General features: G+C 43.0%; 2 protein-coding genes and 4 long non-coding RNA genes across 7 annotated transcripts in view; 4 read left to right on the top strand and 2 right to left on the bottom strand.

The window, feature by feature from the left end:
• LOC117464336 (uncharacterized) overlaps positions 1-4,376 on the bottom strand; it is a 5,242-nt gene extending 866 nt beyond the window's left edge. Inside the window, exons 1-18 of the mRNA XM_034106704.2 lie at positions 4,248-4,376; positions 4,100-4,170; positions 3,921-4,016; positions 3,712-3,836; positions 3,179-3,322; positions 3,013-3,099; positions 2,761-2,925; positions 2,590-2,686; positions 2,288-2,505; positions 2,050-2,206; positions 1,564-1,772; positions 1,366-1,483; positions 1,041-1,240; positions 858-972; positions 608-777; positions 439-536; positions 231-361; positions 1-61 (exon numbers count right to left, since the gene is read on the bottom strand). The exon at positions 1-61 is cut by the window's left edge and continues 129 nt beyond it. Coding sequence (XP_033962595.1) covers positions 1-61; positions 231-361; positions 439-536; positions 608-777; positions 858-972; positions 1,041-1,240; positions 1,366-1,483; positions 1,564-1,772; positions 2,050-2,206; positions 2,288-2,505; positions 2,590-2,686; positions 2,761-2,925; positions 3,013-3,099; positions 3,179-3,322; positions 3,712-3,836; positions 3,921-4,016; positions 4,100-4,170; positions 4,248-4,267 — 2,282 coding nt within the window. The 5' untranslated portion in view covers positions 4,268-4,376. The remainder of the gene's footprint in view (positions 62-230; positions 362-438; positions 537-607; positions 778-857; positions 973-1,040; positions 1,241-1,365; positions 1,484-1,563; positions 1,773-2,049; positions 2,207-2,287; positions 2,506-2,589; positions 2,687-2,760; positions 2,926-3,012; positions 3,100-3,178; positions 3,323-3,711; positions 3,837-3,920; positions 4,017-4,099; positions 4,171-4,247) is intronic.
• A 2,962-nt stretch (positions 4,377-7,338) lies between these two features.
• LOC117465169 (uncharacterized) lies at positions 7,339-9,153 on the top strand. Its single transcript, XR_011645061.1, has 3 exons — positions 7,339-7,458; positions 8,378-8,477; positions 8,831-9,153. It is a non-coding gene; the product is annotated as an uncharacterized lncRNA (long non-coding RNA).
• A 25,362-nt stretch (positions 9,154-34,515) lies between these two features.
• LOC117464340 (uncharacterized) lies at positions 34,516-36,166 on the top strand. Its single transcript, XR_004554075.2, has 3 exons — positions 34,516-34,635; positions 35,555-35,654; positions 36,004-36,166. It is a non-coding gene; the product is annotated as an uncharacterized lncRNA (long non-coding RNA).
• A 370-nt stretch (positions 36,167-36,536) lies between these two features.
• LOC139435836 (uncharacterized) lies at positions 36,537-39,456 on the top strand. 2 transcript variants are annotated; one of them, XR_011645039.1, is made up of 6 exons: positions 36,537-37,015; positions 38,036-38,106; positions 38,322-38,384; positions 38,467-38,534; positions 38,618-39,164; positions 39,304-39,456. It is a non-coding gene; the product is annotated as an uncharacterized lncRNA (long non-coding RNA). The 2 variants fall into 2 exon arrangements; XR_011645038.1 differs by having other exon boundaries at positions 38,618-39,202.
• A 2,049-nt stretch (positions 39,457-41,505) lies between these two features.
• On the bottom strand, positions 41,506-55,372 carry LOC117464424 (uncharacterized). Its single transcript, XR_004554082.2, has 3 exons — positions 55,282-55,372; positions 47,373-47,488; positions 41,506-41,813 (listed from the first exon to the last, which is right to left on the bottom strand). It is a non-coding gene; the product is annotated as an uncharacterized lncRNA (long non-coding RNA).
• Positions 47,236-69,728, top strand: wnt3 (wingless-type MMTV integration site family, member 3). Its single transcript, XM_034106848.1, has 4 exons — positions 47,236-47,455; positions 60,606-60,847; positions 63,827-64,092; positions 67,051-69,728. Exons 1-4 carry the CDS (start codon positions 47,376-47,378, stop codon positions 67,528-67,530), a joined length of 1,068 nt encoding a protein of 355 aa, XP_033962739.1. The 5' UTR covers positions 47,236-47,375; the 3' UTR covers positions 67,531-69,728.
• The last annotated feature ends 1,681 nt before the right edge of the window (positions 69,729-71,409 follow it).

Raw genomic sequence — 71,409 nt, 5'->3', positions numbered from 1 at the left:
TGCTGCAGATATTTCACCACTGGATAATCCTCTGCTTGGTAGAAGAGCTCGTAGGATGGATCTGCAGGAGAAGAGTCCCGTTAGAGACAGGAGGCCTGGACATTTACAGTTTCATTTCAAACCTTTATTTAATCAGATCGGTCCCTTGAGATCATAGGTCTCTTTTTCAAAGGAGACCTGCAAACAGTGTTTTGTATGCATGAACAAGATGTTGTAAAATTCCACCATGCCTTGGGAAAGCCTCATCTGCACCATCAGCTGCCCGGTGCCGATCTCTGCAGCGGGCTCATAGGTTCTTGGTTTAGCGCTGAAGGCAACAGTCTGAGTCTCATTGACCACATAGAAGCAGGAAATGGTTTGCCTATTGGGGGAAAAATAATATATAAATGCATACATTGAAGGTGTTCATCTCCAATTATACAGAATCAAATATTTTACCTGTAATCGGGATCAACTGGTGATGTGTTGGCTGCTGCTTTGGCGTTGTTGTAAGACAGGCGGATCTCATTTTCATACATCATGTAGTTGTCAAAGAACTATTTAACAACAAACACGCATTAACATTTGACAAAAACCCTTTTGATATTTAAATGCGATTCACACTCACCGTTCTGGTGGTTCCACAGGTATCCACACTGAAGGAGAAATATGCAAAGCGATCGTCGCTGAACTGTGGTGTGCAGGACTGGTCCTTTAGCGTCAGCTGACTTGGCTTCAGATTACGAGTCGATTCAACCTTCACAGCCACAGCGGTCATTGTGCCATTGGGGTGGCACTCTGGAGGAAGAGGCAGGCAGTGTAAAGCAACACACACCCATCAACTAAAGCAGCAAATATACTTACATGTTCCATCTTACCTGTTGCTTTCAAGGGGAAGTAGCACGCCAGATAGAGATCAGCAAGCACCCAGTCGTTTGCACGATCCAACAGAAGCAGGTCAATTCTGGATTTGACTGATTCTGCAGTGAGCAGCTGTGGAAAAGAAAGTAAAGTTAGCCAATGCAGAAGATCTACGGTGGGATTTTGTAGTTTTGACATACCTCGAAAACAGCATCCTTGGCAGTGTATGGCAGAATGAGGCTGAGGTGTGTGCCGTTCTCATAGAAATTGTAGTCTTCAGCCATCTCAGCCGTCAGCTCTCGAGGTCCAACGATGGCCTTGAAATTAGAGCCGTGACTCCCAAACTTCACGCTGATGTGAAACTGGTTCTGGTCACAGGTGCCAGCCATGATGGGTAGCACTAGAGCAGCAAAAGAGGCATTATCCATTTGATTGTGTAGCTTTTACTCCAATACGTTTTATTTAATTTTAGAAAACACAATTTGCATGAAGATATTGTCAAAAGCAAATTCAATATGATCTCACCAACATCCTGCAGAGAGGCCTGCAGGTCGACCGGGAGACCAAAAGCAGTTTCTTCAGGCAGGACGATCAACCCAAAGATCAGAGGGAGGAAGTAGGATGTAACCAAGCGCTCAGGATTCTGCAACAAATGAAATAAAAGCTCAGCAACACTGAAAATATGCTGGTACAAAGTGATATTTTGAACCTATAATGTCATACATGTTTTAAGACAACATCGGCATCAAAGGGCACTTGAAGAGAGAAGCTCTTGGAGCCATTAGCCAAGCTGTGTTCCTGGACTGTGAAGCCTTTGGCATTGCTCTCCTCAACAGTGAGGACCCCGGTGGAGAAGGTGATGTTCCTCAGCTCAACATCATGGAGGAAGGTTCCCAAGAGAACGCTGAACACCCGAGTCTCTGGGACAGTGTCTGAGGAACAGAAAGTGGCATGTTTACAACTTCTAAACCAGCCTCAACATCGATAGAGAAACATTGAGTAGTTGGATTGAGTGCCATTTAAAAAAACAAAAAAGTACCCTTTGTAAGCAAAAGTAGATTTTGTACTTGGCTTCAAATCCCATCCAAACACACCATTTTGCAAAAACTGAAGACTTTATTTAATGGGTTTAGCAGTCTTTAGGATATATCCGAGCAAGCGCGAGTTCAAATGTCTTTTTTTTCATACCTACTAGAAAATGTGACTCACCATCCTGGATTTGGGGAGATTGAGGCATCAGAGGGGTCATGATGGGGAACAAAACCTTGTATCTGGTATCATCTTGGGTGTCATCTTCCCTCCACAGTACCTCGAGCATGGGCTCCACAAAGTAGGTGATGTGGTACTGGTAATCTGGGGCATGGCTCTGCAATAATTCATGACATTTCAATAAAACATGCAAATGCACTAGTGACTCTTGCATTTCTAATCTAGAGATTTCCCCAACCTTGTAGTAACCATCAGGCGAGCCCACTGGGATCTCGACGACGATGTGGAAGTCCGTGGTGCTCAGTGTGTACCCCCGTGCGGCCATCTGGGATCTATCAAGCTTCTGCCCGTTGATTCCCATGTGCATTTCTGAGACTGTAATTCTGCCGTCCAACAGAGGAGTCACACGGCGAGGTACGTGCCAAGAGATCATATCCTCGGTGAAGAGGACGCCACCTATTGATGACAAAATGGAGCTGTTGAGGTTAACTGTGCAACAATTAAGCTCACTGTGAAGGCAATATGTTGCTCAGGACTCACCTTTGGGACAAGCAGCTGCCAAGTTCACTACATGCAGACCCTGTGGTGCCATGTAGTAGGCGCTCACCCTGAACACTTCCATGGGGACTCCAGCCACCTAGAGAGGAGAGGTTTAATATAATTGACAAGGAGGGAAAGGAAAGAAACACTGTATAGGAGTGTGTTGCTTACATCCTCTGAATAAGTCTCTGCTGTATTGTACGGGCTTCGCATAACCAGGCGACTGGAGGTAGTTTTGGCAGCGTAGCCGGCTTGTTCAGCCTCTTGCAACACCATGGCCACTGGTTCTGGGGTGTGAAACGTCATCTTCCAGATACCTTGTGATGCACCAGAGGCCTACAGGAAAGAACAAATAATAATTAAATCCTCATTGGTGTAGGGAGGAATTAAACTGTAGTATCTGAACGGTTTAATTCAACATACTTCAAGCTTGGCGTTGAGCTTCTCGTCTTTACCATCCCGAGTCTGACCCTTAGCTTCAGCATCAAGGTTAGCCATGTGGTGCGAAACCTAAAACACAAAATGGTGGTTTTAGCATTCGTTTCCATACACACAAGATGGTGGACTCATCAATGTAAAGATGACCTACTTCCATGTAGTTCCTGTCGCAGAGGATCTCCCTGGAGGCCCAGCGAGTGTAGCTGCAAGTCTGAGACACGTCATGACTGACCACGTCTGATGGATTCTCGCCGTACATCTGGAGTCTCAAGCCAACGTTAAATGTAGCATCATCCTATAAATATAAAAAAAACTAAATTAAGTGAGACTCCCCAATATTCTTTGGTTCCAGCTTCTTTGTCATTGAAAATGTAATATCCTTGCCTTCAGGGACACATTTGAAGCCTAAATGGATATTTGTGAATGTAACAAACAAGTCCAGAAAGTACCCAGTAGATTAATTGAGGCAGTGCTAATATTTTAGGGATGTACCAAACAAAAAGGGAAATGTACTTTGGGTCTTTTAACGGTAAGGGGTTACAAATAAATTCAGGGAAACACAAAAATGGGAGCAACCATGTGTTTGTTGAGCCATGAATTCAGTCACTTGAGACAGAATTAGCACAGCTAAACTTGGTAGAAAATTACATTGAATGCTGTTAAACCACTTTAGCTCAAACAAACCTTGTTGTCCACAAAGCAGCCCATGAGGGAGGTGTAGATTCTGGTGTCACCCCACGGGTCAGACTCCATGCTGTATCCACACTGAGCAGCCATGCTAGGTGTTAACAAAATGTGCTTGGTGCCATCTGAGGGGAGACAATAAGCTTTGTCAGGGACCCCTTTCCTCAGTGATGAACCAATCAGCTGCATTATTAGCAGTTAACACTTACTGATAGCCTCCACCTCAAGCTGGTTTCCCACTGCTAAAGCCTTGTCCAACGACAGTCTCATTACATTGGCGGCACAGTCAGACCTTAACCCACTGCCTGTTAAAAGAAAAGGCTTGTGAGGAGAATGTAAACCGACTTAATATGCTGTGTAAAATTACTTCATGAGAATTGAAGCTTACTTGACAGCGAATTTAGCTTCACATTAGGCCTGGCTTGACACAAGATGATAGCTGCAGCCATCCATAACAAACTTGAACACATAAAACACATCATTTAGAGACAATTAAGTACACACATAGAAAGAAATCTACAAGAAATGTAACTTACATGTTCCCAAGCCTCGGCATGTTGCAGTAAAACCAAAAGAATACAGTCAGTATCAGAGCTTGGCAATGTCCAGCACACCTTCCAACAAAAACACAAGTCTAAAAGGAAGGGGACTGGATGATTACCTGAGACATCAGCAGCTGCTTTATATTCCACTTAACGACAAAGCACAGGTGAGGCTTGTTAAGGATTACACACACACACACACACACACACACACACACACACACACACACACACACACACACACAGGGTGAGCTGATGTATGGAAAGGAAAAACACACATTTTTAGTGTAAAAAAAGTGTTTATTGTTCAGCAAAAGTAGATTTGTATTTGATATATATTACTTTCTTATATTTGAAGAAGCAACAAAATAATCCACAGTTAATAATAAATTAAATGTTCCTTAAAATCACATGTGCTTTTGATTTCTCCTTTGAGCCTCCTTATAATGACTGTAATCTAACACTTGATTATTGTTTGTATATATTCTCAAACCACTAAGGATGCTCTAACATTTATTACAGACAGTAAAACCCGAGCTTATCGTTTCACCCGGGTCGATTTTGCTCTGTCCAATTATGCAATGATATATGTTCATTTATGAGGCCATAACAATATGTTCCAACTGGAAGAGTGTTGAGTCAGTGCAGAAGAAGGAATAATCAATGCTCTGCTTAACAAAAACCATATCAAAATGTCCCTGTGGGATTTCTACTTGGCTTCATAGGTTCAAACTGAATGTTTTTGCAGCAATAGTTTTATTTTCATTGTTTCTGTTCCTTGTGTAGGTTATTTTGTATGTGGTTTGTGTTTACTTTAAGGTGCATCTTCATTCTGATATCTTTAATCAAAGGGTTCATGTTCGGATCAAATACAATTCCAATTTTCTATACGATAGCTGTACATTATTGTAAATAATTTAATTTAATGTCCTAGATGTGCCAGGGAGAGTTATAGAAGAAATAGATAGTGTAGTGAATTAGTTCTTGAGGGAGGGGAAAGGGGTAAGAATAGCAAGAGAAGTGTTAGAGAATGAGTATAGGGATGGAGGGTTAAGATTAGTTAACTTAACGAGGAAGGTAAACACGTTGAGAGTGAAGAAGGTAATAAAATACCTAACAAATAAAGAAGATCACTTATGGAAGGACTTCTTGAGGGAGGCGATGATTGAATGTGGAGGGTGTGGGGGAAGTGCTATTTTTATGTGTATGAAAAAGGGATGGATGGAGAGTGAGTGATTTTCAAAGGGAAATGATGAATGCATGGGGTATGTTTCTAGCAAAGGTGAAATATGAATGTAGTAATGTAGAGCAAGTGTGGAGACAACCAATATTTATGAACAATAAAATAGTAAAAGAAGGGAAAGTTATATTTAATTTGCCGATGTGGAGGGCGGGTTTTAGGGTGGTAAGGGATCTAGTGTACGAATATGTGCCAGGGTTTTTGAGGGCACAAGTGATAATTGATGAGGTAAGAGAGAAAGATTTGGTGATGGGGATAGGAACAGCGGTGAATATATTAGAAAGTATAAAAGAGGGTATGCCAGGAGCAGTGGCGAGCCGTGACTTTTATACCTAGGCCCTCTGACCCCCCTTCCCTCGAAAGAAAAGAAGAGATATTACGTCACAGCGTATACTTCAGCGGAATATCAAAACAGCGGCCCGAGGTGCAAAACGCATCAATGACAGCGACCCTCTACCACACAAAACAACACCATTTATATAAACCCCTATCATGACAGGGCACCCACAGCCAAGTAACAATTAAAAATGAATTTGTAATTAAGTCGGCACGGCGGCCCACATTGAAAATGACTTAGGCCTACCTTTGATGATCAAATCACTGAAACACAAAGTCCATCCTCCTGTCCTTCTGGATGAAGCACTTGATGGCGGGTCATGCAGCTGATCCTTTGCCACTCCAGTTTATCATTGTAACTCAATCTTGAAAATGACTCGGTTAATAATTTCGCAACGATGTCATCACTATCACTGAAGTGAGCCATCATGAACGAATTTATGCTAATCATAAATCTATCGATCATAAATCTATCGATTAGATTTATGATTCGAAAATAATAAAAGTAGGGTAGACATGTGGATATTATCCGGCTGAACAAAACGTGCATTTATCTAACAGGTTCGTTTTCCACAGACCTTATTTCCAGCTATTTTCCAAAACCCTATGGAGAAATCCCACTGCTTTCTGTCGAGGGAATCCGAGCGCAGCTTACTTCCGGGTTTTAGGACGCCTCACTGCACCACTTGCATAGACCTCACAGCGGACGGAACTTGTGATAAAGTCCGCGAAAATAAAGCCCGCCCATTTAGAGGGAAGATATGATTGGTCAATTGTACTGTCATATGACATTACTCTCTCGTTGAGTTACAATAGCGGGCCCTCTGTGAATGTAGAGAGGGACCAACCGGACCAACAAGCTCTCCCGTCTTCCTCGCAGAGACGGCATTTAACCCTTCACATTCTAACAGAAACTGAACAGGCAGATTCGAAGGATTTATTTATTTGGAAATGTTATTTTAAATACAATTAAATCAAGTTATTTTGGTAAAACTAATTAAAAATGTAACAACAAAAAAATATTTTAAAAAATATTTTTTTTATGTTTTCAAATATATTTTTTTAGAATATCTTAGGCCCTAAAAGAGGGCCTAGAGAGGGCCCTGACGGCTCGCCACTGATCAGAGGAAACTGTATTACAGGAGGCCCAGGTGCTGTCATGGACACAAGGTTAGTGATATTCATTCAAACGAACGTTGTTTTGCAATAAGTGGCTCATTTATTCATGGTCGCATTATTTTTCAGATTTGTTCAACTTTGCTTGTGCACATCGTCTTTAGTTTCGTTTATATCAGGAGACCATGAGTCGAAATCTAGTTCTAGGAGTGTTTTGATGTGATGCTCCTACGCTAGATATTTCGATGATAGTTATATTAAATTAAATGTAACAACAATATGACCTGGCCTCACGAGAGCTCTGAGCGAGACTTGAGGGTTCCGTGGTTGCTACGCAGGCTCTCCAGGTTAATGCTCTTAGTTTGAACAAACACAAACTTCCTGACGGTCAGAAACTCAACATTTCTGCTCTCACTCGACGATTTCTCTGAAAACAAACTCATAAACCTGATACGATTTGCTTCCGGACCTCTCCCTAAACCCTACTGTCAAAACGTACAGGACGTTTTTCGGGTTAGATGTGACATTTATTCACTTTTTTCACCCACGTTGTTTTCAATGCATTTGACCACTGACGCTCTCCAAACCCCGTACACAATCACATATATATCTGAAGATATTGACAATTTCTTCTATTTGTATTGTTAATTAATCAAATCAGAGTGTAATAATCCTGTTGTGACAAAATACTGACCAACCGTTTCACCTGTTGAAAAAGTTAGCATGCTAACGTATGTTGATTTTACCTTTTTCTTTGTAGTGCTACAAACCATAACTGAAACAAGCTTACAAGTTAAAACATTATTTTATCCTTTTTATTGAATATATATGACTGATATTCACGATTGTCCTCGTTTCTTGATCATTACAGAGTAGATTAAGTGAAATAGCTGCAACAGAAATAGATTTATATTTACATGCTATTGTCAATTAGTAGGAGAGCTTAAATTAACATATTGTTGAAGAAATTGTGGCGTAATTTTGCCTCTGTGAAAGTTATATAAACCTGCTTAATGTAAACCTCACTGTAAAAAAGCATTGAGACATAGCAGTACAAACTAGGATTAGAAATAACATTTTCTAAATAAATTCTAAATATGTTCTCATAAATTCAGATGTATTGAGACAAAAGTTGGTGCATTCTTGAGTCCTTTATTCAGCCTGAAGCATGCATATTTTTCACAGTTTGCTTTCTTTATGCCTTGTTCCAGCAACATGTTAACATTTGTAAGGCAATGTAAAGAAAGTGTGAAACAAATGCATCCATTTGGGACTTTGCTACTATTTTATACTGCAAACACTTTTTACTCTTGCTCGTGTTTAGTTTTCGTACATGTTCTTTACAATAATTGATCCTTAGAATTCAATATGTGGAAGTGATTCTGGTGTAACACTCCATGGTATATTAACCTGATGTGTTTATCACCTTCAGTTGGTCCAAGCAAACAAGTGGGCAGCTCATCCTTCGCAGGATCCCAGCAGCACCTGGCTCCTCACCTGGCTCCGCTTCATTCAGTCCACTGAGAACCACGGTAAGAAGGGCGAACACTTTCCAGAAGCTAAACATCACACATTTTACACAATTACTATAAACACATATGGATTTATTGTCCTTGAGAAAAGTAAAGGCAAGACATGTTTTTAAAAAGTGTGCACATTACAGCCATGGCTGTTTCTTGCAAGCTTCCTTTCTTTAGCTCATATTTCAGTCAAATGCTCTCATGTCTGTTTCACTTTCTGCAGCGCTTGTTTGAACAATGTATTATTGCATTGTCCTCCTTTTAATTCAGTATGTGATGAGAGAGTGATTATTGTGTAACCCTCGCTGGTGTGTCGTCATGACGTGGAGCAGTGGTCTGATTGTTGTATTTATTTTGACCTTCAGATGGACCGGCACTACAAGTGGACAGCGGTCCTCCTGCCAGACCCCAGCCGGCCCCGCCTCATCCTGCGCAGGACCCCAGCCCCCCCCTCCCAGAGTGGCTCCTCACCTGGCTCCCCAGGTACAGCTGCCTCTGGATCTAACACTTCTTCTTCTCGCACCCCCTTCAGGGTGGTCTGCAACTCCTCTGCCGGCTCCCACCTTGGCCCCCCAGCTGGCCCCGCCCCTGAGCCGAAGTGGAAGAAGAACCTGAGGCTTCTGATGAAGAGGAGGGACCAGGCTGGCAGCAGGGGGAGCAGGAGAGGCGCTGTGGATGAAGGTAAGTCTGACCCTGGCTCCTCCATTAGGTCCTCCTCCTCCTCCTCTCGCTCTTCCTCTCGCTCTTCCTCTCGCTCCTCCTCCTCCTCCTCCTCCTCCTCCTCCTCCTCCTCCTCCTCCTCCTCTCGCTCTTGCTCTTGCTCTCGCTCTAGCTCTCGTTCTAGCTCTTCCTCCTCCTCCTCCTCCTCCTCCTCCTCCTCTCGCTCTTGCTCTCGCTCTAGCTCTCGTTCTAGCTCTTCCTCCTCCTCTACCTCATCCTCTAGCTCTTCCTCTTGCTTTTCTTCTTGCTCTTGCTTTTCTTGCTCCTCCTCCCCTGTCCTCTCCTGCAGACCCTCCCCACCTGTTCCCGAGGAGGGCTGGTCTCTGGTGCCGTGTGCTCATCCCACTAGGATCGTCCTCCGGCGGCCGCAGCGGTCCGGCTCCTCCTCCTCCTCTCGCTCCTCCTCTTGCTTTTCTTCTTGCTCTTGCTTTTCTTGCTCCTCCTCCCCTGTCCTCTCCTGCAGACCCTCCCCACCTGTTCCCGAGGAGGGCTGGTCTCTGGTGCCGTGTGCTCATCCCACTAGGATCGTCCTCCGGCGGCCGCAGCGGTCCGGCTCCTCCCCCCGACCCGAGCCCCCCCGTGAGCCTCTACCGGTGAGGAAGGTCCCGGAGCAGCAGTGGATGAAGAGCGTCCGACTTCTGATGAAGAAGAGGAGCCAGGTGGGCAGCAGGTGGCGCAAGAGAGGAGCCGAGGCTGCAGGTATGTCAGCAGGTAACGGTGCTGCTAAGCGCTTCTGTCCTTCCACTTAATTTCTACATGTTTTTTCCCCCGGCTAAATAGAGTAACATATGTTTATATTGTATTTCTTAAAATTGAATTGATTTGAATTTGAGTTAATTGGAATTATTTTTAATAGATTTCAATTAAATTACATTTATCTAAATGTAAGCTGTTCAAATTGAATTGAATAATTAAAAAAACTATTTGTTTTTGTTTAAATGATTTGAACGGGTAAGTATTTTCTCATTTAATTGAGCTCAATTCAGTCGAAATGATTTGAACCTAAAAATATTTAAATTTGATGAATTCATATTTTTTTAGATTGCACTGCTTTGTCATGAACTATTTTTAAATGTGAACGGTAAGTATTGGATTGAACTGAATTAAATGAAAGTGTACCAGATGTAAGGACCCTGCTCTGGTTAGAATCCTTGTTGCCGGTCCATTACTCAGGCAGGGTGTCTGCACAGAGTGGGGGGGATCTGGGGGGGACAGTGTGAACCTCCAACGTGTTTCACCCCCTCAGTGAAGCCCCCCTGTGCAGAGAAGGAAAAGGATGGCGACACCATGTCATAGCGGTCCATATGTCTGTCGAGGGCCACCCCAGCCAAGAAGAGTCTGCAGAGACAAGGGCCTCAGGGCAGGGGCCACACTGGGGAAGGGGGGGGGGGGAGAGTAACTGTAGTGGTACAAACTGTGATAGTAAGATCAGCAACAAGGTGTTTAAAAATGGTAAAAAAAAACATTGAAAGGGTGTAAAATGGGATAAAAGGGTTATCCAATCAGAAAGAGAGGTTTAAAGAGCACAGAGGAGAGATGAAAAGGATCACAGCAGAGAAGAGTAGAGAAGAAACACTCAGGGAAGACGAGGAATACGAGAAGAGAAAATATGAGAGAGGGGCATGTGGGAACCCTCTCATTATTAAAGGTAAATATCATTTTAACATTTTCATTCGTACTACTTGTTTTTAACAGTGTTTGCATGTGTTGTTGTTTTTCCAGAGGGGAGCAAAGAAGCGAAGAGGAGAGGAGGAGGGAGGCAAAATTAAGAGTGACATGTCACAAACAAAATGGTAATAATCAAGATATCCAATATAATTTCTAGATTTCACAAAGTTATTTACGTTTGTAGAGAACTTCACATGCAAAAAAGGTAAAAACCAAGTTATTCAATCTTTTGTTTCTAGATTTCAGGAAGTTCAGTTCATCTGTTCACACCATAGACTGTATATATAAAGGTTCACACGTTATTTTTGAAGATTCTAACATCACTTGTTTTTATTTTTAGAGAGGAGAGGGTAGGAGAGGAGGTGGAGGGGCAAAACTAGGCATGACTTCTCATGTAAAGAAGGTCAAATACTGATACGAGATTTCACCAAGTTCTGTTCACGTGTTATTTGAAGATTTTAACATGTTTTCCTTTTATCTTTTAGAGACCTGAGAGGAAATGAGGAGAGGAAGGGAGGAGGCAATAATTAAGTTTGACCTCTCACAAAAAAAGGTATAGATCATTTAATGTTATCACCACGTTTCGTTGAATTGAGTTCATTTGTACGACTTTTAAGTTTTTCATTATTATTTTAGTTTTTAGAGGGAGAAAATGAGAGGAAGAGGAGAGGAGGTGGAGGGCAATATGAAGGGCAGTCTTTCCCATGTAAAAAGTAAATAACAATGTATTTCATATTTTATTAAAATTAATGTGGTTGGATAACTCATCTGTTCATTTTTTTCTGGAGATTTTCTTTGTTTTTTTTTGTTACAGAATTAAAGGTGTATTCTAAGGGAAAAAACTGGCAGGGAAACGGGGTTCAGGGGGAGTGGCACCCGTAGGATATAAAAGGGGGAAGTGACGTCTGACTCAGAGGTCGCGCAGCTGTGGAGAAGAACGTGTTGCCCACATTCTGTTACTGAGTTTAGGCTAGTTAGCTAGCAGGTTTATTGTTTTGGGTGCAGTCACTTTTGCCTCCACTTGCTGTTCAAATAAATGTTGAAAGAAAAAGTAAAGCTGTTTACAGTTCTGTTTCATATGGGTGTTGAGAGATGTATCCATAGATTTAGTCCCTAATTTTGCTCTCAAAGTGCACCAGATTGATGCATTAAAAAACTAACATCGATATGGCTGAGGGTCCGGCGAAAAAGAAATCAAAAACGTATTATTTCCACCCGGAATGGGAGCATGAATTTATTTTCACATCAGCGAAAGAGAAGACTGCCTCATATGCCAACAGGCGGTAGCCTTGGCGAAACGAGGCAACCTGGAGCGCCATCATGCGATCACCCATGGTAAATTCAAAGACTCATATCCACTCAACAGCGCATTAAGAACCAAAAGAATTGATGAACTGAAAAGAGGACTAAAAGCACAGCAGTCGCTTTTCATCGCGCCTACAGCAAAGAGCAATGCAGCTACAGAAACGTCCCTCCGGATTAGCCATATTTTGGCTCAGCACAAAAAACCATTTACGGATGGTGAGATGATTAAAGAAGCAATGAGCGCCACAGCTGACGTCTTGTTTGCGGATTTCAAAAACAAAGAGGACATAAAAGCGAGGATAAAAAGTGTACCACTTGGTGCACCCAGGGGCGCCGCCAGGGATTTTGGGCCCCATGAAAATATATCACATTGGGCCCCACCACCAGGCACAGGCCACTTTGTTTATAAATTACCTCGAGGGCCGTATCAAATGGTCTAGCGGTCCGTATACAGCCTGGGGGCCGGAGGTTCCCCACCCCTGCTTTAATATAATAACATTAGTATTAATATCATAGCCAAAATGTCTGTGATTAACATTTTGTTTACAGACTGATCACTCAATGCTTCAAACTGTCCATCATCCTAAATAGACTAAAATCTGTTTTTTGTTTTATATAGATCATTGGCTATGTGGGAAAATACTGTGTTTGAAATGTATCATTTAAATTAGATGTTAGCTTTTTGTTTTATATATATATATATATATATTGTATTCCAGTCTCTCTTCAGATATGTTAAGTGGCATGTCATTCAACACAATGCTGCTCACCTCCTTCAGTTTGGGGAAAAGCTGGTTCAGGTTCAGCATTGTGGGGGGACAGGGCTGCTGAGCTTAAAGATGGATCTGTGGGTCCTGGCACCAGGGGGAGGGACAACTGATTTAGCATGAATAGGCGCTAAAAATGTGCCTGCATTTATTAAAGGTAGGTATGTAAGAATGGAGAAACCAGCCTGAGTGCGCTAGAATTTGAAAATACACAACAGAAAAAAATCTGCCCCTTCCTTCAGAGTTCCTTACAGAGCCCCTCCTCCAGCACACACGAACGCGCACATGACCAATGAGGGCACGAGATAAGCTTGTGCACAGATGGAAGGCTGACAGGCAGGTAGGCCATCCAGTTATTTTAGCCGGGCCAGCTCAGATGATTGGTCGTGCTTTTTACAGCGCCACAGCTTCCACAGATGACATGTTTGTATGTATTTATTGTCAAAGCACTTCATATATTCATTGCTATCGGGACGTTAAGAGCATTCCATGGAATATAACAACGTGTTTCTGAAGTGAATTACCTACCATACCTTTAAATGTCAGCTAAAAGAGCAGTGAAATGAAAGACCTCTGCATTTTCTATAAAGATATTAACAGTACTTAATGTCAGCTTAGTAAACAAAAAAACATTAGCTAACAGAATCATTTCCACCACTCATGGACCACACCCACCTTTTCTTGTGAAAACTGGGTGACATACTGTCGCCCTTTAGTCCCTCTCTCTTGTCTTTCTCTTCTTTTTTTAGAGCCTGACTTTGTTGGTCGTTGAAACATGGTACAACACACGTATGTAGGCTAAGTACTAGCATCCCTCCTCACATGCTTTCACTCTCTGCAAGTGCCGGTGCCGCACCGCGTTTGGAGGCAGGACCAAACCATTCAGCCTGTCCTCCTACAAAAAACGACCATATAGGTCAGCAGCAGCTAAATACGACCCAGTCACGTTTTAAAGTGTAGCACCTCTAGTGGTCGTGTAAGAAACAACATGCTCCTGTCGATTGCAAACGCTCCGGAGGGTCGTTTATTCACAAATAACCCTCTCTGGAAAATCCTAAATTGTGGAATAGTTTGGGCATTAAAATGCTTTTTTATTAGATTTCTAGCGAGAAGTGTATATTGTACTTTTATAATCTACGTCCAGTGGATGTGTAGGATCTACAGTTTGATAGATATACGAAGATGATTTGAGGTCTCGCCAGGAGAACGTGTACTGTATATGGGGCAACTTCCATGTAAAGTTAGCGTGGGTGAAAACAGTATTTCCGGTCTCGAAGTTTTCATAATAAAACCGGAAGTATTCCCCACACTGTCAAATGATTACACAGTGATATCTCCATTACTCATCCACTAAAAAACATCAGTTTATCCTTTTTAATTACACAATATTGTTTGGTTTAAATTGTGTACAATGCTTTTGTGTTTTTAACCTTCGATTCGGAGAAACAAATAGTTTTTTCCTAGTTTAGACACGACAGAGTTTCCGAAGACACTACACTACCCAGAATCCCCAGCTATCGTTTGGGACTACAACATCCGCCTTGCTTTACAAACCCCGTGATTAGCCCTCAAGCTCTGTGATTGGATATTGGAGTGGCAGTGCGACAAGGTTACGCTGTCAAACAGCTCTTTGAAATGGAATGGAACCACGCCAGACTATCCAAAAATGGACTTGGACGGGTCCAGCCCGGCCCTCCTCCCCAGAATTACACTTGCTGGCTATTGTGTGTTTCGCAACATGTTCTATGGCACGTCTCTACTTGGAATTGTAGTTTTAAAAGACGTTTTCGTATTTCCCACAATTAGAAGTTGCCAGTATTAAACTGTATACATCCCTGGAGGTTTAGGGGATACGAAACACATTGGTGTTATCAAATTTAAAACATATAATTAATACATGGGTGAAAATTGCTTGTGTCCATAATGGGCAGCATTAATGTTAATAATAATAATAATAATAATATATTTTATTTATAAGCGCACTTTTCATTTGCGTAAACAAAACTCAAAGTGCTACAAAATTAAAAATTAAAAAGGGTGAAACAATACAACAATAAAAAAACAATTAAAACAACATAATAAAAGCTGTGACATTCATGCCCGCATGGCATAATGTGGGGGATTTAAAAATCTAGTTAAAGGCTATTCTAAAAAGATGCGTTTTTAGGCCTTTTTTGAAAGCCTCCACAGTCTGTGGTGTCCTCAGCTGGCTTGGGAGGGCATTCCACAATCTCGGAGCAGCGGAGCAGAAGGCTAGGTCTCCCATGGTCTTCAGTTTTGTCCAGTTTTTGTTAATTGATAAGCCTGAAACATGCACTTGTCAAGGTTCAGATGCACATTTAGCAAATATGGCAGTAGCCATCGATCAGCTTAAGTTAAGATACTTTATTGATCCCAAGTTGGGAAATGTTTTTGCTACAGCAGCATGTACTACTTTGTTCTACTCCACTACAATTCAGAGGTTAACCTGGTATTTTTACTCTACTACATTTATTTTTGTTACTTTGCAGATTCTGATTAATAATGTGAAATATAAACAACCCTTAAATCAGACTTTAGTTACACCTGAGTAAAATTCAGCCTTATCAGTTTGTCTGTTTTGCACATCCTCCAATAATATCTTTGGACGCCCTGCACTAAACTGTTTTATTGTAGAGATCACTACAGTATCTTCTTGATATTTTCCATTCTATATTTCTATCATTGACCCCTATTTTCTACTCTTAATATTTAAATGTTTTCATCAAATATAACTAAACTAAATTCAATAACGTGCTTTAACCACTAGGAGGTGCGGTTTAGACCAGTGGTCGAGTTAATAAAACAATAATATCGTACATAATATGACTATTCACTTTATTGTGAAATTAAAACAGAACGGTAAAGGAAAATACAGTTTCAGTCTCTCGATGTGAAGCTTATGCATTGTACCATGAACTTGTATAGACCTGTAACAGTCAGCTGCATGAGGAGTTGGAAAGGTAGTTCAGAAAATCAGTAATATCTTTAAAAACTACAAAAAAGTCCCTTTCTATCAGCTGTGCACCATTATGGTGTAAATACAGACTATCTACTAATTGGATCAAATATAAAAGTCAGCCGAATTAGTGTTGATACTGCAAGGAGAGGTATTGTGTGAAAAGAAATGGAAGATTTTGTTTAATTGTTGATATATTTATGGTCCACGTCACGTATTCAGTTTTGGCGGCATCTCTTCCAGTTTGTCAAAAGGTCTTCTGATCAGGGCTCTATAAATACATATCTAGGGCAGATATCTAATATTTAATGCAGCCGAACCGTGTATTGCAATGCCGTTATGTGATGACTTTTAAAGAGAAAAGCAAGAACACTCGGAATAAAGTATTATTATTATTTTTTTAACGTTTTCTGATTTTATATCACATAAACACCATATCCCGACGTGCATTGCGGCGTGATTTTAGCCTATCAAAACCTCTGAAAAAAGAAATGTGTCTCTCAGAATCGAAAGAGAAAAACCTATGGGAAAAACACAAAAGCATTGTACACAATTTAACCCAATTAATGTCGTATAATTAACTAGGATAAACTGATGTTTTTTAGTGGATGAGTAGTGCAGATATCACTGTTAAATCATTTGATCATTGGTTTTATTATGAAAACGGCGAGACCGGAAATACTGTTTTCAACCCGTAACTTTACATGGAAGCTTGCCGCATAGGCCTATACACGTTCTCCTGACGAAATCTCAAATCATCTTCGTAATATCTATCAAACTATAGATCCTACATATCGACTGGACGTGGATTCTAAAAGTACAATATATACTTCTCGCTAGAAATCTAATCATAAAGCGTTTTAATGGCCAAACTATCCTACAATTTAGGATTTTACAGAGAGGGTTATTTGTGAATAAACAACCCTCTGTAACGTTTGCATTGAACGGGAGCACCAGAGGCCGACAATTTTAAAACGTAATTATAGGTCGTATTAAGCGCTTGAACAAACGACATATTTGGTCGTAATAAGGGCTTAAACAATCGACCCATTTGGTCGTATGAGTTGGAGGACTTGTTGAAACCATTATATGTAAATAGAAGGGGGTGTACAGAGGCTTTGGGTAATTAATTTTTGGAAGAAAATAAGTTAAATGAATCGTAAGTTTAGTGAGTAATTTATCAATATAACGTTCTATTAATGTTAATTATTGATGAAAGGTTACTTACATTTCTTTCTTAATGTTCTGAACATTTTGGGGCCCCTGTCAGTCATGGGCCCTTAGAATCGTCCTAACTTTTCACCCCCTTACGGCGCCCCTGGGTGCACCTACTGTAGCCAGAAGAGTCCTGTCATTGTCCGAAGATGTATCCCAGCAAGCAGGGGCGGACTGGCCATTGGGAATACCGGGAGTTTCTCCGGCGGGCCGGTGCTGTGTGTGGGCCGGAGGGCCACACAAAAAAAAAAAATGTTTTTTTTTTGCCTAAATCCTACCGGCCCACATTTGTAAGTGTTCCGGACCAGCCCAGCCCAGTGGGGTGTGGCCAGGGTTGGGTTGTAACGGAATACATGTAACGGTGTTACGTAATCAGAATACAAAAATCAAGTAACTGTATTCAGCTCGCGTTACATTTGAAAAACGAGTAATCTGATTACAATTACTTTCGTAAACCTGAAGTGAATACATTTTGGATTACTTATTGGAATTATTGGTGGAAAGATTTCCTCACAACATTTAATATTCATTACTGAAGGTACAGCCGAATTATCACAGCGCACAAAACCGCGCAGATGGACCAAAAAGGGGAGCGTTTGAAAAAAATGTGCGGGTCCGCTCAGTGAAACAATAACAACGTAACATGGAGGAACAAAAGTCTGCGTTTAAATTGTGTGCGTGCGTGCGTGCGTGTGTGTGTGTGTGTGTGTGCAACACGTTCTCACTCTCATCCCGTCACATATTGACGGACGGTCAGGGCCCCTCCCCGTCGCTATATTACGTATCATAGCCAAAAAAATATATAAAATATATTTTAAGATCATGTTTAATCATCTGATTCGTCTGTACATTGCTGTTTTAGTATGTGTTCTTCTAATTAGTGTCTACAGTGTGTGCCTATTGAGCTGTTTAGAGCCATGTGGGACAAAACCTGATCCTGCCCCTCCCTCGGTCTAAGTGAACGGTGACTGAAAAAACTACACTGCGCATGCCCAGAGTATTTTCCTATTTAATGTGTGTGGCAAAAAATAATGACCATAGGGGCAAAGTGCTGCCATCCCCACCTTACGTCATCTCACATAATTCAGAGCTGATTGGCTGTAAGTACGTGTGCCGCGAAAAGTGTGGTGTGTGAAGAGGAAGAGAGAGAGCTGCAGTGAGGCGTCCTAAAACCAGGAAGTAAGCTGCGCATGGCTTCCCTCCACAAAAAAGCAACTAGATTTCTCCATAGGATTTTAGAAAATAGCTCAAAATAAGATCTGTGGGAAACGTAGCTGTTAGATAAATGTACGTTTTGTTCAGCCGGATAATATCCACATGTCTACCCTATTTTTATCATTTTCGAATCAAAAATCTATTGATTAGATTGGATTTATGATAGACTTTTGAAACTACAAGAAGATAAGGAGGACTTTTACACAAAAGTAATAGAGATTTTTGTCCAGAAGGATAGGCAAATAATGGATTTCATCTTCAAGTCAAGGTAAGACTGCAATTTTATTGAAAATGGGATCTTACTAAGAGAGAACAATTCAATATTTAAATGATAAAATTAAATTTTTTGGGTATCCTCCTGTTGAACTGTCTGTTTAAAAGTAATTGAAGCATCAGACAAAAAAAGCTTTTGAAAATAATATTATATTTTGATTTAATATATTTGTAAACCTGAAGAGTCAGTGCCAGTGCCTCACCAGCCATGAACCTCTCTGCAGAAGCTTATATATAGACATCTGAGTTTTTTGTGCCCCACCACTTTTGTACATATAGAAACGCCACTGCCTGTACGTAATATAGCGACGGGGAGGGGCCCTGACCGTCCGTCAATATGTGACGGGATGGGAGTGAGAACGTGTTGGTGTGTGTGTCTGTGTGTGTGTGTGGTTAAAACACATCAGCCACACCGCTCTTTAGCCTTTCTAATGATTCTGAAGGTAAACACAGTGAAAGGCGGTGCGTGAAAGGCGGTGCGTGAAAGGCGGTGCGTGAAAGGCACTGCGCGCTCGTCTTCTCAGAGGCTGAGTTAACCCTCCCGCTGCCTCCTGGGGGGTATACTGCGAAGCAGGATTTTCGCTTAGCCGGCTAAATTCAGGGAAAACTCCGGCTTTCCGGTCATCCGAAGCTGGTTCTCTTTTTAGCAGGCTAGATCTCCATGGTAATATATGCTAAGCAGCTAACCTGGTCGGGAACAAGGTTAGGTTGCAGGCTAAGAGCTCAACTCAGTGAAAGCACCGCCTGCTGACCAATCAGAGCTCAGTGTGCGGAGTTTAAAGCGATCAAGTCATATTACAGGAGAAAGGAAATACAGAAAAACTGCCGTCGCAGGAAAGACGGCCGGCAAAAATCACCGACTGTGTGAACGTGAACATGAATAGAATATCACCTCCATCTTCAGAGCAATCTGACTATTATAACATTAGCGTTAAGAAAGCTTACTTAAATATCGGCCACAACATAAGTAACCGGATCAGAGTACATTAAGTACAGTCCGCGGCATATCACTTCATAATGTATCATATATCTCCTTATCTGAGTCAGCTGAGCCATATCTGGCCGTGCAACACTCACAGTGTCACATACTGTATGCAGAAGTATTATTTTAAGCAACACATAAGTTGACGAAACACTCGAGACAAATGTAATTGAAGTCAGATCGTGTTTTAGACGGGCAGTGATATCATAAACCTGTTAATGTACGCATTCAAACACTTTTTCTTTTGCCAGCTGTATTCACCTTGCAGGTGCAGCTATGTGGCTTTGATCCTGGATAAAGTGTTTAAGTCATGGATGTTTAAAGTTTAACTTCTTCATTTTTGACTAGTATTAAAGTTCACTTTTCATTCAGGAAGTATGACGCTGCGCTGTCAGTACGCTTCTCCATGTTTGTGATTGGTCGAATGCTCCAGATACCACCCATTTCATGTGAACGCGCACCTAACTAGATAGGACACGGCTGGCTTGAGCGATCCACTTGATAACCAGCATCGTAGTACAGTTTAGCGAGAGCGCGTATGTTTTGGATTAGGCCAACCGGCTAACTCAAACATATCCAGGTTAGGTTGAACCAGCTTCGTAGCATAGGCCCCTGGTGCTGCAGAGATTTCATGAAGTGAAGGAGGTTTTCCTTCTATAAAACAGCTGCGGGCAGCAGATACTGTGAGAGTCTGTTGTGACTCGACAGATATGTTAGGTTTAGTTATGTTTTTATTTTGAAAGTAATCTTTCCTGTCATTTCAGATCCCACAGTTCCTGTCTTTGTGTGTTTCCCGCCAGTGAGATTGCTTGGCCCTGCCCTGATTGTTTTCACCTGTGCCCATCCCCCTCACCTATATATAGCCCTGGTGTTTCTCTGTTCCTTTGTCAGTTCGTTATGTTTCATGTCGTGAGCACCCAAGGCTTTTGACTCCTGATACCTACCTTGGGATTTAGACCTTTTGTCAAGTGAGTTTTTGTGTTGCTGTACAACTTTGTTTTGGCTTTTTATCTACTTTCTATTTTTTGTGAAAGTACGATTTAATTTGTGATTAAAGAACATTCTATTTTTGGACCTCTGTCTCCGAATCCTGCTTTTGGGTCCTGCGTCCTGTATCTCGGTTCATAACAGTACGAACTGACCAAAATATGGACCCAGCGGATTCAGAGACAGTGAAGATAGCTCTGCGAGCTCAAGGAACAAGACTACACCAGCATGAGGAGCAGCTGGGCGCAATCAAACTGGGGGTGAGGGAACTGACCGGCCGTCAGGAAAACTTTCAAGCCTCAGTCAATACTCAGGTGAATCACCTTGCCGAACAGCTGCACCGTGTCCTCGCTCACCTGGAAGCTGGTTCATCCCCTCAGCACCCTGCTGTTGCTCACACACCTATTGTTCCAGCTGACCATGTGCCACTCCATGCTCCACCGCCTCGTCTGGCATCTCCAGAGCGATTCTCCGGAGATTCCGGTGACTGCCGCCCTTTCATTGTTCATTGTGATCTCCATTATAAATATAACCCTGCTGCATTCCCCACTGATCACTCCAAAGTGGCCTTCATGGTGAGCCACTTAACGGGGAGAGCAGCGGCCTGGGCTACGTCCGAATGGGCGAGAGATTCATCTACCTGTAATTCTCTGGATGTATTTACAGACACTCTCACCAAGGTGTTTAATCGCACGGCTCCTGGAAGGGAGGCAGCCAGAGCACTGATGCAGATTAAGCAGAGTCAGCGCAGAGTATCGGACTATGCCATTGAGTTCAGGACCCTTGCAGCAGATAGTGGCTGGAATTCTGCAGCACTGCTCGACGCCTTTTTGTCTGGTCTTTCGGATTCCATTAAAGACCAGTTAATACCTTTGGACCTCCCAGAAGACTTGGATTCTGTCATTGCACTGGCAGTTCGAATAGACAATAGACTGGCCGAAAGACAAAAAGAAAGGTTCAAGAGTGTGGCACGTCTGCCTCGACACCAAGGGGACACACCAAGCCATCGTCCCGCCTGGAGACCTCCTACCGATACTCCTCCTGAGAGAAGAGTGCTCCCTAGTGTTTCAGAGGAGCCCATGCAGTTGGGTCGGGCTAAGTTGACTCCGGAAGAACGTCTTCGGCGCATTCAGGAGGGCAGGTGTTTTTACTGTGGGGAGCAGGGGCACCTCCTGGCTTCATGTACAGCAAAAGATCGGGCTCATCAGGGACGAGGAGGACCCTGGTGAGCCGACTGTCATCTGGATTCCCTCCTCATACCTTGACACAGGTACAAGTAAAAATAGACAGACATGTTTTAACTCAGGGGGTTCTCATAGACTCTGGTGCGGATGAAAGTTTAATGGATTGGGGGTTGGCCAAGAAGTGGAACTGTGGGGTAATTCCTTTGACGCAACCGTTAAAGGCCTCTGCTCTGGATGGTCGGTTATTGTTTACCGTTACCCATTGTACTATGCCCATTGAAGTAACCGTAAATGCAACACATACTGAACACATGACTTTCCATTTATTTGACTCTGCTCAGCATCCACTTATTCTTGGTTACCCATGGTTAGTCAAGCACAACCCACACATAGACTGGAGATCTGGGAGAGTTAAGGGATGGGGAGAGGACTGCAAGCATGTCTGTTTGAGAGACAATAAGACTGATGACAACACTCCCCATGCAAGAAGGATTGCATGTACAGAAATGACTGAGGCTATCCAAGTACAGGAGCAAGATTTCCCTGACAAGTCCAAGGTGCCCAGTTGCTATTGGGACCTAAAGGAGGTTTTTAGTAAAGCCCGAGCCACTGCCCTGCCACCACATAGGCCTAATGACTGTGCAATAAACTTGGTACCTGGCTCCCCAATTCCAAAGGGTCGCCTCTACTCTCTTTCCGGACCCGAAAGGGAGGCCATGAACAATTATATTGAGACCTCCTTGCAGGCCGGACTCATTCGCCCTTCCTCGTCACCGGCGGGAGCGGGCTTCTTTTTCGTAGACAAAAAAGATGGATCACTCCGGCCCTGTATAGACTACAGCCCACTGAACGCAATCACCATCAAAAACAGGTACCCTCTCCCACTCATCTCCTCCGCCTTTGAACTTTTGCAAGACGCCAACATTTTCACCAAACTGGATTTAAGGAATGCTTATCATTTGGTGAGAATCAGGGAGGGGGACGAATGGAAGACTGGATTTAACACACCTAGTGGACACTATGAGTACCTAGTGATGCCTTTTGGCTTGACAAACGCACCGGCAGTATTTCAGGCCCTCATAAATGAGGTGTTGGGGGACTTCCTGAATAAGTTTGTGTTTGTATATCTTGATGACATTTTGATTTTTTCTCCTGACAACATAACCCACCAGCAGCATGTCCGTCAAGTCCTCGACCGCCTGCTACAGAACCAACTTTATGTTAAAGCAGAGAAGTGCGAGTTCCATGTCCAAACCACATCGTTCCTGGGTTTCATCATTGCCCCCGGTCAACTAAAGATGGACCCTGCCAAGGTCAGTGCCGTGGCCGAGTGGCCAGTTCCTGTCAACAGGAAAAAACTACAGCAGTTTCTGGGGTTTGCAAATTTTTATAGACGTTTCATCAGAAATTTCAGTTCTATTGCTTCCCCGCTACATGTACTTACCTCTCCTCATGTCCCGTTTGAATGGAACTCCAAAGCTGCTAATGCTTTTCAAGCTCTAAAGGAGATGTTCACCTCTGCTCCCATCCTCACCATCCCAGATCCACTTCGACAGTTCGTGGTAGAGGTGGATGCCTCTAACCTCGGTGTGGGGGCAGTTCTCTCTCAGCGGGCTGCAAAGGATAATAAGCTCCATCCCTGTGCTTTTCTCTCCCGTAAGTTGTCCTCAGCGGAAAGGAACTACGACGTGGGAAATCGTGAACTACTGGTAGTGAAACAAGCCTTGGAGGAGTGGAGACATTGGCTAGAGGGGGCCGCTCAGCCGTTCCTGGTATGGACAGACCATAAGAACCTCGAATACATGAAAAAGGCTAAGAGACTGAATTCACGCCAGGCTAGATGGACACTTTTTTTCAGTCATTTTGATTTTACCTTGTCATTTAGACCTGGCTCCCAGAACACCAAGCCAGATGCCTTGTCCCGTCTGTTTGACCCTGAGCCTGCTGCCAAGGAACCAGAACCCATCCTACCACTGAACCGTGTGGTAGGAGCGGTAACTTGGCAGATAGAAAAAGAGGTGCAGCAAGCAAATGTTGAGAGTCCAGCACCTAGTGAGTGTCCGCCTAATAGGCTGTTTGTTACAGTGCCCTTACGCTCCAAGATCATTCACTGGGCTCACACGTCCTTGCTCACTTGTCATCCTGGGATTAGAGGAACCATGTTCGCATTTAAGCAGCATTTCTGGTGGCCGTCCATGGCTAAAGATGTTGGTGAATATGTGAATGCCTGTCCTGTTTGTGCTTGCAGCAAAACCTCTTCCATGCCTCGGGCTGGGTTGCTGCAGCCGTTGCCCATTCCCCAACGGCCCTGGTCTGACATATCCATGGACTTTGTTACTGGACTCCCGGTGTCTCAAGGTAAGACCACTGTACTAACAGTGGTAGATCGTTTTTCGAAAATGACTCATTTTATTCCATTGACCAAGCTACCCTCGGCCAAGGAAACGGCGGAAATTATGATGGTCAATGTGTTCCGGATACATGGATTTCCCAGGGATATTGTGTCAGACCGGGGCCCACAGTTTGTTTCCAAGTTCTGGAAGGAGTTCTGCAGTCTCATTGGAGCCACCGCTAGCCTCTCCTCTGGGTATCACCCCCAGTCCAACGGACAAACGGAGAGATTAAATCAAGTGTTGGAGACATGTCTGAGGTGCTTGGTGGCTCAGAATCCCTCATCATGGAGCAAGCATCTAACCTGGGTGGAATACGCCCACAATTCTCTTCCTACCTCTGCCACTGGTATGACTCCCTTCCAGTGCGTCTTTGGCTACCAACCACCCGTGTTTGCTGAGACTGAAAAGGAGGTCTTGGTCCCGTCTGCACATGCCCTGGTCAGACGTTGCCATCGCATCTGGGCGGCTGCCCGTCGAACCCTTCTAAGGAGTTCTTCTTCAATGAAAAGGGGGGCTGACCGACACCGCCGGCCAGCTCCAGTGTACCAGCCTGGGCAGAAGGTGTGGTTGTCCACGAAAGATCTACCCCTCCATGTCGCTTCAAGAAAATTAGCCCCCAGGTTTGTTGGTCCCTTTCCAATAACGAAGATCGTGAACCCTGTGTCTGTGCGCCTGCGACTCCCCAGATCCCTGCGGGTCCACCCTACATTCCACGTTGGGAAGATCAAGCCTGTCAAGGAAAGCAGTTTGGTGCCCGCAACTAAACCTCCGCCACCCCCCAGAATGGTTGATGGTGGCCTTGTTTATACAGTAAAGAAACTGCTGGCAGTCCGGAGAAGGGGACGTGGCAGGCAGTTCCTCGTTGACTGGAAAGGCTATGGAGCAGAGAATAGGATGTGGATCCCGTCTCGCTACGTTGTGGATCAGGAGTTGATCAGGGATTTCGACAGGCAACATCCTAATCTGCCTGGGCCGTCAGGAGACGTCCCTAGAGGGGGGGGTAATGTTGTGACTCGACAGATATGTTAGGTTTAGTTATGTTTTTATTTTGAAAGTAATCTTTCCTGTCATTTCAGATCCCACAGTTCCTGTCTTTGTGTGTTTCCCGCCAGTGAGATTGCTGGGCCCTGCCCTGATTGTTTTCACCTGTGCCCATCCCCCTCACCTATATATAGCCCTGGTGTTTCTCTGTTCCTTTGTCAGTTCGTTATGTTTCATGTCGTGAGCACCCAGGCCTTTTGACTCCTGATACCTACCTTGGGATTTAGACCTTTTGTCAAGTGAGTTTTTGTGTTGCTGTACAACTTTGTTTTGGCTTTTTATCTACTTTCTATTTTTTGTGAAAGTACGATTTAATTTGTGATTAAAGAACATTCTATTTTTGGACCTCTGTCTCCGAATCCTGCTTTTGGGTCCTGCGTCCTGTATCTCGGTTCATAACAGAGTCACAGACATGAATACATAGATCAAGGCAGACTGGTGCACACACTCTCCTGTTTTGCCAATCCGGTGCTTAAACAAATATAGCTCTTCACCCCTGGCCGAAATGTCCTTAAAATGAAGTCCGAGTTCGACATTTTAATTAATGTCCTGCCAACACTGGCAGGACAGAAGGCGACACGCCCTTTCTAAGCCATGTCCTCACATCCCAAGCTGCATCCCCAAAAAGTTTATTATGTTGTTACAACAGGGTTCAGGGGGAGTGGCTGTACGGCTGTACCCGTAGGATAGAAAAGGGGGAAGTGACGTCTGACTCAGAGGTCGCGCGGCTGTGGAGAAGAACGTGTTGCTCACATTCTGTTACTGAGTTTAGGCTAGTTAGCTAGCAGGTTTAATGTTTTGGGTGCAGTCACTTTTGCCTCCATTTGCTGTTCAAATAAATATTGAAATAAAAAGTTAATCTGTTTACAGTTCTGTTTTATATGGAAGAAGAAGAAGAAGAAGAACTGGGAGGGATGAAACCGTCTTTAATGGTCACACATGCAGAGCACACAGCACACACAGTGAAATGTGTTCTCTGCTTTTACCCCATCCTAGTACCAGGAGTCTAGTACTAGGAGCAGTGGGCAGCTCTTGTACAGCGCCCGCGGAGCAATGGGAGTGAGGGGGGAAGGGGGATGTCTTGTGCCTTGCTCAAGGGCACCACGGCAGGAGGTGAACTGGGACCTCTCCAAGTAGAAGTCCATACTCCAAATAGGTCTGGTCGGGGACTTGAACCGGCGCCCCTATGGCTCACAGTCCAAGCCCCTACTGATTGCCATAGATTTAGTCCCTAATTTTGCTCTCAAAATGGACCAGATTGATGCATTTAACTTCAACATTTAAAAAAAAAAAATCTTCCCGGGGGAGCATGCCCCCGGAACCCCCCTAGAGGAGGTGAGGTCCACCACCTGCCCACACACCCTGTTAAATTGTCTCACCCACATTGAGGATGCTTCCTACGCCCATGTTTTATTCCATGTGTCAAGTCAGGCAAATTGGGTCAAAATGTTATTGCATCAATGATCTGTTAACATTAAAATCACTAAATATATGCCGTAACTATTTTGCTCTGGCAACTCAAGGGCTCAGGTAATGTGATTACTATATGAATAATTGTCCAAAATAACATAAAATGCATAGGGTTTTTTGTTAAGTAACATACTTTCGTCGCCGGCCGGCCGATACATGCCGCGCATTAAGTGGGCCTGTCTGTCAATTAATCCCCGGGCCACTTTTTTTCCCCCAGTCCGCCCCTGCCAGCAAGTATTAAAAGACAATTTGACGAGTCTACCGATGCCACAGACACAGCCCAGCTAGGTGTGTTTGTCCGAATGGTTTTCACTGATTTTACTGTCAAGGAGGCCGTTCTTGCCCTTATCCCATTGAAAGAAAGAACCAGGGGTGAGGATGTGTAGAAGGCATTCAAGGACTATGTTCGTGAGTACAAGATTCCCATTCATAAAATAGTGTCCTTCACAACCGATGGGGCACCAGCGATGCTCTGTGTTCGTTCAGGATTTGTTGCGCTGTGCAGAAAAGACCCAGACTTTCCACCATTTGTAAACTATCACTGTGTGATACATCAACAGGCATTGGCAGCTAAAGCAATTGACATGTCACATGTAATGAATGTTGTTGTTAAGATTGTCAACTCAATTCGCGCAAAAGCACTCCAGCACCGGCTATTTAAGTCTTTATTGGACGAGCTCGACTCTGTGTATGGAGATTTGATCCTTCACGCAGATGTAAGGTGGCTCAGTCGGGGCAAGGTGCTCCAGCGTTTTCTGGATTTGCCACCAGAGATCATCAGTTTTCTGAAGTCGAGGAACGAGGAGTATGAGCAGCTGTCCTCCGGCTGGCAATCACTAACTATCAGCCAGATTTCAAAAGGCTTACAGATAATGTGCAGTCACAGCAGTCTCATTAAAGGCAGGCTGATAGAGCAACTTGAGCATTGGAAATATATTGTGCATTGAACAGAGCAACTTAATATGGATTACATTGAACTGTAGGCTAATATCTGTACATGTGAATATTACTAATTGAACTGAGAAACTAAATATAGTGCATTGAACAGATACTGTAAATATGAATAGTTTGTATTGAACAGATACTGTATGCCTACCGTAAATATCAGTGGCGGCCGACAAACAAAAATATAAAAAAATATATATATTTAAAATATATATATATTTTTATTTTTAATGAACAAGGCAAATATCATAAAATTGGTATCAGTAAAATGTATAATCTACAATCAAATCTCGTTTAAAATTGTGTTACGATGTCTAAAGTTACTGATAAGTCACCTGTTTCCTGCCTGGCCTTGCCCATGGCATTAGTTTATCATTACCGGGCGGAGCCCCCGAGCCAAACAGCAGCAACCAGCACGTTGCAAAAGTCTCAATAGTAAACTGTGCCGCCGAAACATAATTTCAGCCAATCAGCGCCGTCAAATATTTTGGTCACGAGGGCGCTCATGTTGGCGCCCACGTTGGCGCCCACGTTGGCGCCCACGTTGGCGCCCACGTTGCTTACGTGCGTTGACGTGAGTTGTTCTTTAGACTCGTGAGTGACCAAGGTGACGCAGTATTTGGATGAGAATGGTGTGCAGGTGGAGTCGCCGGACCAAGGTCTGCAGTGCTCCGCACCCAATTCCGTGCAAGAGCTACTCTCCAATCCTTTCGAAAGGAGAAGTTTGGGAGATAAATTGATACTTAAAGACCTTGGACCGGACCAACCCGATTTGTATATATCACAGCAAGCTCGTGAAAAAGACAAATCGTATCAACAAGGCTTCTCACATGGCTAGCTGGATGCAAACAGGTAAATGCTATCTTTTGTTTCCCATGCTTGCTCTTCAAACAGCCGGGGACAGATACGATGTGTTCAGAAACTAGACAAAAGTTAAACAAGTACAAACCACAGACTGTCTGTGTCATGGAGAATACAGTCGCTGGTTTATTTATGTCTGTATAGGCCGTTGTTGTGAGTGTGGACGGTCGGAGTGTATATAACGTTAGCTTAGCCAAGCTCCATTTAGAAAACACGCATTTTAAAAGGGTTTTCGCCTGCTGTCTGTCTGCAGACTTGTCAAAGCATTAATTCATGGTTTTTACTAACCGGTATCAGTATGTTGTTACGTCGGCATCATTTAGAAATGTGTATTACAATTTAATCACGGTAAAATATGTTCATTTTGTTGTAGTTGTAGCTCCCGAGCCAGCGCGTCTTGTTTGAATGATGCGAGTAAACACAGCTGGCAGCCGCAGTGAAACTCGAGCGACTAGAGCGATAGGAGCGTTTAGAGCGAATCGAATATTCGCATCGCGTCCGGTCTGAACACAGCATTAAAGCGAGCTCCGCGCTGCACTGGAAACGCGCCATTACATCACCAGAAGTCCTAATTTAAGGGGTAATTTCTCCCCAAAAAATTTGTTTTACTCACTATATCAACAGCCCCACCAAAAATATTTTCCACCAGCCGCCACTGGTAAATATGAATATTGTACATTGCACAGATAACTGTGTCTTTCTTTGTGTGCATCTTTACACGTACATTGAGCCTGTTGTAACATAAATTGATTGCAATTGATTGATTACTATTTTTCTTAGCGGATGCATGTCAATTTAAATCAATACATTGTAGTGCCACAACATACAACTATTTTTTAAATCAATAAAAACATTTTCTAAATCCATAAAAGCATTTCAATTAATATTGGGAGTCATGTTGTTACTTTGTTGAGAATGTGGTCATGTAATAAGCGGGATCATTTGCAGCAACTTGATCCTTATGGGGAAAATAACACCCTTCATCCAGATGAATATGGTTTTGGCCCAAAATACATTTCTGACCTCCTGCTAAATTATGAACCATCCAGATCTCTCAGGTCTTCAGGGACTAGTCAGCTTTCTGTCCACAGAGTCAGAACTAAACATGGAGAAGCAGCGTTCAGTTATTATGCTCCAAATATCTGGAACAAGCTCCCAGAAACCTGCAGGTCCGCTGCAACTCGTACTACTTTTAAATCCAGGCTGAAGACTTTTCTTTTTGTCGCTGCTTTTAATTGAACTATTCATATCTTAGACTGCACTGTAACTTTTATCCATGTATTTTTCTTTTAATGTTTATTTTATTAGCTTTTCTTTTTAATGACTGATTTTAAATGCCATTTTCTTAATGTCTTTCATTTTTTGTAAAGCACTTGAATTGCCTTGTGTTGAAAAGTGCTATATAAATAAACTTGCCTTGCCTTGCAAAAATAAATATGATAATGAATAGTCTTACTCCTAAGTGGGTTTTTTGGAAGATATCGGATTGGTAGATCTCGGTTTACATTTTGGAATAAAAGGTGATCTTGGGCTTGGTTACCACTGGTCTAGTGTGTTTCTCAAACTGTATCATCAGAGGCAGTGGCGAGCCGTGACTTTTATACCTAGGCCCTCTGACCCCCTTCCATCGAAAAAAAGAAGAGATATTACGTCACAGCGTATACTTCAGCGGAATATCAAAACAGCGGCCCGAGGTGCAAAACGCATCAATGACAGCGACCCTCTACCACACAGAACAACACCATTTATATAAACATCTATCATGACAGGACACCGACAGCCAAGTAGCAATTACAAATGAATTAAGTCGGCACGGCGGCCCACATTGAAAATGACTTAGGCCTACCTTTGATGATAAATCACTTAAACAAAAAGTCCATCCTCCCTCCTTTTGGATGAAGCACTTGATGGCGAGTCATTCAGCTGATCCTTTGCCACTCCAGTTTATCATTGTAACTCAATCTTGAAAATGACCGGACCAACAAGCTCTCCCGTCTTCACAGTAACTCGCAGAGACGGCATTTAACCCTTCACATTCTAACAGAAACTGAACAGGCAGATTCGAAGGATTTATTTATTTTAAAATGTTATTTTAAATACAATTAAATCAAGTTATTTTGGTAAAACTAATTAAAAATGTAACAACAAAAAAATATTTTAAAAAATATTTTTTTTATGTTTTCAAATATAATTTTTTAGAATATCTTACGGCCCGTACACACTACAGGCGTCAACAAAGGCTTCCAACGCTTCGCCCATTAATTTTAATGGGGTGACGTAGGATATTTTCAAAATTCGCCGAACTGCATTGGGGGTAGCATGGCAAGGCGTTGCAAGCCTCGCGAGCGTCTATCGGCGTCAAAAGTTCAACAATGTTCAACTTTTGAGGCTCGAGGCTTGCTCGAAGCTGGCGTCAGCCAATCAAATCCCGTTTTTTAATTCCCGCCAGTACAAGCGCTAGCCAATCAAACCGTGTGTATGCAGGTCTTGACTATTTTCCATATGTCAGAAAATGGAGGAAAAATTAATAATTGCTGTGGCAAATGTCCCAGTCTTATATGACTGTACACTGTTCACCTACCGGGACCTAAACCGGAGGAACCAGGCATGGCGGGAGGTGGCAGAGACAGTTGGTGAAACTGGTAGGTTTTCAACTGTTTGGAGAGTTTATATCCAGTTGACTTCGTTTTAGCATTGAACGGACAGCTAGTAATGTAGCATAATAACATATTGTGGTGACCACCTTCGATGCATCGCCTCCGACTCCCATATCTCTCGGCACTACAATATCATATATATTAATATAATAATAAAAAAATATTATAATAAGTATAAGCATAATATATAACATAACATATAATACATGCACAGCTATCAAGCATAGACAGTATATTTAGCCAGCTAGTAATGTAGCATAACATATAATATATATTAATAATAAAAAAAATATTATATATAATATAAGTATAAGCATAATATATAACATATAATACATGCAGAGGGTGTCGTTTTTCTCATACTGATATTCTGAACAATCTGTGTTGTTGTATTTGCTGTAAAGTGTCTCGACTGTAGGCTAATTTTATTATATGTACAGCACTCGTTTATAAATGTGCTATATAAATAAAACTTGATTTGATTCACAGCTATCAAGCATAGACATTATATTTAGCCAGCATGGAATGTAGCATAAAAATAGCATTCATTAATGGAGGAATAATTTAATAAATTAAAGAAATTCACTTTATTATTTATTAACTTTATTATTTCATTTCATTTCATTAGAGAACATCTGCAAGAAAAGGTGGAAGAGTCTGAGGGACAGGTTCCGCAAGGAAAAAAATGTGGAAAAGGAGGCCAAACGAAGCGGGGCAGGGTCTGCAGGGGGGTACAGGCCCTGGCGTTTCATGGCGCGAGAAAGCGCCAAGCCTCGGACACGCCCAGCTTCAAGCTTTTCTGACGCCTGTAGTGTGTACAGGCCGTTAGGCCCTTTGCCTCGCTTTTCGCCGAACTGCATTGTGGGGGAGCGAAGCGAAGATTTCCAGGATGTCCAGGATTTCCAGGATTCAAAAGTTGAGCAATGTTCAACTTTTGAAGCTGAGCTGGAAGCGCCAGCCAATCAAATACGTTTATGCAAATCTGACAGTAGAAGCGCTAGCCAATCAAACCGCGTGTAAGCAGGGAGAACCAGACCGCAGTTCATTTCTTCATATTCCAAACGAGAAATTACGGTAGCAAATCACCTGGTTCTTTACGACCAGAACTATTAATGGGATACAAACCGGAGGAACCAGGCATGGAGGGAGGTGGCAGAGACAGTGGGTGAAACTGGTAGGTTTTCGCCTGTTTGGGGAGTTTATATATATATATATATTGCTCGCATAAAATCCCCGGGTTTTTTTGCTTTGTATGTCGGGGGCGGGAGATTCATGTGATTGGTTGTTGGTCGCATTGCTCGCAAAAAATCCCCAAGCTGTCAGACACGACAAGCTCCAAGATATTCAAGATTTTTGAAAAGCTGCTGTGTGGACGTACCGTTAGAGTGAATGGGAATAGTGCAGAATGCGAGAATTTTGATTTTATGTTAAGACATAACAGGATCTATAACAATTTAATAATTGTAAAATGAGAGTATGGTTGGGGTGATTAATGTGAATTGGTAGGAAGCCTTGGGGTCCTGCTTTTTGTAGGGTGGACTATAATGTTTTTTAAAAAATTTAACTGTTTATGTTTTGATATAAAAGATAAAAAATAAAAAAGCACGCACGATCTCGGAAGCCAAGCAGCTTCGGGCCTCCCGCTTTTTTAACGCTGATTTGGGTGACTTGTGTAATTCGTGGAGAACCGAAGAGTTTTCGTTTTGGGGGTTGGGGGGGGGGGGGGGGGGGGGGGGGAGTCAGTCCGACAGACGGACAACTTCTCACTTCAAAAAAGAAGAAGAAATCTAGACCACAAAAATAATTAAACAATCGAGTACCTGTTTTTCCTGGCCAAGGACAGGTTCATGAACACAACACGAGCGTAACGTGTCTTCACGTGGTATATGTCTCTTCTGAAAGGAGTGCTGAGCACCGGAACGCCGCTCCAGCCCTTAAAATATTGCAATACCCATAAGGAGCTACACATGCCGCAGTGTTTGCGTGGCTGTGTCTTTAGTTGTAAGCACAGTGGCGATCTGTTGTTATTAGCATCTGGTTAGCTAGCTATGCTAACGAATTTAAAGAGCTTTTCTACAACCAGGTGGAAGAGAGCTCTCTCCTGAGATGCTCAAATAACCTCAGCTCAGTGAGGTTAAGGCACACCTTGATATGATCATTATAGTTATTAATGAGACTAAATGAAAAACAGGTATAAAATACTATATGACAGCAACACAAAAGTTGTTAAAAATAACAAGAATAGAGTTTAAAAGGGGAGTGATTTGTAAAATATCCAAAAAGAAAAATATGCTACAGTTCTGTTTCATGTGATATGGGTGTTGAGAGATGTATCCATAGATCTCTTAATGTTGCTCTCAAAGTGCACCACATTGATGCTTTTAACTTCAATATTTAAAAAAAAAATCTTCCCGGGGGAGCATGCCCCCCTAGAGGAGGGTAGTGAGTGAGTGAGGGACTGCAATATAAGAGGGAAAGAAAGAGAAACTTTAAAACTGTTCAATTGTTATGATGTGTAAAGACTGATATTGTTCTATAATCGGCTGAAACTGTTAAGTCATGCTGTGAAACGGTTAACAAAGAAAAAGGGACACTCAAGCTGCTGCTACACTTTATTTTATTTATCTAAAATTAAGCACTTTTAAGATGCACATATTTTCAAAAGCTATTTTATTTATTTTCTCTATTTTATTTGTAAATGCAGCCCGAGAGGAACATTACACATATCCACAGTATTTAAGTAATGTTAATTGACAATAAATATTGTTTTATTCAATTGTTTTTGAATTGTACTTTCTTTATTTGATTGGCAGTCAGTTGTTGATTACATGCAGACGTTGATAAAGCTACAGGTCACTTCAATATATATCACACTAATTCATAAAGCAACTTAGACATTTTGATGTTCCGGACCTTTGCATGGGGACATTTTCTCTAACTGGACCTCGTTGAATTTTAGTTGAAGACCCCTGGCCTAGAGGGCCCTGACAGCTCGCCACTGATCAGAGGAAACTGTATTACAGGAGGCCCAGGTGCTGTCATGGACACAAGGTTAGTGATATTCATTCAAACGAACGTTGTTTTGCAATAAGTGGCTCATTTATTCATGGTCGCATTATTTTTCAGATTTGTTCAACTTTGCTTGTGCACATCGTCTTTAGTTTCGTTTATATCAGGAGACCATGAGTCGAAATCTAGTTCTAGGAGTGTTTTGATGTGATGCTCCTACGCTAGATATTTCGATGATAGTTATATTAAATTAAATGTAACAACAATATGACCTGGCCTCACGAGAGCTCTGAGCGAGACTTGAGGGTTCCGTGGTTGCTACGCAGGCTCTCCAGGTTAATGCTCTTAGTTTGAACAAACACAAACTTCCTGACGGTCAGAAACTCAACATTTCTGCTCTCACTCGACGATTTCTCTGAAAACAAACTCATAAACCTGATACGATTTGCTTCCGGACCTCTCCCTAAACCCTACTGTCAAAACGTACAGGACGTTTTTCGGGTTAGATGTGACATTTATTCACTTTTTTCACCTACGTTGTTTTCAATGCATTTGACCACTGCCGCTCTCCAAACCCCGTACAAAATCACATATATATCTGAAGATATTGACAATTTCTTCCATTTGTATTGTTAATTAATCAAATCAGAGTGTAATAATCCTGTTGTGACAAAATACTGACCAACCGTTTCACCTGTTGAAAAAGTTAGCATGCTAACGTATGTTGATTTTACCTTTTTCTTTGTAGTGCTACAAACCATAACTGAAACAAGCTTACAAGTTAAAACATTATTTTATCCTTTTTATTGAATATATATGACTGATATTCACGATTGTCCTCGTTTCTTGATCATTACAGAGTAGATTAAGTGAAATAGCTGCAACAGAAATAGATTTATATTTACATGCTATTGTCAATTAGTAGGAGAGCTTAAATTAACATATTGTTGAAGAAATTGTGGCGTAATTTTGCCTCTGTGAAAGTTATATAAACCTGCTTAATGTAAACCTCACTGTAAAAAAGCATTGAGACATAGCAGTACAAACTAGGATTAGAAATAACATGTTCTAAATAAATTCTAAATATGTTCTCATAAATTCAGATGTATTGAGACAAAAGTTGGTGCATTCTTGAGTCCTTTATTCAGCCTGAAGCATGCATATTTTTCACAGTTTGCTTTCTTTATGCCTTGTTCCAGCAACATGTTAACATTTGTAAGGCAATGGAAAGAAAGTGTGAAACAAATGCATCCATTTGGGACTTTGCTACTATTTTATACTGCAAACACTCTTTACTCTTGCTCGTGTTTAGTTTTCGTACATGTTCTTTACAATAATTGATCCTTAGAATTCAATATGTGGAAGTGATTCTGGTGTAACACTCCATGGTATATTAACCTGATGTGTTTATCACCTTCAGTTGGTCCAAGCAAACAAGTGGGCAGCTCATCCTTCGCAGGATCCCAGCAGCACCTGGCTCCTCACCTGGCTCCGCTTCATTCAGTCCACTGAGAACCACGGTAAGAAGGGCGAACACTTTCCAGAAGCTAAACATCACACATTTTACACAATTACTATAAACACAAATGGATTTATTGTCCTTGAGAAAAGTAAAGGCAAGACAAAAAAAAAGTGTGCACATTACAGCCATGGCTGTTTCTTGCAAGCTTCCTTTCTTTAGCTCATATTTCAGTCAAATGCTCTCATGTCTGTTTCACTTTCTGCAGCGCTTGTTTGAACAATGTATTATTGCATTGTCCTCCTTTTAATTCAGTATGTGATGAGAGAGTGATTATTGTGTAACCCTCGCTGGTGTGTCGTCATGACGTGGAGCAGTGGTCTGATTGTTGTATTTATTTTGACCTTCAGATGGACCGGCACTACAAGTGGACAGCGGTCCTCCTGCCAGACCCCAGCCGGCCCCGCCTCATCCTGCGCAGGACCCCAGCCCCCCCCTCCCAGAGTGGCTCCTCACCTGGCTCCCCAGGTACAGCTGCCTCTGGATCTAACACTTCTTCTTCTCGCACCCCCTTCAGGGTGGTCTGCAACTCCTCCCCCGGCTCCCACCTTGGCCCCCCAGCTGGCCCCGCCCCTGAGCCGAAGTGGAAGAAGAACCTGAGGCTTCTGATGAAGAGGAGGGACCAGGCTGGCAGCTGGGGGAGCAGGAAAGGCGCTGTGGATGAAGGTAAGTCTGACCCTGGCTCCTCCATTAGGTCCTCCTCCTCCTCCTCCTCCTCCTCCTCCTCCTCCTCCTCCTCCTCCTCCTCCTCCTCCTCCTCCTCCTCCTCCTCCTCCTCCTCCTCCTCCTCCTCCTCCCGCTCCTCCTCCCGCTCCTCCTCCCGCTCCTCCTCCCGCTCCTCCTCCTCTCGCTCTTGCTCTTCCTCCTCCTCTACCTCATCCTCTAGCTCTTCCTCTTGCTTTTCTTCTTGCTCTTGCTTTTCTTGCTCCTCCTCCCCTGTCCTCTCCTGCAGACCCTCCCCACCTGTTCCCGAGGAGGGCTGGTCTCTGGTGCCGTGTGCTCATCCCACTAGGATCGTCCTCCGGCGGCCGCAGCGGTCCGGCTCCTCCTCCTCCTCTCGCTCCTCCTCTTGCTTTTCTTCTTGCTCTTGCTTTTCTTGCTCCTCCTCCCCTGTCCTCTCCTGCAGACCCTCCCCACCTGTTCCCGAGGAGGGCTGGTCTCTGGTGCCGTGTGCTCATCCCACTAGGATCGTCCTCCAGCGGCCGCAGCGGTCCGGCTCCTCCCCCCGACCCGAGCCCCCCCGTGAGCCTCTACCGGTGAGGAAGGTCCCGGAGCAGCAGTGGATGAAGAGCGTCCGACTTCTGATGAAGAAGAGGAGCCAGGTGGGCAGCAGGTGGCGCAAGAGAGGAGCCGAGGCTGCAGGTATGTCAGCAGGTAACGGTGCTGCTAAGCGCTTCTGTCCTTCCACTTAATTTCTACATGTTTTTTTCCCGGCTAAATAGAGTAACATATGTTTATATTGTATTTCTTAAAATTGAATTGATTTGAAATTGAGTTAATTTGAATTATTTTTAATAGATTTAAATTAAATTACATTTATCTAAATGTAAGCTGTTCAAATTGAATTGAATAATTAAAAAAACAATTTGTTTTTGTTTAAATGATTTGAACGGGTAAGTATTTTCTCATTTAATTGAGCTCAATTCAGTCGAAATGATTTGAACCTAAAAATATTTAAATTTGATGAATTCATATTTTTTTAAATTGCACTGCTTTGTCATGAACTATTTTTAAATGTGAACGGTAAGTATTGGATTGAACTGAATTAAATGAAAGTGTACCAGATGTAAGGACCCTGCTCTGGTTAGAATCCTTGTTGCCGGTCCATTACTCAGGCAGGGTGTCTGCACAGAGTGGGGGGGATCTGGGGGGGACAGTGTGAACCTCCAACGTGTTTCACCCCCTCAGTGAAGCCCCCCTGTGCAGAGAAGGAAAAGGATGGCGACACCATGTCATAGCGGTCCATATGTCTGTCGAGGGCCACCCCAGCCAAGAAGAGTCTGCAGAGACAAGGGCCTCAGGGCAGGGGCCACACTGGGGAAGGGGGGGGGGGGAGTAACTGTAGTGGTACAAACTGTGATAGTAAGATCAGCAACAAGGTGTTTAAAAATGGTAAAAAAAAACATTGAAAGGGTGTAAAATGGGATAAAAGGGTTATCCAATCAGAAAGAGACGTTTAAAGAGCACAGAGGAGAGATGAAAAGGATCACAGCAGAGAAGAGTAGAGAAGAAACACTAAGGGAAGACGAGGAATACGAGAAGAGAAAATATGAGAGAGGGGCATGTGGGAACGCTCTCATTATTAAAGGTAAATATCATTTTAACATTTTCATTCGTACTACTTGTTTTTAACAGTGTTTGCATGTGTTGTTGTTTTTCCAGAGGGGAGGAAAGAAGCGAAGAGGAGAGGAGGAGGGAGGCAAAATTAAGAGTGACATGTCACAAACAAAATGGTAATAATCAAGATATCCAATATAATTTCTAGATTTCACAAAGTTATTTACGTTTGTAGAGAACTTCACATGCAAAAAAGGTAAAAACCAAGTTATTCAATCTTTTGTTTCTAGATTTCAGGAAGTTCAGTTCATCTGTTCACTCCATAGACTGTATATATAAAGGTTCACACGTTATTTTTGAAGATTCTAACATCACTTGTTTTTATTTTTAGAGAGGAGAGGGTAGGAGAGGAGGTGGAGGGGCAAAACTAGGCATGACTTCTCATGTAAAGAAGGTCAAATACTGATACCAGATTTCACCAAGTTCTGTTCACGTGTTATTTGAAGATTTTAACATGTTTTCCTTTTATCTTTTAGAGACCTGAGAGGAAATGAGGAGAGGAAGGGAGGAGGCAATAATTAAGTTTGACCTCTCACAAAAAAAGGTATAGATCATTTAATGTTATCACCACGTTTCGTTGAATTGAGTTCATTTGTACGACTTTTAAGTTTTTCATTATTATTTTAGTTTTTAGAGGGAGAAAATGAGAGGAAGAGGAGAGGAGGTGGAGGGCAATATGAAGGGCAGTCTTTCCCATGTGTGGAGGAACCTTCTGTGCAGCAATGCAGTGGGAGTCACCGACTCATGAAGGAGACACGGGATGAGCTTTGATGTCAAACACTGATGGTTTATTTGGAGTTACGGCCGGAGAGTTGACGAGACAGGTGGTGTGTCACGAGTTGACACAGCGGTTGCCAAACCAATTCTGAAGAACTCTTCTGTAGCTCGAGGTTTTATCGAGTTCGGAGTGTAATAATCAACATTCTTCATCAGTCAGACTAAACAAATATGGACCCTGAATCTAACTAGAGCTCTCGTCCATAGAAAAGAATGCGCGCCAGGGAACCTTCATCCCTGAACAGTAAACTACCTCATGGTACTCTGTCATAGACTGGCAACAACAATGCGCCCAAGCTGCCCCTCCTTAAGAGAGATAGCAGCAATACCCAAGGCCGTAGACCTATGCCGTGGGAAAGGAGACAGTGAGAGGAGAACATGATGAACTGTGTCAAAGGTTGAATAGGCAAATTATTCCCTAACACCATGTAAAAAGTAAATAACAATGTATTTCATATTTTATTAAAATTAACGTGGTTGGATAACTCATCTGTTCATTTTTTTCTGGAGATTTTATTATTATTTTTCTGTTACAGAATTAAGAAGAGAAGAAAGGGTTAACGAAGAGGACGTGAAGAGACGAGGAAAGAGGCGGAACAGAAGAGATTCTAAGTTTTGGAATAAAACGACGAAGCTATGCAGTAATTACTTTAAATATTGTAAGGTTGCAATAAACTATAACGTGTGTAATTTTGAGGAGAATATATATGATTTGTAATAAAACATTTGAAATAAAAATGCCTTGGTTTACAGAGTGTTGCTTGTATGTTTTGTCAGGCAGCACCTATCTTTACAAATATGTAGTCTCAGCCAACAGGAGTGGGTTTCACATTTTTACTGGAAGAAACTTTGGCTTCCACAGAAAATCAAGGCTTCAAAGTCCTGCAGTCTTCTTCATTTCTCACACAACCACACATTTAATAGGCGTTTGGATATGGACTACATTTCTTGATGCTTTGGCGAATGCCTGCAGGTCATGGCTAAGCCTTTCAGAAGCAACGTGATTCCATTAGAAGGACTCAAAGCTTTTAATGATCAGATGCATTTCATGTTCTACTTTGTTCTGGCATCAGTGGCTTAGACAAAGCAACGTTATTTGACTTCAGACTAGAAGGGATATCTGACTATTCCATACACTTGTATCTAATTATCTACTACAACCATAATACTGTTCCTAACAAGCATTCATTTTGGGGAGGAATAAAACCAACACGTGAACCATGACTGTCATACTCATCTTTGTTTTCTTTGAATTTGATGAACTGGTTGCTATAATACTGCTGCAAAGCATGTATACTTAAGAAGAGTATTACATTGTACATATGTCAGTTTGTAACATTGCTTTGACTTGTTGAATCCCCCTGAAAAGAGCCAGCTTTATTGGTCTTCCATTCATTGTTGCAAATGGTTTACACTGTATGATATTAAAGCATTTAGTCTTTATTATATTCTTGTGGTAAAAGATTATTTAGAGTGATATGATATACTATCCTTGAATGAAGCTTGCATTAGTCATAAAAAACTTACTTTATGACAAATATTTCGAAAATTCGAATCAGCTTGTTCTTTGTTGTGGCAAATAAAGCAACATTGATTTGCCACGATTAAACATATCCCAATTATTTGAAGATGAATTAAAGATTTAAAAGATGCTGCTTTTTATATATACGTTGTATTGACTGTTGGCAGCTACAAATATGCTATTCTGTAGACATCATATTGCATTCTGGTAAATAATGTCAAACATTTGTTATTATTTAGTTGTTTTGCCACAGATCATTGCTCCATGTTTACAAGGTATTTATTTGACATGTACTTGACCTCCTGAGTGTGTGACCAGCAGATGTCAGCATCAACACACTTTGAATGGCTGCTGCCATCCTGGAGTCTGAACTCAAACACCTCCAGTGAGTGGCTTAGACACGAGCAGTGGGGCAGTCGACTTCAAACGTATGATAGTTCAGTTAAGCTCACTCTCCTCTTTTCTATTTCTTTCCTGTACATTTATATAAGTGCATGTATCACTGTAAGGTCAACGATTAAGATGTGCCAGTTTGTTCGATATACATATCGAATGAGGACAATTCAGCATCGTTCACAATGACACAATTATCAATATATGAATGTTAATGGTGGAAATCAGACCATACCATATATGTAACCTAATGTGTTGCAATGCTGAGTGAATGCTTCAGTTGATGGAGTGCCACACGCAGCACTGGCTTCATTCAACACCTCCTTATATTACAGTTAATGTGCAGGCTTTTTGAAAATATGATTAAGAGGATTAGATTCTACTTTATGATCACTATACCTTGTGCACACATTTAATAGGCGTTTGGATATGGACTTGTACCTTGTGCTGCTGTTGTCTTATCCTGTTTATGTCCAGGAGGGTAGCATCCTCGATATTAAAAAGGTTAGACAAAGTGATATCTGGTTTAACTATCAAAATAAACTGCACTTTCCACATGACACGTGAGCTGACAAATCAACCCACAGAAAGATCTTTGACAAACTAATACAAATGAGATTTCTTGCTTATCTTTGTTTTATATCATGCTCATATCTAAGTACATATCTCTGATTATGGACTGCCATATCAATGTATAGACATCACATTGGATTTTGAGAAACTATCATGGACATTTTAAACTATTTTCTTAAATTGTATATGCCAAACATTTAAAAAAATAACTAAATATTGCCATTCTTTATTTTGGCATAGAAAATGTGAAATGTTCCCAATCCAACTTGTTCTGTAAATCTAAAGGGTAAGACTATGGGACCGATTACCAGCATTGGGCAGTGCTGCAGAGAACGTGGCTTGAAAATATAAAAATCTTTAAGGATATTAAAACAAATGACTCCTTACGCTCAGGGGCACGAGGGCTTGTGAGGCCTGCAGACACGCTGCATGCTACAGCAGAGACGGGCCAGGCAGGTCTCTCCAACAGGACAGTGGACTTGTGACCCAGGCCGGCTTGGATGATAGTCCCGCTGGAAAAGGCTGACGCAGGGAGTCCATTATTGCCCCTGGAGGAAGCTGAGGATTAGAACACCAAAGAATTTCAATAAAAGAAGTGTCTGTTTGGGGGTCGGGGAGGGGCAGAAGGATAGTGGTGGGTTGGGGTTGGGGGGGTCCCCCTCATTGTCCCAACAGTGATTGAGAGCAAGAGGAGGGGAGTGGGACGGCATTGTGTTCGCAGCTTCTCTGAAGAAGGTGGTTATTAGGGGGGACGGCTAAGGAGGGGTGAGGGATGGGGAAGGCTGTTGACTCTTCATCTTGTGTGAACAAAGTCTCTGGCACATAGCCCTCTTCTGTCCCTCTGTCCTGGACTCCCTTGTTTACGAGTGCCATGAATTCTGTCCCTCTCGGCGGGGACCCCCACCACCTCCAACCTGCACCGCCGCACATTGTGGGGCTTAAGTGCCCTTTAATTAGGCCGCCTCAGTGTCCGGCTGAAGACCGCTGAGGGTTTTAGGCTCTTCCCTGTGGGACCTCGCTGAGCGGCTCATACAGCTTCGCTCACACAGCGCAGGGATGAAGTGTTTGCTGCTCTAATGAAAAAGGTTTATTTGGGGGGGAACAGCTCTTGTCGTCTTTGTCCCCCGTCTTAAAAAGTCCTGACAAAGGCGTTGATATTATCCCTAACACTCTCCCATTTCCAGGACACATTAGCGAGGATGCTGAGGTGAGGCAGCGGTCCCTCTGCTACCGCATGACTTCCAAATTCTCTCCAGACAAATCCTGACATTAGACGCGATGCACTTCCTGTGCAGACGGAGCACAGAGCACACTGGGTCATTATGACTATCTGGTATTAATCTATCAGGCAATTACTTCACAGATGGAGCCAAATGAAAATCTGGTTCGTGGTCATGCAATTAGAATGGGAGATTTAAATTTGCCACATGTGAAGAGAAGCGGGAATTCATGCAAACATATGTAAAGGAGCGTACATTTAAATAAATGCAACTCATAAACGCAGCCAAACAGATGAACAGCTTTGTCATTGTGATGGAGCACATTTCATTATCATCGCAGCAACCCACAGGATCCAGAGAATAATGGGAGAGGCATTGGGAATTTGCAAACTGCTCCGGCAAACTGAGTAATTTCTGGATGCCCTATTGTGTGAAGAGCTTACAGGGTGAGGGCTCTGAAAGGAAGAGGCAAAGGAAGGATATAAACATGGAGGCAAGTGGAATAAAGTGAAAGATGGAGGGAACGAGACGGAGAAGAATGAAAAGAAGTTTGTGAAGGGAGCAGGGCGGGATTGGGCGTGTTCAGAAACTTTTTCGCTACAGCCCAGTGTGTGTAGATACCCTCCTAATCCTGGTTTTATTGGCTGCCTGTGTCCAGCCAAGCTGGTCGGATTGAGTAGGGAGGGTAGAGTGGTGGGGGGGGCAAACACATGTCCTTCTTTGTGGTAATACGCTGATTAGGCCTGAGAAAGAGCCGGACCTGGTTACGGCCTTTTCTCAGGTAACCGTAGAAACCAGCTCAGTAGGGGTGCACAGTGTGCCCCCCCCTGTACACCTACCGATGCAGACACACAGAACAAGGCCTTCGCTTGCAGAGGTTTGTACAAAACACAACAAGTGTTGTTGAGGACTGTTCATTTTAGGATCAGTCCCTGGAGTTCACAACTTAAAGGGATAGTTTGGATGTTTTTAAGTGGGGTTGTACGAGTTACTTATAGTCAGTGTTTTACCTGCAGTAGATAGTGGTCAGCAGAGTTACCACACAATGTGCAGCTGTGGAGGTATTTTAGACACCTAAAAGAAAGGCCCAGTAAAGACAAAAAAGTGAAGTGCATTCAATATTTTGAATATGTGTACAGTATTACGCTGTCAGACAGACTTTCCAAAGCCGCCACATTTCATTGAAAAACCCAAACCAGTCAAACTAACCGGTCCAGGCACCAGGACACCAGCAACTCCTGTGTTTTGTGTAATTACTGTTTGTGTCAACTGAGTTTGGTTGCATTAAAGAGAGCAAAGTAAACCGCTTAAGTTCCCGTCAGAAAGGACAGTCGCAGCAAAGTGATGTAAATATAAGAAATATAGCGTCAAGTTAAACCAGTATAGATGTTTCGTTGGTGGGGTTTTCTTTAGAAAGGTAATATATATGTTGGTGCTGTTCGCCTCCACAGCAATAAAGTACATTGCTTTCCTTCAATGTTGGTCCACCTGTCTGCGACCACCATCGATGCATTGTGTCCCACCCAACCCACAAAAACATCCGAACTATCCCTTTCATTGCTGTTGACTTTCCAGACACTTTGTGTTGCACTTGTGGCCTCGACCTGAGAAACGTGGTTTCAATGTTGCTCCGATGTAGACCGCAGACTGATTCCTCTGCCTGTGCTCATAAATTAGACCAATGTCACACCCCCCCCCCATCCATCCCTGGCCCTGCGCACCGTCTATAGCTCCTGCAGAGCAAGTGTCGTCCAGATCCCAGAGCTGAGCTCGGCACATTTCTGGCGATGCTGTAACACAATGTTTATGATGGGGAAACAGACCTGCCTCAGTGTCAGCACCACGATGACATCTTGACTCGAGGCATAGAAAAGCCATCTTTATTGGTATAATGCAGAAGACTCCCCACCACGACTGGCAGCAGTGCAGGCTTCATAGGAGCTCCACAAAGATATCGATCAATTATTGTCACATTTAGAGGCTCGGAGGACCCCCCCCCCCCCCCCCTCCCCTCTCAAACAGGGCGGTAGGTCGAGTGCTGCTCACTCACTGCCTGTTTCCCTATCTTCTTTGTTATGGAGGAATGAAACACAGAAGGGGCGGTTGAAGGGGGGCCCTCCACTACTGACCTCCAGACTGTGGTCACTGAGCCCTCTCCCCACGGTGGGCACTCAGCCTCCTCTCTGCGGAGTGCACGCTCCCAGCCCCTGCTGAGCGACCTTCCAGCCCCCTCAGTCCACCGAGGCTCCCTCACGCCCTGGAGATCCTCAGCAGAAGGATTGCGGCCCCCAGGCAACACACAACAGAGGGACAGACAAGGGGGATCTTTTTTATTTCAAGTATAAATAAATACTGCTGAAACAGTTCATGTTTGAGTCACCTGTCACTCTAACAGCATACTGAACTGAATCTGCAAAGATGGTCGACTTATTGAGGAGATTATGGTCAGAAACAAAGCCTAACTATTTTGATAACCAATTCATCTACATTTTTCAAACACAAATGACAGAAAAAACGGTGTTATAGCCCCTTAAAATGGATGGAACATTTGTTATATTGTGTAACGTTCTATAAACCATTTGATAAATTAAATAAACAAACGTCTAGATCAGGGGTGTCAAACTCAAGGCCCGGGGGCCAAATCCGGCCCGCGACTTCATTTTATGCGGCCCCACAAGAGCTTGCAAAGAATATAATATGTTTATTATACGGTTACATGCTACAGAAACACGTTGCCCATAAACTACATGTCCCACAATGCATCTCAAATATGACTTTTTTCTCAGAATTTGCCTTTTTTTCTTCAAAATATGCATTTTTTCATAGAATTCCTTTTTCTCAGAATTAGATTTTTGTTTCAAAATGTCACTTCTATTTCTTTTTTCTCCAGAATTTGGCTTTTCTTTTTAAATCATTTTGGGACATGCGCACTGAAAAGACTTGCAATTATTTGCCCTAGACTTCTGCTTTCAGACGTAGTTAATCATGAAGTTATTACCCTATCCGATGATAATCCAATGCAGAGGCAATGATGTAATATAATACATTATTTTATATATATGATATATTTATATATGTATTTTTATATAGTCTTAAAGTTACAACCGGCCCTTTGAGTGCAACCATAATGCTGATGTGGCCCGCGATGAAATTGAGTTTGACACCCCTGGTCTAGATGAGTTAGTAAAATAACCTTCAGTTGCAAAGATGTACCGGTATCAAATGTGTGTAATTGTGTACGGGTGAAATGTTTCCTGAAAGTCAGCAAATAATATCTCATTCATTGTTTTTGTTGCTACAATATTAAATCAGGATGACACCAACAAAACATCTCTGACTATGTTATTGAACTTATCATGACTTTCCTCACTTAGATGAAGCACACACTTCATCTACACATCTGTCAGGTAGTCCATCTGGTCTACTTACTTGTTCATGTATTTCCACAGTGTGTCACATGTTTTAAATATGTGGTTTAAAAAGCCTTAAAGTGTAGTTCAAATTGAATGAATGAAATAAAGTCTCTTAACGGCAAACAAACTAGTAGAAAACTGGCCGATACATCTGAATAATCCTGATGTGAGAGAAGTGTCAGAGCCTCGCGGATCATAAAAAGTGATGTTCTGTGATGTATGAACTTCATTCTGATGAACCCCTTCATCAGGGCTTCAAACGGTCTCCTGCAGGTTGTTAGCGGCCATTCTTTCCATGAGTGCTAATCCTTTGAGACAAAACTCCCAACAAGATCGTTATCACTACGTCTGGCTCTCTTTGATCTCTGCCGGCTATCTTGTTTGTATTCGTCCTGATCACTTTCCTTGTGTGTGAATCAAATGCATGCTCACTTCAGGCTAAGTCCATCACAAGTGTCCCACCCTCCTCCTTCACTCTATCTATCCTCTCCCCCCCTCCTCCCCCCCGTCCCACGGCTGCTCGCCCCGCAGCCCATCAGAATGACAATAGTATTGATGTCAAATGTGTCGCCTTTGGGCCGCTGAAGCATATAACCCTGCATGCCTGGCCCAGCCACCACCGCCGTTTATGGCTTTATTGTGTCCCCTTTTATGTCCCCCCCTGTTGGGGTGGGAGGACAACAATTTAGAAAATGCACTGTATATGTCCCTGTGAGTCAGACAGAGATTATGTGTGTGTGTCAGTGTGTGTGTGTGTGCACATATATCCGAATCAATTAGTCAGGGCGCAACCCCTAAAAATCAATGTGTCAGAACGAACGTGAAACCGCGCATGGAAGAGAAAAGGAGAAACTCATCTCTTCACCTCCAGCCACTATTTTTTTTTCCAATGATCACACGTGAAACAAGTTGAGTACCAACTCTGCTCTACCTTTCTTCATGTGTCCCTCCCTCTCTCATTCCCCTCCCTCCCTCTTTTCACTCTTTCCTTTCTTTTCCACATTACCAGGGGGTGGCGTGTGATTGACAGATGGGAACGAATAATAATTTTTTTTTCGTAACCTAAGGCCATCTCCTGTGATTGGCTTGCCAGCTGACATCTCCAAACCTCATTCCCCCCGCCTCTCCCCCCCTTTAATATTGGGCCTGTGGATGAGGCATCCTCAGGGAGAAAAAAGTAGAGAGAGAGAAAAAGATATCTACCTTAGGGAAGAACCTCAGAGAGAGGGAGGGAAGGAGAGGACGGGTAGGAGCGTGTGTGCATGTGTGTAAGAGACACTTATTCTCTTAACTACTAGGAGACAGACACACTTTCCTGGCCCGACTCAAAGAAGGGGGGAAAACAGGAGGAAGATTTCTTTTTTTCTCAATATCACTCCAATCTTCCCATCATTCAACAATCAGGCTTCTCTTCCTGGAAACTCTTCTTCGCTGCCTGCTGGAAGTTCTATGTATTGATCCCTCTCACACACTACAAGGCTTACCTCATGGATTTGTATCTGATTGGATATTTGATGTGTGTGTGGTTGTCCAGCTCACGGGTGCTTGGAGGCTATCCCATCTGGTGGTGAGTACAAATCCACAGTTTCAGCATCAGACCCTAGACGCATACAGAGAGAGAGTGTTTTTTGGGTCAAATGATTATTTCTGAGGGGGCAGAATGTGCACTTTTAGTGTGGAAAAATGTTCCGGCCCAGTCCAAAGAATCTTAACCTCAAATTCTAGTGCAACGGAAAAGGCTCTCCGTTCTTTTCCCCCTCTATACTCAGGTCCATTTATCATCTGGGAGTATGTTTTGATGCAAAGGGGATGGTTTCTTTAGTTTGTGAGCCTTTAGATTATTTGAAAATATGGAGGGGTTTTTTTATTTAAGGAAAAAGACTTTGGCGAAGAGGTTGCCATGTTGATATGAATTGTCAACAGCACTGTAAGGACTTGTGAGGATTTTCAGCCACGACAATAACTCATCAGATCATTCATTTTTACACACATTGTAGATATCGCTCTCCGGTGATGACAACGCTGCTGTTGCTCGTGAAAACTCAACAAAGCCTCAAAAGAGGCTCTTTTTTCTAAACCATAATCAATTTATTTCTTGAAGTCCAACCATATCATGTCAGGAGAGCCTCGGGGAGCAGAACAATAATGACTTATAAGATGAGCTTCATTTTGTTTTGTTAGCTATTGTGCGTCACTGTTCTGCATTCAGGCCGGCGGCTCCCAAACAGTGCACTAATTTCAATCTGAATTATATTTGCCTTTTTTGGGTACATTTGTGTTGTACAAACATTTCTGCCAGTGATAAACATGAACACAATAAAAAAAAAATACAACAAATTTGCAATGAGGTATCGGCTGTAATTAAATTAATCCTTTTTTTTTTTAAACAGTTAAGCTTTTACAGTTTGCTTTTCAATTGCACCACAACTCACCCCCTCCACTACGGATCTGCCAGGAGACAATATGTTTAGGTGCCGCAGGGTTTTATTCTTTGTTAAATGATCCCAGATCGCTTTTGGCACCAGTAACTGAAATGTAGAGGTTTATCTCATTACAGATTCAGCTACATGCAGCTGACCTCACAGCTCCTGGTCTTCTTTTGTAACATAAAGCTTGTATTTTGGAGATATTTGCGAGGGCGTATGACAAAGCTCTTTTGGCTCACAACACAATACTTGTCAGAGCCACTGCACTTTTAGTAGCCCAACAAGCATGTGGTCCCACCGTAGTGCTGTCCAAACCACGAGCATCTTCTGGTTTCATTTACAGAGCAGGCAGCTGCCAAGCACACAGGCCACAGGGCTGAAGTGTTAATGGCAGAGAGGACTTTACACCCACTGCTGGCTTCAGCAGCACCCATCAGACAGCAGTGACAAAGAGCTTGGGATTCTCTCGGTGAACTACCTGCAGCTGTTCTGTTCAAGGAGCTTACATGACACTGGTGTAATGTTCGAACCTCCACAAAGCGCACCACCTTTGATTTGGGTAGAGGGTTTTGAAGTGTCGGCAATGGAATGGGTTACTGCGAGGGTGGAGGGATGAGAAGCAGTAGCCGTAGCTCCAGGTGACTGGGCAGGTGCTGAGGAATTGATGTCAAACAGCGCTGTCAGTGGCGTCACCCTGCGGTGTCCGAAAAGAGACAACATAACGTGTTGCGTCAAACATCAGGGTGCCGAGTTTCAGCCAGCCGGGGCCCGAGCAGGCTCCTCTCAGCGTCTGTCTCAGGGGCGAGGACTTGGCCATAAATTCTCCAGCCAAGGTGGGACGGGTTGGAGGGAAGAGCACTTTTGACTGCTTTATGCCTGGCAGCTTTGCTTTTACAAGATGGGGTGTTGAAAACAAAACAGAGCGTAAATAACTCCGCTGATATGCACATATGCGTGGAGGAAAATGAGGTGTAGTAGAAAGACACAGAAAGCTAATGAGGTGGGTTTGGAAAAGGCGCGACTGAGCAGTAAATTGCCTCCTTGAAATGCAAGAATGTTGGGGAAACGGCAGCTTTAAACAACAAAGTTTGCGAGAATTTACGACATCTTAAAGATCCCTACATAATCCACAGGTCTCTGTCCAATTATCTGACAACACCACACAGCTGTTTGGTTAGGGAATCAGAAAGATATCTGTTTGTTGGACGTATTGCTGTTATTCACCTTTTAACCTGCATTTACAAATCAAAGAATATCTGAGAACTTGCTGAAGACTATGACATAAGCGTTGTTTATAAAAGTCTCGTCTAATATTGTATTAAGCCTGTGTGGCTTAACTGATCAACTATTTTCAGAGCGGCTTAAGCCACTCTGTCAGCCAGCTGTGTGTTTGTGTTCTTTGCGTAAACAGCAGCGGTTTTAAGTGAATGATGACAGTCACATTCAGCAAGGAATTACCTCAGCTCAATTTACTTCGATGCCAAACATCGAGCAACGGCAGAGATCATCGCTTTAACTCTGTCATATCACAGCCACTAAATGGTTAAATCCAATAACTGTTATTCTCGTTACCATCGGTTATCACAACTGTTAAATCAGAGACATAATACACTTGGTGTACATTGTTTTGCAATTTAAAGTCAATTTTCCTCACAAATATTTAAAATGCTTAAACTTAAAATGTACATAAGTGCGGTTAATGGGAGGGATAAAGAAGACAAAGGCAGATTAAAACAAAAATGGCGCAAGGGTTATTTGCTTTAAAATGTTTTAAACCACAAAGCTATTTTGTCTTCTCTTGAGATAATGTCAGCATACATTATCAGCTTTAAAGGCAAAGGATGCAGTCCTGATAACCAACGTGTCTTGGATTAGTGCACCAGCAGGGCTTTGTTTTCCTTCCACTCACTGAGGAGAAATAAGGTTGCCAGTCTGACAATCTGAGTAGGAAACACAAGAGATATGAGGAAGTCAAAACTGTTCGCAAGTAACTCGACATCACGGACAAAATCTAGTTTTACCATTTGCCAAATCTGTTACCAGTGTAAATACTGTACTATTGTAAAATTAGGCCCTGTGCATTTTGTTTTACTTTCAAGGATCAATTTCAACATCCTTTAATTAAAATTTGAAGCACGTATAAGCCTAAATACGGCTTCCTGACTAACATTGTGTTCACCGTCTTGGAGTAGCCTTAATAGTGTCATACCTCTCGGAAAATCTCACGCAAAGCTATCTAGATTTACCAAACTGCCAAGTCTATACACAGACCTATCCAGTTCAACCTGAGCGGCTTAAACGGGGCTCTAGAGTCCATCTCTGGGTCTCAGGAATGTCATTATCTGACTGTGACACCCCCCGCCTCCAATCTTCAATCCAATCTTCAACCCCAAAAACCCCTACCATTGGAAAAGGGATCACTTAAATGATTCTTACTGCGGGAAAATCCTCTGTCTGCCGCCTTGTGTGAAAAGATCAAGGATGTTCGGGTATTATTCTCGGCATTACGGTGGAAGGTAGAGAAAGGAGCAGGAACGTCCAGAAGAATGTCATTCATAAGAAACGTTGGGGTTCCATTATGAATGGCTGAGGGCCGCCATAGGGCCAGGGTCAAAGGCAATGTTGGGCTGAAGCCAAAGAAAAACGTCTCCGCAGAAAGAGACATCCACAGGGACACAGGAGATATGGAAGCAATTCCTCAAACACATTTATGACTTAGACATTTCTTGAAAGAATAAAATAAATCAGATTATTTACGTAAAGTAGTGCCACTGTGAACATAATCACAAGTCCCGCATTCGAAACCTTTCCGAAGTGAAGTACACATTGTGCAGTAAAATGTTCCCGACCTTCTTTGAGAGTTATACTATTAGTAATGTTGCTAAATGAAAGCGTATTCTCTTATTAGATTCTTATTTGATTGACAACTCCCAAAGATCAACTTTTTAAAATGTTTCTTTCAACAAAAGAAGCTAGATCTCGATGGGCAATATTCCGACACACCAAGTCAAAGTTGTGGGAAGCAATATCGTTTGATTGGTCGACAGATTAAACAAAACACCAGTTCTACAGTGTTTATTTTATTTGTTTTTAAGATTGGCACTGAGCCTCAGTCTAACAATGCTATTGGTCACATTAAGCATTTACTTTGTATAACTTGAATTTGTTAGTTATAAAATAGAATTGAGAGTTTGTGCAAGTTCAGCATGAATAAATGTTACCTTTGTCTTAAAACCTGCAGCAGTCTTTAACTGTACGGCCAGTGAGAGTTACCTTCATGTTCTCAACTGTTTCGTGACAAAACAAACTAACAAAACTGTCGTCACCGAGCAAGCATGTGGGATGACATTACAGCCAAACCCAAGCTAGGCAAGAGGTTCAAAGGAGAGTGGTATTTCAAAGCAGCGAAGGTGAGTTCTAATCTTCACACACTATCAAAGGACACGCAGTGGGCTCTTGTGGGAAATGACAAAGTCCCCCAGTGCACAGCCATTAGCTGCACTAAAACACAGGCCAGGGCAGTTCCTCAAAGGGAACACGGCAACGGCCAGAGGCAAAGAGATCATTAGGACACACACACGTGTGGAGACACACACACACACTATTTAAAGTCTTCATTACCTGACTGATCTCACCTGTATGGCTTGTTTCAGAGGTTAATTATTATATTAATTATACAGAGGCGATGTCTCTAACACACGGGGTCACTGACAGAGATGTGTTGCTCACACCTGTACAGCCTCTGTTCAGTGGAAGCCCTCAGGCCACTGACCAGGTCAACCAGACCACAAATCAGAGGGCAGTGAGGAAAAGAAGACAGGGCCATCATTCAGTCGCTCAGTTACAGGGAATAAGGTTTAAATAGTAGAATAGAATATGAAAACAAAGCCTGGATCTCAAAATCAGAATTATTTTCTTAGAACAAGCAACCTTGCTTTTCTTTTAATTTAAATCAGGCAGAATCAGATCACTGATTACGAGACAACGATTGCTTATCTGCTTAGCCTCGCAGCAAGCTTTGTGCAAACTGGAAAGTTTGGTACAGTTCAGCCTGCAGATGGATTCAGAGCAAGACAAGGGAGAGGCAAAAGCATGCATGTCATTCATTCTCTGACATGCTGCCTGACTGGCAAGCTCACTTCACCGGGTTCGACCCCATCACTATGGAATCACTCCACAGCTTTTTGTTATGTTTCCAAATTACCTAAGCGTGCGAAAGTCAAGAGCAATTAGCAATTAAGTACTATCAAACACACAATGTGGTGTTTGAAATTGCGACAAAGAAATTCCAGACATGCAAAGGAAGATTCCAGACAATCCACCACGAGTTATGATTTGCATAGAATGCATTACTGCCAACAAGCTGGCCCTAATGAGCAGTGGCAGGGAACAATGCACCGTTTACATGTGTGGTTCCTTCACACAGTCCCTCAAGACTCTCTTTCAAACCAGCTCCATCCTTTCAAGACAACAGATCAGACTCCATAGTGTCCACCTACAGACACAGCGCTTACAGTCTGACGCTCATTTGTCGGTGCCTTGTTCTCCGCAGAGCTACTGCTGCTCTCATTCACTTTCTGACAGGCAGGTTCACAAGTGTACAACCTGTTAAGCTTCCTTCTTCACGGCTCCATACTTGTGACTGCAGGGCTTCCTTGTCCCAACTCCACACTCTTTGCAACAGTCTGCAGAGAGGGGAAAGAAGGGGAGGTAACCGAGGTAAAAAACAAAGAACAGGTTGGAACATTTTTCAGGGGTCCTGTCATTTTTTATCTGATCAGCCAGGAGCTGTTGGACTGCAAATCAAAAGTGTGCAGAAAAAAGAGAGAAGACAACAAAACACAGACAGGAGCTTTGCATTCCATCCGCTACCAGGAAAAGTCCCATCCTCGGGCAGAGCCGGCAACTTTCCGTGGCCCACTTACTCTCTTCCGAGTGTCTCTGTCTCTGCGGACGCTGTTGTGGGATTTATAAATGAAGTCGGGATGGCAATGTTCTCATGTACGCTTCTGACTGCTCTCTTTTAGCAACACCATGTCCTCGGGGCGAATCTGACAAGTTGAGCTGCAGCGTCAACATATAGAGGTAAATTAGAGGTAGATTAGAGTTTAATATATACATATATTTAACATATTCTGCAGAGGCCTTTTCAGGAGCCTGGCTCTCAGAGAAAGTCACAGAACACACTCAGGAGAACTCAGCGCTTAAGGCACAAACCAAGCTAACATTATTAATGTATCTTTAATGAAATAAGTTACCTTGTTCAGACATGGCTGAGAACGACTGGCACCCATCATCCACAATAGCAAATACATTGGAATGTTATAGCACTTATCAAATAGGATCAAATATGTTACTCAAGACGAGGGCTGTTTTCAATCATCATCACAATATTAACTTTCCCAATAACCCGCATGGCAATATCGCACACGTTTTTAAAAGAGACCTAAACTGCACTATGTAACTGTAAACACATTTCTTTTATTAGTGTTTTTTGTGTTTAGTTCGATGTTCACTTTGTTTATTAAATAATATTGGATACAACTTTTGTGTATTCAAGCAATATACTTAAAGCAGCGGAAAGACAGAACTATCACTTTCATATATGATTATTTATCACAATTAATATTGTTATTGCAATTACTTTGCAATTTCACATTAACAGATGTGTTTCTCATAACATGCAGCCCTACTAAAGAATTAATTATTTCAAATTCCTTGTTAAATCTACTTATCTGTATTCTTTCAAAGTAATACTTTTTATATAATGCTCTTTGCTACTAAAATAAAAGTTAACGATCATAGAAACCCTAATTCCACATCAGCTAAAAACACATCCCAGTGTCCCAGCTCGTGATGAAACATAATGGATTATGTCATCATGCGTAAGCAGTTTTCAGCATGTCGTGCAACAAGCAACAACCTGGTGCAACATTAACACAATTACAATGGTTGCCCAGAATGAGCAATACTAATAAGGCGTCCCACCTCTTGCCATCACCTCAGTGATAACCTGAAGTGCGAATGTACAAGTACCAACAGAACCAGGTAGCTCTTTCTGCCTTCATACATGCATGCAGGTTTCCATAGGTGTGTGAACAGTGCCTAAGGAATAATGCATGCAGGGATGGATTGTGACAGGCTCTCTAATCCCTCGCTTTTCCTCCCTGCTTCACCCTCATACTTCGGTTGCCACTTTAACACTCCAATTTGTTCTAAACTACAAACCACTAAAAAAACTCCGTAAGAACACCCTGAAGGTAAAGCATATTTCAATGTGTGCCTTTCTGACCAGTATACAAGGAGGGCTTGAAATGTCACTAGATCCCGTATTCTTAACTAGTATATTTTACAATGTATGTTTCCTTCAATCACTACACAACTATTTTCTAGAAGGAAACGTAGTACTTTTTACTTCATTATAACAATTTCACAGCTAAAGGCATAGTTATTATCGCAAACTCAGATTTGACTGCATGTGATTTGCTTAGAAAAACAGCAGAATACTTTTTGCCTCCATGAGTTCTATATATTAGTGAAGTATCTGAATGGAAATGTTTCTATGTTGTGGTTTTGCTGATGTACTTTAGCAAAGTAGCTGGAAGCCCGATACAAAATATTATTTAGCGTATTTCACGTCACTTGTCATTAATTAAGGACCGGGTGCGCGAGGCATTGCGCACCCGGACCTGGATTGCATAGCTGGTAGGCTACTTTGTGCTATAATATTCAGGATACGAAATTAAAACGCAAAATGTTTCAAAAGACATATTAGCAATGTTTGAGGAAATCGTCATGCATCAAAAAACTACATTTTATATTTAAAATATAACGCTACATTTGAAGAAGGGCTATTGTTAAACTAGCGCTACTTCCGTGTTCATCTGAAGGCTAACGTAAACACATACCTACATTATAATTTGAACGTTGCTTTAAACAAGTCAGCAGGTTGTTCAAGAACACTTACCTCTATTTTGAAGACATGTCCAGATTCCTGAGAGTCTTTTGATGTTTTCCAAAAAGTTAACTGTTAGGAAAGAGAAGATGAAGAAGCAAAGTAGTCTACATTCTGACCAAAGATGGCAGCCGGAAGTGACATATGAACAATGATTTGATAGTTAAATGTAGGCCTACCGTGAGCATTTGTTACATTGTCAATGTTTGACTTAAATACAAAAAAGCAACATTTAATTAATATTAAAATAAAAATGCAATCATAGAAAAAACAATCACATTCTAGATATTTGTGCCTAATAATTTAAATAGTTTAATAATTCCATATTGAAAATGTAAACATTATATGAGGCACACACTGAGGCTAAGCAAAACTTTAATGAAAATTAAATGCATGAAATGATTCCTTAAAGTAATGTAATCACATGTACAATGTTCATTTGAGTTCATGCTTATGTGTGGAGGTCACAAGCCATTGCAAGGTTGTTTTTGTGCAATTTAAGGCAGTTTTTCAGTATTAAAACATGTTTCACGACAAGGTAAGGACCAGGAACCAAAAATAGAGGACCAAGATCAGGTTGGCCCAAAAAGATATGTTAATATAGATTTTCCTCACTTTAAGATAAGCAGCATCTCTGACACGTCAAGTTTTAACAACTGTACAATCTGAATATGAGGATGCACTTGGTTAATACAACTAATGATTAATGAGGAAAAGCCATAGATCAGCACCCCTGTCCTTAAATACTTGTATACAGGCCCTGGTCATGAACTTCAAACTGTTTCTGTAGACCATCAAGCTTAAGGCACTGAGGTCAGATGTCATGTTCTGCTCAACAGGTTCAGAGGGTCACCTGGTACTATTTGTGCCTCTGGACATATGAGGCTGTCACACAAAGAAAGCTCATCTGTGCACAGACATGTGCTACACACTGACCCCTGTAATGCAGACCTCCAACAATAGCAGCGGAAACATATAACACATTGCTTCTCAAAGACAAAATAAAACTATAAGATGCTGCCACTTCACTTTTCCATCCTAGCAGCAGAGTGCACATTGCATTGGGAGGGGTTGAGCCAAAAGTTTTTGTTTACAGTGCTTCTTGATTGCGTGCATTTCCACTCTTCAGCAAGGTGTGTGGTGGAATCCCTTTGTTTCCTCTGCTTCATTTTTGTGGTTTCCAGCAGCCCGTCATACTTTCACATCAGCCCAGTTCAGATACTGAGAAAACCCCCGACCAAGCCGTAAACCCCCCCAGGCCAGTAGAGGCCCCATACGGACCTGCCTGGGCATGCACCTGCCAAGCCCTGCCGCTGCTCTGCTGCTCGTCTCGTCCCCTGCAGCAGATTCCCCCGGCATTCTGCCTCTGTGGAGGTCTCTGCGTCTGCTGCTCCCTCACTCGGTTGAGACACGTTGTTCATGGCTTCCGAGAAGTGAGGCAGAGCAGGCAGGATCAGCATGTGGTCTGCATGCATGCATCTTATGTGTGTGTCCGTTTGCACAATACGCCTCATAACCCCTAAGGGTTAAGACTCTCATTAGCACCTAGCCAAAAAATATATCCCTTTCATCTCATCTATCCATACAGTATGGATCAAGTGAGCCACATCATTTGCAAACAAAGACAAATAGCCTGACAGACCCACAGACTGTAGTCTAAACATGCTATGTCCACCACAAAGTCCCATGCGGTTATATAATTGATTCCATCAGATATCCCAAGCTCACTTGCTAAGCCTGCATGTCAGAGTGGTGGGCAAGAGGTTTAGCTATCCTGTATTAAACCCCAAAGAGCAGAGGTTGGCACAGAGGTCTCAATAAAGAGAGTTTGCGTTTTCTTACTGATGTTGTTGGGGAGCAGGTGACACCAGGGTTCAAATTCAAGCTCCGTGCAGGGCAGCACCCGCTCTGGTCCACCCTTTGACTAAGAGATTAATGGGCAGTCACCGAGCTAGCAGACAGTGTAATTAAGGCCCTTAGTCACTCAGTCACCAGACAGAGTGAAGTCAGCAACACTTGAACTCAGTGATGTTGGAGGGATTGGGACTGGCAGATGAGCTAATGTGGCTAACTTCGCTTGGTTAACTTGAGACAAGAACATGAATGAGAATGATGAGCACTCTTACATTTCAGCATGGGAACATGAAATGGGGCAAAACAGCATTTTTAGGTTTGAATTATTAAGTTGGATATAAAAGAGAAGACACTTATGTTTTCCCCCTGTGCATAGCAGTGTTTGAAAGTTAAATAGTTTGACGTAATTCTACTTTTTGAGGAACAGGACATAGGACAGGATTTCATATTTAGAATTGTTTGTTGTCAGTGTCAATCAGGAAGCTACTGCTAAATACACATATGGCTCATAGCTGATTATGTAATCTTAATATATTATATTGCACCAGCTGTAAAAGCAAAACAACTTGATACCTGGAAGCCTTTTGCAACAATGCACTCCTGAGATCAAAAACATTGTTTGCGAGGTTTTGTGGGGGCAGGGTTTTGGTGGTAGCCATATGTAGAAAGCAAAAGCGCACATGAGCTAAGGGGGGATTTTTCCCCAGTGACTTCAATGGTTTGACTTTTGTGTTGGGGTGGGGCACTGCGCTGCACTCATCTGTCACAGTCAGTGGCTGCTGTGATTGGGTTGCGCCCTGCGGGGGTCCTGAGGTCATCGTGAGTGGCGCTCTGATCTGATCAGCGTCAATTGTTCCCCCATGATCCTCTCATGGCCTCCAGCGTCACGTTGTTCTCCCAGACTTAGCCAAGTGCTGGAGAGACTGCTCGACACTGGTGAAGCTCTTTTCTTATAAATGTCGGCAACAGCTCTTCAAATCCCTAACCCTGTAAACACCAACATCACACATTTATTGTCAAGCCAAAGGACATTCTTCTTGCATTCATTACCCCAGAAATGACAATTTATATATCAATTTGGGTTACCCTTACATTCTTGAAGAAAACCTTTTATGGCAAGCCTTCAAGGTGGACAAGGAATCACAAAACGGAGAAAGGTGTTGAGGATTTGTAGTAAGTAGGGGCTGCGTTTAACAACAGGAAAAACACGATGGCATAAGCAGTCTCATGCGAGTCTGGTCGATTACAGTGTTTTAAAATGCATGTGTTTTGGAAGTAGTGCGCATATGACGATGAATTAGACTTCGATTATACTGCACTACTTTTGCGAGGGTTTGTAAATGAATGTTTTTGCTGTTGTGACAATGGTTGTCACCATTTTCATGCATTTTTCAAGACTTACCCTTTGAAATTATTTGATCAAGAGGCATGCAAAACAAGTTTTATTCTCAAATTCAAGAAAACAGGGGTGGAGTAATTGATAGGCAAATCAAAATCTTTAAAAAGGCAGACCTGTATATGTATGGCTCTTCAGGTGATACACTGTATGCCTGGATATACATCAACAAGACATTTGTCTCTGACATCCAACAGTAGATGCATGACTCTCTGGAAGACACCGCACAGTTTTGTTTGAGCTTGTCATAACAAAAAGCATGTTAAAACATGGGCATGGCAAACATATTTTCAGTCTCTGTGTCTATTATTCCAAGAGAAATAGAAAGCAATTAAAATTAATTACCAGAGTGAAACTATAATTGTTTCTGGCATCACAAGCTGATCTTGGCCGGCTTGTTGTGGAGCTGAGGCACATCTGCACGAGCCTACTGGTGAGGCACACATGTTCAGATATGCTGTTTTTGTCCAACAGCAAGCCAAGCTGCAATCGCTGTCATTGTTATCAAATCCGATACCAAGGAAAGCCACAAATTAAAAAGGAACTGTAGAGGCAGGTGTTTTCATATATTTGATATGTATCAGGGAGTTTCCCCCAACCTTAGCAGACAGGTTATTGTGTGTTATCTGTTAGATCAGCAGATCTGTGTATGCTAACAAGTGGGAACACTTTGAAAAGTCAGTGCTAATAGCTTGTATCCCTGCCCTGAAGTGGGCCTATTAGCCCCCCCTCTCCTGCTGGAGAGAAAAAGACAAAAATAAACAAGAGCTCTTAGTATGAACTACATTAAACAGATAAGTCAATAAAGCACTCCAGTATAAATCACAGCACTGTCACAGAGCTAGGCTTACAGTTAAACCTTAGATTAATGAAAACAGACGAAGAGCCTCCAATGGCAGGTAACAATCGTTTCTATTGTGGGCTGAGCTCCAGTGAGGCACAGACTTGAACTGTCACGCAGACAGTCTTACTTGCTACATCCTACGAAATAGGTTCGTAAGACAAACAAAGCCAAAATGATCAAATTGTAAATGTTGTCTCAACACAAGCAGCAATACAATACTTTGCCCTAAAACAAATAACATTAAGGTGATTCATTGATTCAGCACTATGCTGCTGATATAAATAGAGAATGATGACATCCGTGCCGTCCTCCCTCTTCAACCTAAACAAAATCCTCAAAAATTGGCAAAATGTTGATATAAATCAAGAACTATCTGAACAAAGAATGTACATCCCTTGGCATACAGAAAGTTTGTCTTACCTTATTTTTGATTACTAATTTGACAGACATCCCAATGTCAGCTTTCACCTCCTGATAGTTGTTGATTCAAATTATTTCAGCCAATAAAAAAAAAGGAATTGGGGTACAATATGTACTCTAAACATTTTAAAAGTTATGTATGTAATCTGAATTGAGCCCGTTTTATGTTTGGCAGTGATTGCTGTGACACACCTCCCTTGATCATGATGCAGTTCTTTCTATTTCTTGTCCGCTTGTGCTTAAATGCTTGATATGTAACTTTCAACCACTAAGGGTATTCTCAATCTTTTGATTGACAGAAGTCAACGTTTGGTGGCATTACAAAGCAGCATGGGAGTTTGTCATTGCAGTCAACTTTTCTCGGTTTGTTTCGGAAGTTTCCAACATTCAGGATATAACAAGAGCCAAATTATGTGCAGAAGTCTCCTCCTAATCCAAAACAAAAAGGACATGGTGTTTAATACCTGTAAAATGTTAAAGTCAAAATCAGTGTTCACCCAGTAAACACAGGATGCATACGACAAGCTAAATGCTAACATTTACTTAGATCCAGACATCCAATGATATGTCACGGATGTCCAAAGTTGTCCAATGTCAACAGTATTACAGGCTACCAAATGGTTTCCAATACATTTTCAAAAAGCTGGACAAAACGTTGGATAATGCAAGTACACTACTCAAAATACATAAACAATATATGACATAGGCCGAGTTGTTTTCAGAAATATAAATGGGGAAATGTTGCATATCAAACCTTTAACCAGAATGCAGAGATGTGTTTATCTCCCGCAGTTCTCTGTTAATCCTCTCTGTGTGTCGCAGGTCCCTGGCCCTTGGGCAGCAGTACTCGTCTCTGGGCTCCCAACCCATCCTGTGTGGCTCCATCCCCGGCCTGGTGCCCAAGCAGCTGCGTTTCTGTCGCAACTACATAGAGATCATGCCCAGCGTCGCAGAAGGCGTCAAGCTGGGGATCCAGGAGTGCCAGCACCAGTTTAGGGGCCGGCGATGGAACTGTACCACCATCAAGGACAACCTGGCCATCTTCGGCCCCGTGCTAGATAAAGGTACATTATCTAGAGGCACATAGACTTAGGAAAAAGGCATGCATTTTGTAACAATGTAAATATGTATAAGGAGCTGAAAAGAAATATTGATTTAAATGGTCTGTGCCAAACACATCGCTACTGTTAAAACTATGACAGAGGCTATTGCAAGCTAATAAACCCGTAGGCTTCTGATTGTTGGGCTTTACTGACAAACTATGGCAATTACAATAATATATACCTTTCCGCGCCGCAGTGAGAAATGAGCTCAGGTACAAGCACTGACACATTATTCAACTTCCATCCATCTTTACCTTCAGCATCACATTTGTCTTCAGACCTATATTTCGGATTTCCAAACCGTGTTTACACTCTCAGACATGAAAGAGGGTCAGCTCTCGGTAACCCCATCAACAAAGCCTGACAAGTAGTAGGGCTGATATACTGGAGACATCCATCAGGCGCTTCACACGCAGAATACTAATTGTAAGATGTCTCCACACTAACTGCGTTCTTTAAACAATCCTGCTAAACCTGGGACAATAGGCACAGGTGTCCTGCTTGAGGCCCTGCGGCCCCTAATCATAAAGGTAGGAGTTTGTGTGTCGTGATTGGAAATGAATTACCCTGTGTGTCAGAGGGGAAGGAATCTGGGCAGAAATGGGCAGTGTGAGCAGTCCAAGCTCCTCAGTCAAATAAAAGGGAGAGGGGAGACCAAATGAGATTACAGGCAATAGAAAAGGGCCGGGGGGCTCCGCAAAACCCCTACTGTGCATGAAGACCAGTGCGCGCCTCACACAGTCCAGCTCCCACGGACACCCCATTCACACGCCCTTTTGACTCTGTCATGAAAACAGGCTGAAAGGGGATCTCTCCCAACCTAGCCCGGCTGAACACTTCAGGGATAGGGAAGTGAAGGAAGAAAGAAAGGAAGGAAGGAAGGAGGAAAGGTAGCGTCTCACTTTGGGAAATGATAAATGGAAGGGAAGCAAGAGCTACCAACCACCAGCCCCAGCCACCTCGGGCTGCGTGTTGGCCATGGTGGTGCAGTTGGTGGATGCCATGGGGGAAGTGGGGGGTTGAGCTCCTGTGGTGGGTGGTGGTGTATGGGATTTCAGCTCAGGGTGTTGGCGGAGGGGTGGCTGGAGAGAGAGAGGGGGGTTAGGGAGTTTAGGGAATGCCAGCTCCGGGCAGAGCGAGGCTGTGGGGGCGCGAGTCGCTGGGCCCTTTGTGTGGGTAATACAGTGTGACACAAGGGAAACAAAGGCGGATTGATGGACCCAGCAGGTAGCAGAAGCAGCGCTAGCCATGGCTAACAGCCAGAGCTCCAGGGGCCCAGGGCTCACAGGCCCCTGTTGTGGATGGCCCAGAGCGGCTTGCCAGGGCGAGCAGGGATGCCCAACCAGAGGACGGAGTGGCATCCAGTCATGCAAGGATCATAGGGATACTGATCAAAACAGTATCCAAAACCAACTTAACACAACCATGTTTTGCTACTAATCATTAATTGCCTCAAAATTGAAGCTCAAGTCCCATAAACGTACATGTCTTGTACGTTTTTCATGTATAACATTGTATTAAGTATTTACGACTGGTATCTTTGTTTTGACCAGCCAACAAACTACAGATGCCAATAAGCCTAAAGCTATGATCTGTTATGTTGTACCACATGATTAAGGTGTGAATGGTCATCTTTGGATGAATGATGAGATAAAGATGCAAGAGTAAAGTCACTTTTTCATTGTTAGATTTAATAAGGGAATTCTAAAAAAGCACATTATTAACATGTTGGTTGAGTATGTATTTGAATAAAGCTGTGATTTACAGAATTTCATAAAGACCCTAAAAGATGCTAATCATACCATCTGTAATCTCAATTATTAGCATCATAAATACTGATATATTGAAAAAAGAAACGTAACAGCACAGATATTGTCCCTTGGGGAATCATAACAAGCTAACATGTTTTTGAAACTATGCTTGCCGATATCTTCAGGGTGGGAAAATATGACTAGCCTCCAGCCAAACATTAGTAAACTGTCTGTGGCTTGTAAAGTAGTCTGAACGGGTCTCGAAATCCTCGTTGGCAGTGAAACTGGTCAGGAATGTTTGGCTTTAGAAGCCACTGTGGTCTACAAACGACTGGTTTAATTTTCTGGTCGTGTCCGTACACATTTCAAAAAACTCATGACGCAATTGTGTCAACTCAGGCCACTCAATGCTCTTTAGAAGTAAAACCACTGCTTAAGGACACCTTCCCTTACTTGTGTGTGTGTGTGTGTGTGTGTGTGTGTGTGTGTGTGTGTGTGTGTGTGTGTGTGTGTGTGTGTGTGTGTGTGTGTTACACAGCTAGTGGAGTGTAATGGGTGAGCCACGGTAAGTGTGCTATGATTGTGAAACAATGGTGTCTGGTTACATAATAAGCTGTTGCCTTCAAAGGAGGCGTAACTCCATCCTTCAGTGTGTAAAAAAGAAACAGGCCGACACACTGCTAGGTTTCACCAGAAGGCCCTGGGCCCTGAACAGGGACGTGTAGGAGGGGGGGGGGGGGGGGGGGGGTGACAACATTCCTGAAACACTATCCAGATGCAAAACAGCACACCTCAGGGATGACAGGGGGTCACCGAGATCCCACTGAGCGTTAGGCCCTCCTGACACAACCACAATGGGCTGATGTCACTGCAGGGACTTTCTTCTCCTTCCTCAGCGCTGATGGTGATTATATGGTAAACACTCTGGACCATGTTTACATATTGTAAAAAAAAAAGAGGGTTCTAATTTTTGTCTCCATATAAGGCTTCTTGTTTTTCACAGTCGTACATAATGAGCCTTCTCGAAGATGAAATGCTGTGTTAAAAGGTTGTTGCCTGGGGGTATCCCTTTCAATACTTCTGTCTGGATGTTGGCAGCAGCAAAGATTACCGGGTCCGTGTTAAACACCAGATTGACACACTCTCTATATCTGTCTCCTCTCCGTCTGTCTTCATCCGTGTCTCTCAGCAACCAGAGAGTCAGCGTTTGTCCACGCCATAGCTTCAGCAGGTGTGGCGTTCGCGGTGACACGCTCCTGCGCCGAGGGCACCTCCACCATGTGCGGCTGTGACTCCCACCACAAGGGACCCCCCGGGGAGGGCTGGAAGTGGGGCGGCTGCAGTGAGGACGCAGAGTTTGGGGTGCTGGTGTCCAGGGAGTTTGCAGACGCCAGAGAGAATCGCCCAGACGCTCGCTCGGCGATGAACCGCCACAACAACGAGGCAGGACGCTCGGTAAATACATGTCGACACATACTGTATGAGGAATGTCTGTTAGGTTGCTGTATTCCATATTAACATCTTGTCAAAAGTATGTACCCATCTGAACATCACACTCCTATTTGGTAGTTCCACATGTATAGGCAAACATCTTCTGCTATATTAGCCTTCAATTGTCTGGGAAATCTTACCACAAGATTTCGGGAAGGTATAATGAATGGATTTAACCACAAGATATACTACACTGACGACAGCTGATCAGGTCTGGCTCACTGTGAGAATTCCAGGTCATCTTGAAGGTGTTGGAAAGGGTTGAGGTCAGGGCTCAGGTCAGACTAGTCAAGTCCTTTCACACCAAACAGGGGAAACCACTTCCTTATGGAGCTGGGAGTTGTCATGTTGAAACAGGCAAGGGACAAACACACACTTTTGGAAGCTCTATGCTGCAGTATTAACATTTCCAGCCCGTTCTTCAGTCTGATACCAATTCACAAAGCAGCATGTTGCATATGCATGGATTGCATCAAGCATTCAACTAACTCTAATGTAAGCATCTGTTTGTAATAAGCTTGGATTGAGAACTGATCAACATGTCCTTTCACTTAAACCAACAAGCCAAGCTTAATCAGAGTTGGTCAGTCCACATACTTTTGTCCAGACACAAAAGCAATTACCACAAGGTGATTGGAAAGCACCGGTTCAATAACTGTACGACTGACTCGATAGAGAAGAAGGTTGCATTGTAGACCACATTTTTTGATAGTACTTTAAGTCACTGTAATACATCACATTAACTGGAAGGTCACTGGGAGAGCGTAGACCCACGCCAAAGCCAAATGCCCCAATTTTTTTTTCTTTTTCGTATCCACCCTGTAATTCTGATCTTCTCCAAATGTTTTGGGTTTCTTCCTTTGTCCATGGTTATCCTTTCCAGTCTTTTCTTAATCCTTCTGAAAGACATCCAAACCGAACCGAAAACATAACCTTGTTGGCAAACCTCAGCACACTTTGTACAACTGATTTTAGCCAAAGTGGAAAACAGACACGGAGATGCAGTCAACACTGGACGTCTGACGGTGCTGCTAAAGGAGAGCATTTACCCGACAACATTACAGTGTGGGATTACTAATTGTTCGTGTGACTGACAGGGATTTGACTCGTCTGCATATTTCTGAATTTCCACCTAAAAATGAGCACTTGACTTTGAAGGACTGGTTAATTACTCATCTAAGCAGCACCCTCCCTCCCTCCCTCCTCACCTTTCCTGCCTTGCATCCCAATGAGAAAATTCCCTGACAGTCAAATAACCCGAGTGAGTTGAGGGGAAAATAGAGGAAATCAGCCCAGACTTAAAACATCACTGGCTGCTGTCACCGCTAAGAAAAAAACATAGGCTCCCCGGCTGCTCGCTGAGGGGCAAACGGAGGGACCACACGGCAACAAGAGGGCCCTTTGATGTGAGCACACAGGAGCCGGGAGACCACAGGAGCTAGCTGAACAGCAGCACTGTCAGGAGTCTCCTCTCCACCTGGCCCTCTCACGCTCCATTATTTAGCCTCAAGGGCCTTTGGGACTTGATGTTGGCATGACAAGCTCACAGGATGATGTCACTACAAGCCCCCCCCTCCGCCAGAGGTGCCACAGCCACCTGCCTTCCGCCGCAGCTGGGGGAATTCGGCAGCTAAATATAGCTGTTGAATTAAAGCACAAAAAGAAAAAAAAATCAAAACACAAAGGTATAATAAGCCCTTCGGCGAAACACTCATGATGTGAGCCGGTGACTTCAGAGAGAATTAGCGGCAGCAGAAGAGCCTCTGTACTTCACAGCTGCATGACACTTACATAAATTGCAGCCATTGTTTTTCTTGGCCTGCTCTGGGACTCTTCAGTGGTCTGCATTACCTAATTATCTGCACATTTCTGACCATAAACATTCCAACAGATCTTGCTTGATGTCGACCGACTTACCTGCCCCACAAGCATTGAGTCACCTCTCAAATTAAGACCACTACATTTTTGGTTAATTGCACTTTAAAGGAATACTCCACCATCATTTTTTGTAGCTTTTCAGTATCAGATTCTCACCGCCTGTAGGCCTTGGTCCCAGAGGATAGTGGGCGTAGTCAGCTTGAGTTCACAGCAGCTTAAGGGGATTCCAGTGGTAACAGACGCAGCAAACAAATGTCAAAACCTCCATAGACACTTATCACCACCTCACTCCAGACGCTCTGCCAAGAGAGGTGTATTCAGGGAATTTCTTGGCTAAGGCCGAAGTGGTTTATGCATTTAAGAAGTTATATTCTATATCTTTGTGTCATGACTCTGGATTCCCTTGCAACTATACAGTAAATCCAAGCTGATGGAGCAAGCTTCAGATCCACCTTTAAAGCCTGCAGGCATTGACTCTTTAGATATATTTTTGGTTGAGAACGGCTTAAACGGATCATGAGGAAATGCGTTATGAAGGCTTACAAGTTGGATGCTTGCCAGGATGATATCAATGCCATATTGGCCTTATCACTATGATCCCATTTTGTTGGGTTTGGCTGTTCACATTATTCGTTAAATGGTGGCCAATTGAAAGTTCCAGTGTGAACTTCATAGTCCTGAACCGACCCATGTGCGGAAAATATGTCAAATGCTGTCGTACAGGAGTAAACATGGAGGTCAATGAAGTCAACGTTTAAGCGTTCATTTTTAAGTTGGTGTGCACTGATGATAATACTAAAACGTACAGTTTAACCATTATTATACTTAAAAAGCTTTATCACATCACAGTCCGTCAACTGTTTACTTTCTTTCAATGGCTTCTTCCATGCTTGTATTCTCCAAGAGTCTACTGCTAGCTAACAAAGGTAGCATAAAGGTCATCTTGGTGAATTTGTAGGCCTAATTTGTTTAAACCAGGAGAGCAGATATAAGCTTTACATATTCCTACAAGGTGAAAATAAAAGTGTCTTGTGTGTTTCTCAGACCATCCTGGACCACATGCACCTGCGCTGTAAGTGTCACGGCCTGTCGGGGAGCTGCGAGGTGAAGACCTGCTGGTGGGCGCAGCCGGACTTCCGCATGCTGGGCGACTACCTGAAGGACAAGTACGACAGCGCCTCGGAGATGGTGGTGGAGAAGCACCGCGAGTCCAGAGGCTGGGTAGAGACGCTGCGGGTCAAGTACAACTTCTTCAAGCATCCCACCGAGCGCGACCTGGTCTACTACGAGGGCTCGCCAAACTTCTGCGAGCCCAACCAGGAGACCGGCTCCTTCGGGACGCGCGACCGGGCCTGCAACGTGTCGTCGCACGGCATCGAGGGCTGTGACCTGCTGTGCTGCGGCCGCGGACACAACACCCGGACTGAGAAACGCAAAGAGAAGTGCCACTGCATCTTCCACTGGTGCTGCTACGTCAGCTGTCAGGAGTGCGTGCGCGTCTACGACGTCCACACGTGCAAGTGAGAGGACGGTGCTTTCAGAAAAAACTGGACTACGAGTGCTGCCCATCCACACTTCAACTCTTTCACTTCCTGCACGACTTTCCCCGCATCCCCAAACACAGACTCTGCATCTCAAGCAAACACATATTCATCAGCACACACACTCAGGCCCTAATGGGTTATGGCACATCAGCTATGGATACTTCTATACCTTTATTTTTTGTAAAAACCCTTCCTTGAATCCAAACCACTACATTACCATAAAATCTGAGGCAGAAAGCATCCCGTGTCGACCCGGCTGATCTCTAATCTGAGGTCAAGGAGTTGTGCCACTTCTTCCCTTCCCTGCAGCATCGGCCCCCACCTTCCCCCTCGTCTTTATTTATTTCCCCCCTCCATGCCAACGTAATGTCTGTGGCATGTACAGTAACACTTTCTACCTGTGAGAATAATGCAGTAAAAAAGTCTCTTTGCTTTTGAAACAAAGCAAGTTCTAACTAACACCTCACTTCCCCGGCCATCCTGGCTGGTTTACCTTTTAGTTTGTTTAGACTAAACCAACCTCTCCACCGTCACTCCGCGGTAAGTGACACTGAGCAGCCCCAGGAAAGCATCACTTTGTAACTACTGAACTGAACAGGTGCTGGAAGTGCCCCCGTCCTGTCTTTTGTAAACTACTGAGCTGATGAAATCCTCAGTGTCGCTTCTCTCCCCGCTGACTGACTCGACCGCAACAGTCAACCTGGAAGATATATGCTATAGTCGTGTTTTATAGCCCTGCATTTCTGAAATATTACCATTGGGCTGGGACTGGAGGTATGCAGCATGTGTGTGAACAAGCATGCTCATTCCACCAACTAACAACCCTACACATGTATATTTATGCACTATTCAGCTACTCCAGGTGGGAAAAATGTGAGCATTGTTTATGCCAGCAAATTCTCAGTCGTTACAAGTTGTTGTGAATTATGACTTTCTTCCTGCATACTGTAAATTGCTCATACTTTCCACACATGTGATGCAACGCAGTCTTACATCATTATTATAAGGAATGGCAACTACCAGGGTTCAAATGATATGTCCAAGTAGAAGATCATTTGTGGCTGTTTCATTTATAAATGTATGCATCAAGTGTGGGTCAAGTTTCAGCATGCTTTTTATTATTAATTCTGGTCTTATGAGCAAAGTGATTATTGGGAGATCTTATTAATTCAACTCTTCTTGCATTCACCAGGTCCAGAGACTTTTGTACGACTCAAATCTTTCACTGTAAAAATGGAGAAGGGGGACATGTGACGACATGTGGAGCCTAGAGTGGGTTCTGATTGGCTTTTACACCCGGCCTTCCTTCTCTATGAGTTTTCTCTACGTTGAGGTTTTTACTATTGTCAGAAGACCCCAAAAACACACCTGCCTCAAAGATTTGGAAATGGAGATATTGGAAGAAAATACTATTATTTAATCTAACACTGCTTATTGAGAGGCATCGGCCTAGTTGAGTTATTATTTGATCTTTTTGAGGTGACTAGGTGTGATTTTTTGGTCGAAAGAAAATACTTCAAGACACTAAAGGGACAGTTCACCCCAAAATCAGAAATACATATTTTACACTTGTACCAGTGGTACTTTTAATCAACATAAATTGTCTAGGTTCGGTAGTAAGTGTTGGAGATATTGTTGGCCACATAGATGTTTATCTTCTTTAAAATATTATTCAACTAGATGGCACTCGTACAGTGCTCAAAGCTGGGGGACTATTTCTACCGAACTACATGAGTGGATGCACACGTCATTTTGTGTGGTGATGTGGTTCTTTAGAAAAATCACTGCTGAGTTTTTTAAAATGCCACCTAGTTGTAGAGAAGGTGGTCAATACTTCCATTTCAGTACTAACAACAAAACAATGTAGAGGGAGAAATTGTGTATTTTTGGTTTTGGTGTGAACATTCCCTAAAGCAAAAGAGCGTTGGGAAACTTCATGAGAAGATGATTTATGTCTGCAAGATGTGGATGTGTGTGTGTGAATGACGGCTGCCTGTGACAGTGGTGAATGGAAACAAGACGGATGGATGGCAGGATTCACACTGAGAAGTTTCCAGTTCCACACAACATGTTCTGACAGTCCCACCTGCTTCCTATTAATTATATTCAACAAACATACCCAGTAGTGTGTAGGCTGTACTCTCTTTGCGACATAGCTTAGCATTTGTGTCATGTTCTACACAGCCCTACCTACCTGGGCCTACCTTCCTATGTTCAGTACCCCCCCCCCACCCTTCCCCCGCTATATCCAAAGTTTTGTACAAATGTTTTAAAGTGAATAATTCCCTTTTTATTTTATAATCGTAAATGTTATGTTTTTATAAATATTATTTATTATACAATGTATATATCTGTATGACTGAACTAAGATTATATATTTGAACAACAAATCTGTGTCATGTTCTTTTTCATTGCATTATAGCTTCCTTTTAAACAGCCAGTTTGGGCAGCAAGTCATCAACAACTGTGTCAGTAGCATAAGTATATAAACTAGTCTTACCATTTGCCTCACGCAGTGCAACACATCTCCTTCGCATACTGTAGAGTTGATCAGGTTGTTGATTGTGGCCTGTGGAATGTTGGTCCACTCCTCTTCAATGGCTGTGCGAAGTTGCTGGATATTGGCAGGAACTGGAACACGCTGTCGTATACGCCGATCCAGAGCATCCCAAACATGCTCAATGGGTGACATGTCCGGTGAGTATGCTGGCCATGCAAGAACTGGGATGTTTCCAGCCTCCAGGAATTGTGTACAGATCCTTGCAACATGGGGCCGTGCATTATCATGCTGCAACATGAGGTGATGGTCGTGGATGAATGGCACAACAATGGGCCTCAGGATCTCGTCACGGTATCTCTGTGCATTCACAATGCCATCAATAAAATGCACCTGTGTTCGTCGTCCATAACATACGCCTGCCCATACCATAACCCCACCACCACCATGGGCCACTCGATTCACAACATTGACATCATAAAACCGCTCACCCACACGACGCCGCACACGCTGTCTGCCATCTGCCCTGAACAGTGAAAACCGGGATTCATCCGTGAAGAGAACACCTCTCCAACGTGCCAGACGCCATCGAATGTGAGCATTTGCCCACTCGAGGACGACGAGCATGCAGATGAGCTTCCCTGAGACGGTTTCTGACAGTTTGTGCAGAAATTCTTTGGTTATGCAAACCGATTGTTGCAGCAGCTGTCCGAGTGGCTGGTCTCAGACGATCTTGGAGGTGAACATGCTGGATGTGGAGGTCCTGGGCTGGTGTGGTTACACGTGGTCTGCGGTTGTGAGGCCGGTTGGATGTACTGCCAAATTCTCTGAAACGCCTTTGGAGACGGCTTATGGTAGAGAAATGAACATTCAATTCACGGGCAACAGCTCTGGTGGACATTCCTGCTGTCAGCATGCCAATTGCACGCTCCCTCAAAACTTGCGACATCTGTGGCATTGTGCTGCGTGATGAAACTGAACATTTCAGAGTGGCCTTTTATTGTGGCCAGCCTAAGGCACACCTGTGCAATAATCATGCTGTCTAATCAGCATCTTGATATGCCACACCTGTAAGGTGGGATGGATTATCTCGGCAAAGGAGAAGTGCTCACTATCACAGATCTTTTCAGATTTGTGAACAATATTTGAGAGAAATGGTTATTTTGTGTATATAGAAAATGTTTTAGATCTTTGAGTTCATCTCATGAAAAATGGGAGCAAAAACAAAAGTGTTGCATTTATCTTTTTGTTCAGTGTATGTATCTATTGGCTAGCGCTCCAACACATTGTACATATAGGCTAAGGAGCGGGACATCTCTGAGCTGTTGACCAATCACAACAGAGCTGACCAGATAACCAATC

This window comes from Pseudochaenichthys georgianus, chromosome 19 (genome assembly GCF_902827115.2).
Source record: "Pseudochaenichthys georgianus chromosome 19, fPseGeo1.2, whole genome shotgun sequence".
NCBI classification, from domain to species: Eukaryota; Metazoa; Chordata; class Actinopteri; order Perciformes; family Channichthyidae; genus Pseudochaenichthys; species Pseudochaenichthys georgianus.
This window is presented reverse-complemented; position numbering and strand designations above follow the sequence as displayed.

Excerpts from the sequence above, each read along its gene's own strand:
- wnt3 (XM_034106848.1), top strand. The coding sequence starts at position 47,376 with ATGGATTTGTATCTGATTGGATATTTGATGTGTGTGTGGTTGTCCAGC. Across the intron at positions 47,456-60,605 it reads GGAGGCTATCCCATCTGGTG|GTCCCTGGCCCTTGGGCAGC; the intron begins GTGAGTACAAAT and ends TGTGTGTCGCAG. Across the intron at positions 64,093-67,050 it reads ACAACGAGGCAGGACGCTCG|ACCATCCTGGACCACATGCA; the intron begins GTAAATACATGT and ends TGTGTTTCTCAG.